This window comes from Thermobia domestica, chromosome 3, assembly GCF_964235325.1.
Source record: "Thermobia domestica chromosome 3, izTheDome1.hap1.1, whole genome shotgun sequence".
NCBI classification, from domain to species: domain Eukaryota; kingdom Metazoa; phylum Arthropoda; class Insecta; order Zygentoma; family Lepismatidae; genus Thermobia; species Thermobia domestica.
In genome coordinates, this window is record NC_137456.1 from 269,255,350 (window position 1) to 269,327,438 (window position 72,089).

A 72,089-nucleotide genomic window follows, 5' to 3' on the forward strand; every position below is an offset into this window, starting at 1 on the left:
ATTGGCGTGCCGCTCGAAATATTTGTTGAAAAATTATAATTCTTTCGCTAATTTTGTTATTGTCTCTTAAGTGATTTGCGGCAGGCGAATGTAAATATTTCACCTAGCATATATAAAATTCAAGGGGGCCATCAGACTAGATTTGCCGAAAAATTACAATTATTCTTGTATTGTATTCAGGGTTTGCCCAAGTGGGTCCAGCCCGGAAAAAAACACCGGGTTTTTTCGGGTTGGACCCACCTGGGTTTTTGAGATTTTCGTTAGTATATTATTGGTGGAATTAACGTGATCACATTGGAAGTGATTCTTATCAGATTTTGGACTTTCCTTGGGCAAATTAGGTGCTTTCACGTTAAGGTATACAACATCCAAAGTGAGGCCTTTATAAAGTTCTTAATGCACTGAATGCATTTTAAAAAGCCGTACCTTAGATTGAGATAATTATAGAACAAATTAATTTATGGAATGTGCTTATATCCTATTTCAAGTAAAATATGCAATTTTATATTTTAGAAAATACTTTCCGTGAATAGTGTGCTCGCTTACTTAGCGACGCCGAAGGACATTATCCCTCATACATCTGATGGGTTTAGTGCCATAGGTGCTGGTAGTACTAGTAAATATGTAGTGTATTAATAAAACTATTAGTATTATTTTTTATTATCTTTGATGGTAACACTGGTATTCTTCAGTAGAGTTTGGTTTTCCAACAACAGTTTAGTTTAGTTATTTGTTGCTACTTTTCAACTAGCTTTCTGTAGAATCAACAGCAGCAATAGCGTAAAAATTCGTGTCAAATTTAAGAATCTTAGTGCTCGGAGTTTCGAAGGGTGCGTAACGCTTACTATTTCAAGTCCTGAATTCAAACTTTGTACTAGTGGAAGTTTCGATGTACAGTAAAGAAAGCTTGCATTTTCGGAAAATAATAATAAACCTTCGTCGCGAAAGAAGTGCTCGGGAATTTTGAGCAATTAAACGCACAAAGCATTGGAAGTGAATACTTCAACAATAAAACTATTTGAAAAAAATGAAATGAAATCTTTCAGTTTTACGTCCCACGGTTATGCCTGTTAGGCTAAAGGAGACCGTGATTATGAGAAATGAATGAAATGGTGGAATGAACCAAGTGAGAGGAATCGGAAGAACCCGAGAAAACTCACGAGCACGGTGTTTATCCACCAAGAAGTCGACACGGCGCAAGCTGGAATCGAACCAGGGACCCCAAACACCGGAGGTGAACGCTCTATCACTGAGCCACCGCGTCCCTAATAAAACTGTTTATTTTACGCTGTAAGATATTTAGTTTCATTTAAGACTTATTGAAACATTTACTTAATGAAATTGAATTATACAGGGTGTTTCAAAACAACATCGACAACGTTTTTGAGATGATTCCTGACAGCAAAATAAGACAAAAAGTATAGACCAACCTGGGTGCACAATTGCTTCCTTTCGGACTTGTAGGCTGCCGAAAATATGAAAAGATAAACTTTAAAGGACTATAGCGCCAAAACTGTGGTACCTACCGTAGTCGTGTCGAGACTTCACTTAAAAACTGAGATGTGCACTCTCCAAAAATACGCGTTTCAGAATCCTGCGGTACTCACGCAACAATTTTTATAGAGCTAGCCTTGCTACTTGCATATAATTTGGAGTACTGGCCAACTACCTCTTCATGTTTTCGGCAGCTTATAACTCCGAAAGGAAGCATTTGTTCACCTAGGTTGATCTATACTTTTTGTCTTACGTTGGTGTCAGGTATCACCTCCCAAACCGGTGTCGGTGTTGTTTTGAAACACCCTACATATCTGTTAATTGTTTTAAATTAATTTTCTGGGAGAACGGTCTTGCAACAAGTGCTCGGGAAATTCCCGTAATTCAACGCACAAAGTATCGGAAGTGAACTTCAACAATAGAACCATTTATTTTACGCTAGAAAATATTTAATTTTATTTAAGACATTTTGAAACTTTTATTTTATAAAACATGAGTTACAAATTGATTTGTTTAAATTAAATTAATATATTTGTTCTCAATTAATATATTTGGCGAATGTCAGTGAGGGTATTAGGCTGATTCGTTTTATATTTGTTCGTTCGTCTGCCTGTACCACGCGTACAACAGGGTACCACTTTCCGTCTTTTAAGTTTAAATTTTCAGGGTACAAGTACGAGACAAACTAAATTTCTCATGTTCAGATTTTGGCGGCATACCAACCTAAAATTTCAAAATAGCGGGTATCCACGCCGCAATTTTCAGTTTTTCAAGTTGAAATTTTCAGAGTAGAAGCACAAGACACTCTAAATTAACTGTATATATTTTGGCGGCGATCCAACGTAAAATTTCAAAATGACAGTCATTTTTCAAAACAGCAGTGAAATTGTTGCAAGTTGTGACAATCATAATCTTGAAATATAAATCACATTTTAACACTTTTACCCTAAAGACATTGGAATATTTTTTTTTAAAAACCTCAAACCCGAAGAAAAAACAATTAATCCCGAAAAACCCCATATGGGTCCAGGTGTGTTGGGCTTTTTAAAAAAAAGTCCGGGTTTTTCAAACACTGATTGTATTGTATTTATTTTCACACGTTTTCATACAAATTGTTCACAACATGAACGTATGAGTTGGACACGTCACAAGAACATTGAATGTGTACATATTTATACATTTAAATCTACATCCGATAGTAAAATAGCGTCAATTTAAGTAAGAGAGGTACAATTTTTCATTATTCTAATTTGCATACAACGATATGAAACAATATAACAGTTAATAAAGCATTACATTATACATATGCAAAAATATATATACACTTTAAACCGTATCGGACCGGAGTTTTTGAAAATTCCGTATATTAGAGTGAAAGAGGCTCAATTGTTGGTCTGACAGTGAAGCGAGTACGTTTAGAACTAGTTGAAACGTTTAGAAAGAACGTAGTTCATCTCTGCTGCATGGGGTCCTTGGTTCGATCCCAGCTAGCACCAAGCGGTCTTTGTGGTAGACAAACCGTGTGCGTGTGTTTTCTCGGGGCTGTCCCGTTTCCTCCCATTTACTTTATTCCACTATTTCATTCATTTCTCATCATCAGCGTCTCACCCTGGATGCATAAACGTGGGACGTTAAACTAAATGTTTCATTTCATCTTAATTTCCATGTATATACCTGCTTCTTGAGTTATACATAATATTTTCAATCTGTGCTACACTAGTGTATTAATATAGGTTGCTGACGTTATAGTACCTACAATTCTGCGCAGAATTTGATATTTATGAATTCTGATAGAACAACTTCGTGTGGGCTTTGCTTTGGAAGTAGTTTGGAAATACGTGACTTGTTAAACAATGCATGCTAGAAAGTATCTCTTATCCATGTTCGCGAATAGTTTGTTTTCTGCATTACTACTCCCTGAATACAGCGTGGGTGTAAAGTCAGTTCTTATTTGTAACAATGAATATTTCTAAAACTAAACAACTTATCACAGTTTTATTTTTATCGAATACATTATTAGAGTGCACCATTTGGTTATTAAGTTACATTGCAACGTATGCACCCACATTTTCCACAACTTCTAAAATGTTAACTGGCCAGCTAAGCTGATGCCAGTTTCTAGGATAATCTAGATTAAAAATAGGTATTGACTTTACAACCACCGTGTATATTCTAAAACTGTTAAATTATTCCTCGTCTTCCTGTAGATTTCGTAATATTTTTTATAGAAACGTTGCTTTCATCAATTTCTAATTTACAACGGCAGGGTTGGCTGGTTTAAACAGCTTTTTTTTTTCTCCTAAAAACACCCAACAGGTTTAAACCAAAAAAAGAACGAAAAATGCTTTAAATCGTGTGAACTTCATGGTGACGTTTCCACATATCACACCATCTGCATTATGTTTATCTACTTTTCATCTTTTAATCAAGGGGTCCCGTGTTCAATTCTCGGTCGAACCACAACCCATCTTTCAAGTGTAAACCAAGTAGCGATTAGGTGTCCCTTTAAGCGAAAGTCTTCTTCGTGATAACTTTTGTATTTCATAAGGATGTTAAGGCTAAACATACGAAACGAAACCAAATTGTATATTTCTACTTGCCTGAATGCCTGTTGTTTTATAAAGAAGCCAAGGTTGCTTAAATATATTGATAGGAATTGGCAAAATGTATCAACTGCCTACGTAGCTTCCAACATCAGCTTGGATTCGACTTTGTTTTAATTTTGTTGAATGTTATCTACATAATAAATTTGTCATTTAATATGATACATTGAACTTAAAATTTTACATACAAATACATTTAAACTAATATTAGGATTTTCCCAATGGCTAAGGCGGGAGTTTCTTGATTTATATGTAATTCTATATAATGTTTTTACTTCTGTAACTACTTATCTTTTTGTCCTTCCGAAATGACTCTTGTCAATTATATTAACAACTAGGCCTATGTAAAGATCAGTATAACGTATTTTTATCAGGAGTTCTTCGTGAGTGAGTCGACAATCTCACTTATGACCAATTAGTCCCGGTTTCGTGTCGAAATGGACAATTTCTCTTGGATGTAAGCCGAGAAGCGGTTTGGATTCCCTTTCAGCATAACCTTGTTGTTGCATAATAACACCAAGACGAAACAAATTAATTTCTGTCCATATCTAATATAAATACATAGAGTAAATTATCTAAACAAAAAAAACTTTTTTTTCAATAAAAACCATGGTTTTTGCCAAATCTGTACAACTGCTTGAAAATTAGTATGTAATTTTTCTTTTATTGGAAAAATAAAACGTCAGTGGAAATATTAATTTTTGAGGATGCGCCAATTGCAACTGACTCGGTGAGACTCTCGTCTAAAATCAATGTAATTTGTTTAAGGGCATCAGTTGTATGCTCTAAATTTCCATTACTATTACTTGAGTGCTTAATGTGTATTTCATTACAGGTCTAAGAAATGAATAACTGGGAGGTCACAGCTTAGAAGCCATCACAAGAAACATCATGAAAAAGACAAGTGCAATAGCTGAGCAATTTAGTTGGCACGTTACAAAAGGAAAGAGCTTTCCTCGTTAACCACTAACACAATAATAGGTAAGAAACTCCCCCTACTGTTCTTTAATCTCATTTTCAGAGTGGAAAACAAAATATAGAAGTTGTCATTTGAAGAGGGATACACTATGTTTAAAATATTGTATATAAAAAAAATTCTGGTGCCCTTTTTATTTTCTTCGCTTTAAATACTTACTATTGTGCCATGAATACTTCTCAGAACCATCTTCCTGTGAACTTTATTTCCCAAAAGCATATACTGCAACCGCTGTTATAACATTTAAAAGGCTTTGGAAATCCTTATTTTAGCAAAATGTGCAATTTTCCTGTCCTCAAGTGACACGTTACATTTAAGTGTCCGTGGAAGAGAGAGCTGAATATGTATAAAATATATTTCATCTTTTTACTGAATTGTTCTGTCATGTTGGTAGTTTTCTTGAGCATTTCATGATTAATTCCTACATTATCAAAATTATTCATTTGTATAAGGCAAAGTAATATGTATGGCCTGCTCCGTGGCAAAGAAATCGAGCAAGGTAGCGGTCATCAAAGCCTTAGTAACCATCTCGGCATTCATCTTGTGCGACTGAGGGAAAAAGAATGATCGGGCCCAGATTTGAGATCGGAGCCTTCGGAATGAGACGCTAGTTCTTCATCAACTCAAATGCTGCCACATGTTTTCAAATTATTATTATTTTTAATATTAGGTTTAATATTTATAAAATGCTATACTTTTTAAAAATAAAAGTGCGACAACTTCAACATGTTAAAACGTCCGTAATTAAGCTACAGTCTGAGGTATGTCACCTTCAGCTTTAGCTGTTGTCTTCCTTGCCCTTTACACTTTCTTCAGGATGTTACTTTTGTAACACATTATTGTCTTCACAACCTGCTGTAGGTCCTACACAAACATTTTAAATATTTTTGTAAGTTTAAGATGTAATAATTGATCTCTAATCATTCCCTGCTGTTATTATGTTATTAAACACTGCCTATTATTTTTATTTTCAGAAACTGCAACACGAGAGAAACGTAACTAACGATGAGATCGCGTAGATTATTGGAATTTGGCTTCAACATGCCATACAGAGACGAACAACAAAATCATTTAAGAATTCAGCTGCAGTTCCACAGAACTTGGAGTGACAATTCCCAGCGTCGAAATTAGAGTTAGTTGTGGTAATCAAAAGTGAGATTATACAGAAGCAAATGAGTATTTCTTGTTATTCAGCAATGTGATATTTCTTGAAAGTAGCAAAAAAGTGACATTTCGTGAAAAGATCTATTCCCCATGCGCCGTAGATTTGTGGAACATATTTTTTGCAACATCCATAAATGTTGTTGTTGATTTTTATTGAATTAGCGTGTCAGTGACATAATTTCCTGGAACAAGTTTTTACAAGTTAAAATGTGAATTTCTGATATTTGAGAAGATTGTTCTTAATGTATAGAAACAAATAATACGAGCAGCATGAAGATTCTGCTGAAGAGAATTTAAATAAATAAAACCAGAATAGTGTACATTTATATTTTTATTTAACTACTAACCGATATAAACTGATATATATGCATATTTATTATAGTGGACAGTGTAAATTATTAAAACATAATATTAGCTTGCTCTCATATTTTTTTCTCCTCAAAATCTTATTTATGCACAGAATGTTTCTGGGTGTTCCACTGCTACTACTGGTATGTGGCCACGCCGTGTATGTATGTTGGGGTGTCTTATGTCATATTGCGAGGTTCAGACTGCAAATTAGTCTTCACAATCATCGCGTGCCAGTTTCCAAAGCGGCTATATTGAATTTATTATTTTTAAGATAGGAAAAGGTTTGCCAACAATTGTTTCTTAAATTGGATGTCTAAACCTCTTTTTTTTTTAATGGATCCAATACAGCCGCTTTCAAAACGGGCAGGCGACGATTATGAACACACTGATATCCAGTTTGAATCTTGTAAGTCACATAAGACACCCCAACATATATGCACGACGTGGCCATACACCAGTAGCACCAGTGGAACACCCAGAAACCATTTGTATAAATAAGATTTTGAGTAAAAAATAATGCTTAAAATTATGAGAACAAGCTAACATTATTGTAGTTACAATTTACACTCTTTATTATTATTATTATTATTATTATTATTATTATTATTATTATTATTATTATTATTATTATTATTATTATTAATAATAATAATATTTTTTTAATTTTATTTTTATTTATTAATTTATTTATTTTGTCTGAGTCTGTGGGCCGCAATGGTTTATCGTCATGAAGACAGAGTGAGGCAAAGGCGTCTAAGCAGGTAAAATTGGACAGAAGAATATTATGTTTTCTTCCAGCTGCTATGTCACAGTATGGCCGCCTTGTTTTCGACCCACTATTTGTTCCCAGCAAGAAGCCATTATATATACACAATGACGCAAAAGGCTGGAGCCCATAGGCCAACTCGGTTACTATTGCAGATATGAAAACAAGGTTAGATATGTAAGGACACTTTTAAATTCCAGCAACACTTTTGTTTTTGTACTAGTGTACCGCTCAATAAAGAAAATGCGTTACCATACATCATGTTGGGCTACACGAATGAAAGAATGTGTGGTTTAAAATTAGCTACACCGAGAAAAATATAAAGGAGACACAGTGAAGGATAAACATGCAAATGCGATATGTACGCCAGTGGCGTAGCAACCACGGTGTTGGGGGGGGTGAAAGAGCAGATACGAAGGACGCGAAATTGGGTCTTCACTATATTTTTCATTGTGTCTTTCCGTTCCCTTTGGTCCAAATAATTTCAAACCACACTTTCTTTCATTCAGTGTTATCCAACAGTGCCAGCTTTGTACTTCTCGTTACTATTGGGCAGTATACTAATATAAATAGAAAACTTGCTGCATTTTAAAAATTTCCTTCTATATCTTACATTGTTTCCGTATCTGCAATGGTAACCGGGTTGGCCTATGGGCTTCGCATTCGATCATGTACAGAAAATATTCTGTAAATATTTTGTCATGTACAGAAAATATTCCCTAAATATTTTGTCATGCACAGAAACTATTCTCTAAATATTTTCTGAGATGTACAAAAAATATTCACTAAATATATTTTGGCATATGTAGGAAAATATTGTCTGTGTTACTGGTAAATAATTTTAAAATATTCCATGAGAAACATTTTAAAAACCATTCCGTTAACATTGTATAAAACGTTTCAAATACATTTTCAGTAATGTTTGGAAATCGTACAGGAAACATTTTTTGGAAATCTTCTCTAACGGCGTATAAAATATTTCTACAACGTTTTTGAGTATATTCAGAGAATGTTTTCAGTATTATGTGGAAAATGTTTTCAAAAACATATGGAATATATTTCCTTAAGGGAAGTAGGATACATTTTCTGAAGGAAAATGATGCACGTTTTAGAAACGTTTTGAAAATATTTCATTGCTGTGTGGGCTAATACGATTCAGAATGACCTCTTAGAATGTGCTTCTAATGTGTTGCTTTCATACATAAGTTAAAAAAATTGTAAATCTAGTTTTGTTTCGATAACCCTGGAAGAAAGTTACCTACGTAGGTACTTTTTCTCAGCTCTCTTGTGTATTTCGTTGCTCAGGATCCAATGACACAGCTGAGGAAAGATTTGTGAATTTTGTTGATGTTTCTAAAAATCCTCAGATGAAGTTCTATACATTTTCTGTGTGGTAGTTGATGAGTATAACGGTGCTTGAAAGTTAGTAACACTAAGTTATGATGGTGCAGCGGTTTCTTCGAGTCATTTGAAATGATTTCAGGCTAAAGTTAGAACTTCGTGAGATACTGCCATCTTTGCCTATTATTACGCTCACAAATTAACATTCACTCGAAAAGTGTTTTTCTTAACATTAAATCGATTGTTAACGTTTTTTCCCAAGTAATGCACAAAGAAGAGTCATGCAGTGGATAGTGAAATTTAGGGAGAAGGTGCCCAAATTACCTGCTACGGCTGAAGTTATAATTGTCCTTTAGCTTCTTCTGTATCAGAATATTATTAAGATATTATTTCATTATTTGGAAAACAATATCAGGTTCAGAAGACAGAGCTTCTTTCATATATTTCCGCTTCAAATACATAAGCAAATAAAAATCTATGCTCGCAATTCGCAAGGCCAAGACAGACTTAACAGTTCAGGATTAATCTTTCTTGAAACCTCCAGAACAACAAAAGAGCCAAACTTTTATGATGGGCTGCTGTTGCTTAGTGGTATAGCATTCACGGGTGCGTGGGGTTCCTCGTTGGATCCCAGCTTCCGCTAAGTGAACCCTGTGGTGGACAAACACAATGTGCGTGGGTTTTCCTGGGATACTCCCTTTCCTAATACTTTATTCATTCCACCATTTCATTTATCATCATCCCCATCTGCTTTAGACTAGCCGGCATAAACGTGGGATCCAAAAACAAATATTTCATGTTCAAACTCCTATGAGCAGGTCATTAATGATTTTAGGAAAAAAGCAAAAGTGGTTGAGACTCAATTCAAGTCGTTCCAGTTTCGGTCAACTTTTTAAAAATTTATTTATTTATTTATTTATTATTATTATTATTATTATTATTATTATTATTATTATTATTATTATTATTATTATTATTATAACAGTAGTAGTAATAATAATACAATACTATCAGCAGTAACCAGTGTCCTAAGTATTATTTGTAGCAGCAGTTTTCATTTAAATGATTACGGGAAAAAATGACAAACAAGATTCATTGGACTGCTTACTGAAAGAAAAAATCACCACACGTCACTTGTACACAGTGATAATGGTTAACCATAGAAGCGGGATCGCAAAGCCGGTGCACACACAAAGGCATTTATTTTTAAGCTATATAAATTTTTACGTGCATGACCATCGCTGACACGCCCGTTCCATCCGAAAACACCCGTCGTTTAGGCTGGCCTCCATATGACTCGTTTATATGGCATTCTTACTTCTAGCTTGTACCTAGAAGAAGTTGGTTTGTTTTTTATAAGTCATTTAGTATTTTATGCACTGCAATTTACATGCTACATGTACACACGGCGAATTTAAACTTAGACCCTTAATTATAATCTGCAAGTTGTAATGCAACTCCTCCCTTTGATAAAACACTATGGAAAGCAGTAACAGTGCATTTAAAATAACACACAGATTACTTTATAGTTATCTACATTTCAACAAAATATTACTAGCTGGGAACTCATCTAAGCTATTATTTTACTAGATAAAGATACATTGTCATAGTTTTCCATATTATAATAGAACTGAAAGGCAGACTGAGCGATTACCTTTGAAAATGAGAGTTCCTGAAACAAGTATTACCAAAAATTATAAGATAAACTTGTTGTTAATTCCTTCACATAAATACGAGAAAACTATTTACAAAATTATATCTTTAAATGCACGTAAATAATTAAAAAAGTACTAGTAGCCATTGCGACAGCCAAGCTGGAAGGATTTTCTTCTTCTTCTATCGTAACTATAAGAATTTTATATCATCAGATGCAAAACGAGGTTTCGGACACAGACATCACTGAGTTTTGTGTAACAGAATAATTTTAATTTCAAAAATATTTGATTTGAGGAGATATTGCTTCAAATCAAGCACGATTTTCAAAATTTTTATCAACATGGTAAATGTTTGTTCCCATAATGATATGCTGAAAAATTAAAACTCCCAAACTCGCATTGCGTACATCACTGATTGTACGGTGAATATGAAAGAAGGGTACATAAAATACTAATTTCCACCTGCACAGTATACCTACAAAATTGAGTATAGCTATTTATTTTTTAGGTTGACGCACTACCTTTTTTGCAGACTCTAATGGGATTTTTACACTTAGTCGATTTACGGTCGATTTAGTTTGACGTCACTTTCGACTCAGTAGACTGTGTAAACAGAACTGTGAGTGAATCGCCTGCTGGTCGAAAGCGACTAATAGACTGGCAACTGAATTGAAAGACGTTCTATTTTCCGCGGTCCACTCAATCAAATTACCTAGAGAATACGAACGGATTGCCTAGTGTAAATATCTATCTCCAGAAAAAAATTAGCGGAAAGGAAAAGTATCTTGGAAAAGGCCCGTTTCGTTATAGCTGAAATGATGATATTTTTAGAATTATGGGGTAAGTCGGACAAAACCGGACGCAAAATGCTTTCTACTTCTTCTGGGATATTTACACTTAGTTGATTTGTAGTCGATTTAGTTGAACTGACATCACTTACTAAAATGAAAATGAAATCTTTAATTTTTACGTCCCACAATTAGGCTAAATGAGACGGTGATTCTGAGAAATAAATGAAATGGTGAAATGAAGAAAGTGCGAGGAAACGGGAAAACCTGGAGATAACTCACGAGCACGATGTTTGTCCACCACAAAGTACAATCGATGCAAGCTGGGATCGAGCCAGGGACTCCAAACACCGGGGGTGAACCCTCTACCACGGAGCCACTGCGCCCCCAAGTCAGTTTCGACTCAGTCGACTGTGTAAACAGGATTTCGACTGAATATGCTGCTGGTCGAAAGAGACTAATGGACTGGCAGCTGAATTGAAAGACATTCGATTTTCTGTGGTCGATTCGATCAGATTGCCTAGTAAAGACGACTAGGTTGCCTATTGTAAACACATTATTTCAGAAAGTTTTCAGCGGAAAGGAACAGAATATTGGAAATGGCCAGTTTCGGTACAGCTGAGATTATATTATTTTTATACTTATATGAGAAAAACGAATTCTTATAAAAAGAAAAAGCTATTTACAGGAATATTGCTGCCAGAGGAATAGAGTAGAATGAAATTAAAATCACAACTGCGGATCTACGGAATAAAATGAAAAATATCAAAATGCTTCGAAAATGTTGGGTGCAAGTGTAGATGAAATGTCCCAACCAAAGATAGCTTGGTTGGGTTCATGAAGTTTATGACTTTTTACACTACATTGTTCAATCTCCATTAATGACAGGTTCACTTTTAACACAGCACTACAAATAATTGTTGAATAATTATAATTATTTTACCTTTTTCTTCTTATTATTCTCTTAAAGGTTTCCAATCGGCGACATGAAAATATCTCACTTGGCATAGACAAAATTTAAAGTAATTGCTGAAAAACTACAATTATTTGACGATTTGCTTCTGGATGTGTAGAATAAAATGTACACTGCAAAACACAAACCAAACTGTGCTGGGTGACAGGAGCAAATGTTATCAAGTCGAGTGAGGGCAGGGCGAAATTGATGTTAGCGCGGGGCAGCGGTGTCCGAAGAGACTTGGCGCGCCAAGGATGGTAGGTCTACGCGCAATTGAGGGTAGTGGGAAAAGGTTGATATTGGCAATGATACGAGTTTTAATAGTACCGGTAATAGTTAAATACTAGTAATGTTCCATTTGTAAACATAAAATATAGATCCTATACACTTTGCAGAAATATGCCGCTCGTGGAAAATAGCATCAAATATAGCCGTTGATTCGTCGTAATCAACCTGTTATAATTTTACACTAGTAACCCTACTAGTAACTTGTAAACTTAAAATACAGGTGTACTACTTTATATTTATTTCATATGCCTCTAGAAATTTGTTCCTTAGAAAGATGATGTTTCATGCAAAGTATTGAATCTTATGTAAGTCTTTCAAAATGGCCTGCACCCGTTAGTAACATGGTATGTGTTATAATATGGCCTGTTAAAAATACTATAATATTTGTGCTAAGCAAATGTTTCGCTGTTTCTATCCTGTGTTTTAGATACCATTCTCGCTTTGCGTTCGGTGCAAGCTGTCTGTGGTTCGATTCCCGGTGGGGCACTCGGTCGAAAAAGTGTAAAATCATTTTTCAGATAAATCTAAATCGTAAATTCTAACATTCTCTCTTTTAGTAGCAACCCATGACATATATTTGATGTAAGCTTTTATAGCACTACGCTCGATTTGTGCTGGTAACAAGTAAGCCTTTTTAAACTAAATCTGCACTCAGTAATGCTAGTCCTTCCTTCTACAAGAGTAAAAATGACATTATATATATATAATTTATGTTTTCTCTTTTTAATGATTATAATAGTAATGAACTTTTATGTTCTTTTTTATTATTATTTATTTGTTTTGATGTTATAATACTTTTTTTAAAAAATATCATCTCATTTTTTATTATTTAATGATTTCTTAATATATTGCATAGTGCAAGTTTACAATACACCGTCATAAAAGTGACAATTCTATAGTTAAAATGAGTTGACTACAAATGAAAGAAGACCAATAGGATATTGATTTCCACTGGCGGAGCATTTTTGCAAAATGTAGGTAAGCAGTATTTTACGTTTGCAACTGATATACTACTGTTACTATGAGTGAGTCGATATGAAAGACGACTGTGTAACATGTTAATTTCAACCAGCGGATCGTTTCTCTATAATGTAAGGAAAGTGTATTTTATGTTTCCAAGTTTAGAGTTATTACTGTGAAAACATGACAAATAATTAAACCTACACAAAGATCCTCTACTAAAAATTCTTTCATCAAAATACACGTATGTGATGCTCCTAAATACTGTCTTCTTAATACCAATACCCGTATCCAACGGGGAAAAGACAGAATGGCAGGAGGACAAAATGACAGGGGACATAAACGCAGGAAATAATGGCAGGAGTACAAAATGGCAGAGGACGAAATGGCAGGCGGACGAAATGACAGGGGACAAAATGGCAGGCAGACGAAACGGCAGAGCAGGGCCGGATCTACGGAATATTATGTCTGGGGAAAGAAGTTTTTCTGGCGCCCTCTTCCACCAAGTCTAAGTGTGTTAGGATTTGGAACAAATCTTAGGTTAAAGTTTGTATTTTAAAAAGCCTCATGCAGAGTCATACATATGATTAGCGTCGCACTTAAGGCTTGACTACTGCAGGAAATAATTTTAGTCGATCTCTTTAGTATTTCACTAATCACGCTTCAGTACGACTCTGCATAAGGCCCAAATGTTTAAACTATTTGTCATATTTCCCCCTTTTATAACTTCTACTGATATGTGTGTATACATTCCAGCTTGAAACCAATTACGAAGCGTATCAAAAAGTTACAAACTGAGAAGTATTAAAAGTCAATTTATCGTTTAATCGAAACACAAACCGATACATCATCCAATATTTACGTTTCATTTATATTAAATATTTATGCTATTTTTAAAACTTAAATTCTCAAACTGGTTCTTCTGTTGAAGCTAATTTATTTCGAAAATAAAATACTCTGTTATACCGAAAACAAAATTCTCAAGATTTTCCTCGTAAGAAATACATAGTTGTAGATGTTACACCTTTGTTATATACAGGTATTGTAACCTATTGTGAAATGTTCTTCAGATTTTTAACCCAAAGTAATGTTATTTTTATAACAGAAAAAACAAAACAAATACATAACAATTCAAACAAGCTTTAAAGGTAACCAAGTTCTGTTGCTTTTGTGGAGGTATGTGTTCCATTGGCCCTCACACTGAGTTGAATACGAATGGAGAAAAGGCGAAGGTCAGTTGTTGGTGTGGTATATCCAACATACTACATGGTTGTGACAGTTCAGTTACACCGTGAACTTGCGTAAGGAAATAGTAAACATGGGACCTCCACATAGTGTCATAAGGGCGTGTATACTTTACTTTTTCAAACTGGAGTCGAACGCCGTTGCAGCGGGGCAAAGGTATGCCAGGTCTTTGGTGAGGGTGTCGTGACCACGAGGACATTGGAGCGGTGGTTCAACAAGTTTTTGAGGACGCTGACGAAACACTTGAAGACGCATCACGTGCCGAAAGACCAACACATGTACAAAATATAGATCTTCAGGCAGCAACTGAGGTGAACAATGACCAGACATGTAAGGAACTGGGACTACAATTCAGTGTGAGTGGAGAAACCATTCGACAGCACTTCCATCAACTTAGGAAGCAATACAAGTTGGGTCGATGGATCCCACATGATTTGACTCCGGCCCAGAAGGCAACACGAGCAACACCTGTATTTCTTTACTGTCTCGTCTGAGGAAGGAGTCATATCTGGACAGATTGTTGACATGTGATGAGAAGTGGAAAGCTCCACGGGGCCGTTATCATTGGTTATCATCTCAGGAACCGGTTCCAAAACAGGTGAAGTCAGTACTGCACCAGAAGAAGGTTTCCTGTGTATTTGGTGGACTGCACACAACATCGTGCATCGGGAACTGCTATCAGCTGGTCAGAGCATCAATGCAACTATGTACTCTCAGAAGTTGAGCCATCTTTAAGAAAAACTCAAAAGTCTGGAGCCAGCACTTCTGAATCGCAAGGGGATCCTCCTGTTAAAGGACAAGGCTAAATCTCCCGTGGCTAGGATGACCCGAGATACCATTCTACGCCCTGGATGGAAACACTACGCCCCCGGACATTGGCGTCTAATTATCACCTGCTCAATTCTTTGGACAATCACCTTAGAGGACGCCAGTTCAAATCCCTAGCAGAGGTGCATAATACACTTGATATCTTTTTCGCTTTACGGCTCACCAAGTTTTACCGGGATGGAAGCCATAGCCTTCCAGAACGTTTGCAGAAGGTCATCGATGCTGATGGGGACTATTTTTGATCTTCGAGAAACGTCTTAGATGACATATCGACGTTCGAAAGTGCTGGGTGAAGAAGCGACAGAATTTCCCTAGTTATCTTTATATTTAGAAACGTGTTTCCATAAATATGGACCCTTAACTTGATAACCTGTAGCTTCCTCTTCTTCTGTTGGCTCAGGAAATTCTTCATTGACTTACTTTATGATTCATCCTGTGTATATATTGGTTTTTCAGTTGTATGCTTGGCTTCACTTTATGTGCGATCCTTCCACCTGTATGTAGATAATTATGTATATTGACTTTTCTCATGTGATATTGGCTTTTCTCATGCAATATTGAAGTTTCTCATGTATATATTAGCTTTTCTCCAAGGGTAAAAGAGAGAGGGACGGGGGACATTGTCCTCCCACTTCCATAAAATATCTCTGGCGTCCCCCACTTTCTAAAAAATACAATGAGTAAAGATAGACAAGGGGGACGGTGTGAAGTCATGCGTCCCCTACCTTTTCAGATCCTCTTTTACCCCTGCTTTAATCATATGTATATTATTTTTTCACGTGTCTATATTGCATTTTCCTCGCATATTGGTTGCACTCTATGTGTGGACTTTCCACCTCTAAGTTTAAGGTAGATAGTTACGTTTCACGGTCTATTTATATGTAACAATAAATACAGAGAACAAGTACTTTTATTTATAGTATCTATTAATAACGATATTCTATATAATTCCCTTCTCGTTTTGTAACATGCGCTCACAAAAATAGCTTTTTGTCTTTCTTTTATGCAAAGTCCTCAAAAATTTTTTCATAAGATGTTGATTGAGCAACCTTGTTTCATTAACTAATGTTGAAAAATCTAAGAGCCTTCCCTGTCCCATGGATGAACATAAGTATGTTTTAAAAAGTTTTAGTTTGCTGAAACTTCTTTCACAAGTTGCCACTCTGCATGAAAGTATAAGAAAAATTCTAAGAGCCACTGAGACATTTGGACTGACACTTTGAAGGACATTTTCGGTAATCGTGTCGAGTATGTTCCTTGGGGTGAACCTCTTGAGGTCCGGCAAGAATACAACAGCCTGGTCACTAAGACTTGCAATTTCTACACATAATTCAAATTGTCTTGATATTTTAAAGCGAGATCCGCACACGATTTTTTCAGGTCTTTCGAAGACATTTCACACAAGAGCTTCATCTGAGGAAGCTGAAGTCCTTGCTTACTTTTTTGAGCCTGTCCATTCTACTAAAGAGTTCCTCCCGTAAGAGGTCAAGAATTCTGGAGAAAGATTGTCTAAGGTGATCCTCTTCAGTAAAAAGTCTTCCTTCATCCTCTCCTGACATTCCCTTCTTCTACAAATATACTTTTCTCTGAACTGATCTTTTACATCTATGAAATTAACAAGAACCTCCGCTTCCGACAGCCATCTGTGAAATTAATAATTCTAAATCTGGAGATTGTGTTCAAAAGATCAAATAACAAATCAAGATACCTTTTCAAAGTCAAATCCTTATTCTCAGTGATTCTTCCAGACATGTTTTTAGGGGGCACTGCTCCCCCGGAGGAGACCAAAATAATACGTCTATAATATAATAATAAATAGAATAGTACCGTGTTAAAATATGTGCTCCTTGAAATACTATGTGTGCCTCCCAAGGAACATATTTTTATGAAAGAAACACTGCTTATTCTGTTTTTGTTTTTTAACTCCATTTATTTCATGCAAAACTGAATCCCAAAATACTAAATTAATTACAAATTTGAGATCTTTGATTGATTTCATTAAGTTTTTGGCAACCGATTTGACCTCTGAATTAGAGGAAGTGGTTACAATTTCATCAAATGCTGCGAGAACATTCTTCAGCTCAGATTTCCTCCCACTTTCTTCATTCAACCAACCATCCTATCATCATCCATATGGCCTTCCAAACTTGCCAGCGTTAATCTTCCCTCAAAATGGCGCCCCCTACATGCTCTCAATTAGCTGCGCCCCGGGGAAAATGCCCGGAATTGCCCCCCTCCGTAGATCCGGCCCTGCGGCAGAGGACGAAATGGCAAGAGGACATAAAAGCAGAAAGTATAATTTGAATTCTCCGGTTTTAAATTATTTTGTTTCTTACTTGGTAAATGAAATATACAACATAAATTTTCGATTTATTCATTCTGTTCCAAAATTCGAACCGCTAATAATATTTCAATTCTAATTGATATTCGTCTACAAACACGAAGCATTCTCTTCCTACCAGCAGTGTCATAATATATATATATATATATATATATATATATATATATTATTTAAGATTTTTCGGGTAATATTAGAAGGTACCGGCTTTTATTTTTATTTCTCATTGTTGTCTGTATTAAAAATTGTCTTTATAATCATAAAAAAGCTAGTGGAAAAAAGTTACATAGATTTGAGGACAATAAAAGTGTATTTGTTGAAACAGTTAATTTCTCAATCTTTCTTTGTCTCTTTATCTCAATCTCGCATTGGTTCAAGCAGGCCAATCAAAAATTAAGTAACAAAAATAAATTTCCTCAAATAAAATTTCAATTGCCTCCAAGTTCCTTTCACTTTCCTTCTGCCTAACTTCTTTGTTTACAAATAGACATATATACATATTGATCTTCAGGGAAAATGGGAAATTTGGAATTTAAATACGATAAATTGTTTCTAGTTGGCTGAAAGGATGGCCAATTAAAAATTAATCTTTTCAGAAGAAGATAGGGAAAGGATATATAGATGGAAATTTTTGGTTTTCCCCTCAGTCTGGTAACGTTTAGTTTCTTTGACTGTTGTTAATGACTGCTTTGAAACATTCTATGAGCAACATTGATCCCATACGTACATGAAATCATTGGAGATTATCAGTGCGGATTTACACAAAATCGATCAACTATCGACCGAATATTTACCATTCGCCAAATACTCGAAAAAAAGAGGGAATACAATAGCTCGGTACATCAACTATTTATTGATTTTAGAAAGGCTTACGACTCAGTTAGGAGACAAACAATATACAACGTTCTTACAGAACTTGAAATGCCGAGAAAGCTAATTAGATTAATTAAGGTATGTTTAAATGAATCTCAAAGTAATGTCCGGGTAGGAAAATTTTTGTCCACGAGCTTTCACGTCGAAAATGGCCTGAAACAAGGAGATGCGTTGTCGCTATTATTGTTCAACTTTGTTCTGGAATAAACTATAGGAATAATCAAAGATAGCAACGGTGCCATATTTGAACGGTGTTCACCAGGTTATGGCATATGCTGATGAGGTATATTTAATAGGGGATGATCGGAGAACAATAGATAGAATGGCAGATGCCTTATTAAACGCTTGCAGGGAAATGGATTTAGAAGTAAATGCAGAGAAACTAAATACATGAAAGTGCGTCGGGACCGTAATACAGCAAATTATGGATGCGTTAAAATATTAAATAATACTTTTGATAAAGTGGGTAGTTCCAAATATCTAGAATCAATATTAACATAGGAAAATCATATTCACGAAGAAATTAAATGCCGACTAAAAAGAGGGAATTCGTATTATTATTCAGTTCAAAATGTCTTGTCGTTGAGCACACAGGAAAATACAGGAATTAGAACTGTTCAGGCTATATAAAGAAAGTGACGAATTCGCTTTGTACTGTAGGCAAATATGTGGTTTAGCGTTTCTTCAGGTTAGTGATGTGTCACAAGGTATGAACTTGTTAAGAACTATAGCACCTGATGAAGCTTTAGAGCTTCTTGATTATTTAGATTCTGTATAAGTGAAAGGCACTTACCGAACGGTAGGAGTAAACAATGATGTCGTGAGTATTAAGAGAGTGCCACCAAGATTTCCGCCGGAAGTTTGAAGTCAGGAGCAACTCTGTCTAACAATCCTCGCACAAATAACTTATGTTAGGGGTGGAATCATAAGTTTTTGCATTTGGTTGAACTCAACCATCCAACGGTATGGAAACACATACCCACAGAGCACATCACAGCCAGTGGACGTACATATTAGATCCAGAACGTCCAGTTTTAGTACATTGACTTACGCGTAACATCCATTGGTTGTCCATATTACGTTCGGCAATGGATATCCATATTCTGAACTTGAGTGGGCGGTCCATTGGATGTCCCTATTACGTTCTGAAGTGAATATCGATTTTGTGGTGTTCAGTGGATGGTCCATTGGATGTCAATATTTAATCCACAAATGAAACGTCCACGGACCTACATTATCTGGATAAAAAAGGGATGTACGGAAAACAACATTCAATTTTAGTGACGGCGCATGCGCAGATCCTTGCACAGTGCACTCTCAGCCGGTTTGAATTGAATGGTTGATTAAGGTTGTGGAATTTGAGTAATTTATTTACGAAGACCTTTCTGTGTTGGAGTGAAGAAGAAAGATAGAATAGGAACTGCGAAAAAGGTGCTGCGATGAGTGATTTGTTTATATAGATTTATTCCGGTGCACCATTTATTATACAACTAAAAGTTTTTGTGTATGTGGACAAAAGTAAGTCATTATCAATTACAAAGCGATTCTTAATTAAGAAGGAACGATTCAGGAAGTGGATAACTTCACTATTACGTCGACATGCCATTTCAAATCTTATATTCGGGTGTATTATAATAGGCTGGGGTAACGTAGATGGGCACATGGGAATTGGTAATATATATCAGTGAATTCGGATGGTGAAGGGTGTAATAACAACCTCATATAAGATAATAGTGAGGTTCCTTCCTTCTGTGCCAAAGCTCAGGACTCACTTCGACATTACTCGAGAAGACGGTTCAACCAAATTTTGACAGATTTCTTACATTCCCAGGTTACATTAGAGTTTTGTATTTCTTTTAGCCCAGCATGCACAAAATGAGGAGTTCCATTACTACTTGCAGATTGACTTCAGGACGGCTCAGTATGGGTTAACTACTGTATCGCCGGACCAATTTTAGAAAATTTACCAGATAAATTGGAGAGTTTCTTTTGGTTCGTGAGTAAAAGTAAGTTGAGGGTGATAGTTACCAAAATACATGTCGTTAGTTATTTTTGAAATTGTAACATACACTATATATATGGGGGCGGAAGGGACTATTTGGCAGTATATTTGTTATGATTTTTGGGAAAGGCAGTGCGTAAATGACAAGGTTGTGTCATATCGTGATTGAGTTTTGTGAAGTTATACAAAAATGAGTGTCAATTGTCGAAATTGTGTGAAAGGCATGGTCTACTAAACAGGCAAAAAGTTTATTGTGACTCGTGTAAACAAATTGAAGCTACAGAAAAGAAAAGGAACATTTAACCAAACCTAATCGAGTATAATCTAATTTAGTACATTTTGGTACTTTTTTGCATTGCATGTGGTACCTCCCCCAAAGCTGTGCAACACATAAGGCGTGCATTTAGAGCGGGCTCTACAAAATATGACGTCATTTGCCCGTTCGTTCCTGCGGATCCCTCGAGCTTTGCTGAGTTGAAACCTTTTGTGTGGCTATCTCTACACTTCAACGTTTATTTCGGCAAACGGACACGAGCAGGAGCGCCGTATGTAGTGCATTTGGACAGCAGTTGAGATGGCGTAGTGCAGCAGTGAGGGCCGCGATACGCAGCGCGCAGGTAATTTATTTATTTCAGTAGTTAGAAAATAAGATATTGCATTGAATCCTCTACTGTATCTCTATTTGATAATCTAAAATCTGTATATTGTATTGTTTTTGAAGAACTTTGTGTTTTGTAATGTGCAGGGCGGTTTTCTGCTGGTGTAAAGGGTTTTTTACATTGGGGTTTGATGAGTAGATTTTGGTGGAAGGATGAAATTACGAATTATTTTTTGTGTTGGAATTTGTTAAATATTTTTCAGACTTTTTTTGTTTTACATTGTCAGATTTAACACTGTTTGCAGGGGGACTTTTAAATTAGTTCTGGGAATCCACAGCTCGCTAAAAATCTTTCATTTTTGCAGAAAATACTATGATTAAACGCAAATACACAAAGTTATTACTAAATATACTGTCAGTTCAGAACTGTTGTACAGGTTTCCGTAAACAAAATGTATTCGGGAAAAAACAGGTATCTACCTGCTGAGGTTTATTGTGTGGAACTAGTAAATGTTTACGATATTACAGCAATATTTCTTTCCGTTTCAGCTCGAAATCAAAAGTCTTTGTCAGCTGATGAACTACTTCGTTTTCTAGAAGATTCAGATGCAGATCTTTCCGAAGAATATGGAGACGAATTTTCTCCATTTGATCTTGGTGAACAAGATGTAACGGAGTCTGAAAGTGATGGGACCGAGGAGGCGGACGATGACGTCACAAATGATTCGATATATGATGAATCTAATACTCAGCGTCCCCTGTTCTGGATACGAAAGGAGTAAGTTGATATACTTGTTCATCCTTATCCTACATCTTGTGCTTTTTCATTATGCTTTTAATTTAAAACAGCATGTGTACTCACCTACTAATCTAAGCTGACCTAACCTGAGAAAGGAGGAGATAAAGATTCATATTTTCATTTCTAATGTGAATATATGTTTTTGAATAGTTTTCCCGATCTTCGCCTATAGTACTACGTACACTTCACCGTCTCTTCTCAAGTCCCATTCATTCGCACGAAGTTTCAAGGTTTACATACATAAACTTGAATTTTTTTGCATTCAATTTTACATTCCTTTTACTTGTTGGGCTAAGAAAGCAAGTCAGATTATGGTAGCTAGTTCTGGAGCTCTTCCGATCGATAGGTAAGATAAGGAAAGAACAGAGGGGAAATACCTAACTTTGCACAAAGTACCATTCGGAAATTCATTTGAGTTAGACTAGTTTTTCTCTGATGTATTGTTTCCTTCTTTGAACATTCAATCTGCTCTCTCCTCTGATTTTGCAATTTTTATTCTATTTTCGTTTCAGGTTTCTTCGTGATTCAAGTGCGGCCGATGATACTATACAAGTACCTTTTAGGTGGAAGAACCAATTTCCTACATTCTGCGCTTTATTGATGACGAGATCTTTGCCAAAATGGCACAAACAACTGAGCAAACCGAATTAATCAAAGGTAGAAAGAAAATTAATACATCGACAATTGAGATGAAGCAATTTATGGGCATATCTATGGTTATGTCTTGTTTGAAGGTAGGCAAAATATTATTTATTTATTTTTTCTTGTAATTCAGCAACACAATGTTTCACCAGATGTGCATGAAACGTTCAGGAACTCCATATTACACACATAAAGACAGAATCAATGAATTGCCTTTGCATCCTTGAACATATGCAAGATCTTCCATTTTCTGATCTTGATATGTTCTTTTTGAATTTTACATAATTTAAAATCATTCTTTCAATTGCTTACATTACTATAGTGTTTCATAATTATTTTATTCAAGTTATCATTTCGATGAATGCAAATAAGAACAAAAATCACATTCACCATAAAATAATAAAGTCTATAATAGAGTTTCAATTTTTAAATCTCTATTTTTTAAACTCTGTGACTTCTGGTCAGAGTATGATAAATATAAAATTTACAGTTGTAAAGTAAGTGTTTCACATTGTGGATCTGAATGTGACTCAAGAATCTGATATATCATATCGAATCCTGTTTGCGTGGATTTTTGAACATAGCATGAATTCACCTTGAAGTAGATCCTTGGTACTTTCTGCCACATACGATGTCCTAGCTTTTTCAGAGTGTAACTTTGGATTTATCATACTCTTTCCAGACACTACTGAACTCATTTTGTATCGACGCGGCTGCTCACAAACTAGTTTCATTTCTTTTCAGTACCCAAGTATAAGGATGTACTGGGCAAATTCCACCAGAGTTCTAATCATTGATCTACCATGAGTCGTAATCGTTACCAGGACCTTCGAACAAAATAAAAGTAGTGTTTGATGATGAAATATCTGAGTCTGAAAGAGAAAATAATAGATTTTGGAAAGTGCGACCACTTATTGAACGTGTTCGGAAGGGATGCGTTGAAATCCCGCGACCAGCTTCCGTTTGCGTCGATGAACAGATTATTCCTTTTAGTGGACGTGTGATCATGAGACAATACGTACGAGGGAAACCCAATCCAGTCGGTTTGAAGGTATTCATTCTTGCTAGTCCTCAAGGAGAAGTGCTGGATTTTATTATGTATCAAGGTAAAGGAACGTTCCCAGGCATGGAAAGAGAGCTAGGTGTTGGTGGTGCTACAGTAACTACGTTGTGCTCTAATCTACAGAAAGGTACTCAAGTTTATTTCGACCGATTCTTTACATCAATTCCACTACTTGAGAGACTTTTGGAAATGCATGTGTACGGTACTGGTACTATTATGGCACGAAGTTAAAACCAAAATTATGAACGACAAGGATTTGTTGAAAACCGGGACAGGAAGTTCTGACGAAGTCGTCAGATCCGATGGACAGGTAGTAGTAGTGAAGTGGATGGATAATAGGTCTGTCATTATGGCATCAACACATGTCGGGAACTATCCCGTTAAAGTTTGCAAGCGATGGAGCAAGAAACATCAACAGAAAGTAGATATTCCTATGCCAGCAGCTGTGTCGGAATACAATAGATGTATGGACGGAGTGGATCTCTGCGATTGAATGATGTCGTTTTACAGGATGCAAGGCAGAACCAAGAAATGGACACTTCGCACAATTTTGCATTTCTTCGATCTGGCAGCCGTAAATGCATGGTTTGGACACAAAAGGGAATGTAAACTGAAAAACCTACCATCTAAAAATATTCTAAAGTTTCTTGAATTCAAAATGTCTCTGGCTGAGGAGCTTATTTTTGCAGTCCAGGACCAACGTGAATACAACGATTCCGACGATGAAAATCCAGCAAGCCACAGGCGACAAATAACACCGCTCCCCTGTGCAGCATCCAGATATGCAGGTGCACTGCACTTGCCAGAAGCGCTGAAGATCAAAAACTATCCAAGGTGCAGAAATCCTGGATGTAAGCAATTCTCCACAGTGCGATGTATCCAGTGCAAGGTTTTCTTGTGTGTTCAACCAGAACGTAATTGCTTTCTCAGATTTCACACTAAAATGTGAACACACATTTCATCGAAGGCTCAGTGTGCACACATTTTAGTTAAGTACTGAAGCTTAGCAGTTATCATTTCAGTTAGGAGTTCAGTGAGGACTAAGTTAACATTTAACAACCGAAGGTTTATTCACATTTTTTTTTCAAAAATATTCGTATATTGTTCACGATGAAAATTATACTGCACATGTAAATAACTACGGACATTGTTAAAACACATGAATGCAAGTAGCAGACCAAATGTATTTGTCTAGCATTAAACAGTTTTCATAATACTAAAGATCCATAAAAATTCCTATTTTTATTATTATACCCAAAATACCCAGTGTAGAGGCGGCTCTCCAGTCGATTCTGCGCATGCGCACAACCATAATCCCTTAAAGTTCACAAATTATTAATCTTGGGGCCCCAAACATTAATCCATTAAAAACTGAACAAAAAATTCCTACTCCTTCATGTAGGTGATTTGCTTTGGGCGTCAGGAGGTTATGAAATAAACTGTTTGATGAAATTGTTTTTCCACCATTTTCGTTTATGCGTATATTCATCGCCGCTGACGCGCCTGCTCCCTACGGACGCTGTTTCTGCTCTCCTGTTTTGAGTCGGTTAGATGGCATTCGTGCTTTTTACTGGCCACGTAGCACAAATTAGTCAGTGTTTTATGGACTAGCTTTTATACCATACGTTCACATCGTATTTCGAACAATAATTATCAAGTGAGACAGGGCCAATATCTAGTATTTTGGGTGAGGAACTAAATAATATTCCTTTTCTTATTTTCGTATTCTGGCAATACAGAAGTAATACCATAAGTATAATTACATTGCGGATGTGAGCTCCTCCGTGGCAAAGCAGTTGGCGTGCGAGACCCGAGTTCGATTACCGGCGAGAGCTCAGGTGGTTCGGATTCCACGTTAATCAGTACGTTTACGTCTTATATAGCCTTACTAATGAACGGGACGTTAAACGCAACACCAACGATATTGCAGATACCGGTTCTGAAAGACTGGCTTGAGCCTAATAAAAAAAATTACGAGTGTATGGCATAAAGTCTACAGTGCATGATGATGTACCAACTTGTGCTAGGTGACCAATAAAAAGCACGAATGCTATATTCCCTAGGTTAGGCCTAGTTTGTTTCAGAGTATAATGAGAGTTCTTGGACATTTTACACTTCTAGTTATCGCTTAAAAGCTCTTCTCGCATCATTTCTCGTCTGCTCAGAGGAATGGGGTGAACATGTATTCGCCAAGTGGTGCTTAGTCTCTACCGAAGTTGCATACAGCACAACCCAGTAATGTGTATCGTTAGATTTAAATAAGGAGAAGAAAAGTAAAAAAGAAATAATTTAAAGATGAACCCTCCCTCTGGCCCCAATCGACAATAGCACAAGTTCCTTGAGTCCACCTCGTTTCCTTCTTTTACCTTTCTTCTCTTCACCTGCTTCCCCTACCCTTGTAAACCTGGCCCCCCCACCTCTCAGTACAAACGAGTTCCGCATATCAATAAAAAGTACTTCGTTTGTACCGGTTTGTACCGCAAATATTTTTGTTTGTACTGTACTGCAGTATGATAAATTAAGAAAACAAAGTGGGGGCAAGTTCACGCAGCCCTCCCACAATGTCCTAGGATCGATTTAATTGGCTCATTTGAAAGATTTTCGTTTGTACCGGATTGTACCGTAGTTTGTTTCGTTTGTACCGTTCTGGATTATAAAAATTAACGAAACAAAATGGGGGTCCAGATCAAACAGGCCCTCAAATCACGACTTACTACACAGGGTACACATTAATTTTGTATGTCATATGAAAGTACTTGGTTAGTACCGGATTGTACCGAAATGAGTTTTAATTTAACCATAATAGATTATGAAAAATTAAGAAAACAAAATTGGGGGGATGTGTAAACCTGCCCCCCACCACGTGGTACAAACGATTTAGTTGTCTCCAGGGTGGAAAAAATAATGATTTTTTTAAAATCATTTTTGATGATTTTTTTGATTTAAATCAAACCTTTCTCCTCGTATAATACAAGTCGCAATCTGAAGAAAAAACATTAGGTATTAGTATTAAATGCTAAATATGCCATTTAAGTGTAAGTATTGGGATTGAATTTTGAATTAATCCCCAATCGTTAACCTGTATCAATCCCAAAAAATGTTTCTTAACAATTTTAAATTCTGGCTTCTTTTTGGGTAAATTATAGACTTTCAGTCAAGCATCATCCCTATTTATCCTAGGATCATGGTTTATACCTCATTGTCTTCAGAATAGAACAGCCTTTAAAGCGGTAACATTCACATTTTTTCTATCATGTGCCTGAAGCGGAGAATGTTGAGAGAATTCGGGATTTTTTTTCTGATTTTCCTTTCAAATTTTGCCCCCCTCTGGACTCCCTGTTTTAACACGCAAATCTCAAAATCAACTGGGAAATGCTAAGGGTTTACTAAATGTGTGTACAAAATTTCAAGCTTCTATCTTGAATAGTGAGGGCGGGGAAAATATTTAACAATGAGCTAAGAACATTCCCACAATACCCCAGATGACCCGGATGTAATATAAAAATTTCCTCAGACATCCCTATTCATTCTAGAATCATGATTTGTATATTATTCTCTTCAGAATAAAACAAGGTTTCAAACGATAGCATTCAAATGTCTCCATCGTGTAAGCTATTTGGTGTTGGAAAATCACGAATAAAGGGATTTTTTGTTAAGAAATATCCCCTTTTTTAATTTTTATTCGTCTGTACCGTCTCTGTTTAAAAGCAAAGATCTGAAACAAATATGAAAAATAGTAACGGGTGCAGTGAATGAATGTCCAACATTTCAAACTTCTACATGCAAATGTAAGCCCGCGAAAAATAATATCCCCTAATACCCCAGATTCCCGTATAAAACAGGATCTCAGGTAAGAGTTTCCTGAGACATCCCTATTTATCCTAAGATCATGGTTCAAACATCATTCTCCTCAGAATAGAATAGCCTTTCAGATGGTAGCATTGCATCTTAGGCGGGAAAATCGCGAAGAAAGCTATTTTTTGTTAAAAATAGCCATTTTTTTTACATTTTTGCCCCTCTGGACCGCCCTGTTTTCACGCAGAGATCTGAAATCTTCTGAAAAATACTAAGGGTGGACTGAACGAGTGTGCAGAATTTCAGTCTTCTGAATGCAAAAAGTAGGCCCGCCAAAAAGTAATAAAAATAGGCACAACAAAAAATATATTTTTAAAATGTATGACGTCATCACATCCTATGTCTCGACGCAGAGAGGTGTGGAAGCATATGTGACGTGCCCTACAATGCCTTCAGTCCTGAAAAAACGAAGTAAAAAGCTTTATTGGTACTTTTTTAATTGAATAATGAAGATTTTATTCTATCACATAAAAATAAATACAGTAGAGCGTCGATTATCCGAATGTCGGTCAACCGAACGACCGCTTAACCGAACTGTGTACTCGCTCGCACCTGTTACTCTCTCATCCTACCGTCCATCATTCCTCTCACTCCCAAACCAAGTTTCCCACAGTAGTCGCCGCACTGAGCCACCGCTGGCGGAACATTGCTTTGTAATACTTAAAGAGATTCCTGTTTTATGAATAAATTTACTGTACAGTACTTCTTTTTGGCAAATAAACATATACAGTTCGATTATCCGAAAAAAAAAAAACAGTTCTCCGAACACCCATGTCCTCCAATTACTTCGGATAATCGACGCTCTACTGAAATATAATTTAAAAGGTTAAGCGTTAAGGAAAAAGTACAGCAACGCTTATCAAAGTGGCACTCTTTTCCACTAAAGTTACTGATATTTGGCAATGGCATATATTTAAGGAAAGTGTAACTAGCTTGCGGCACGATATACATATATTTTGCCTAAACTTATAAAATCTAAAAAAAATTCGACGAGGGTATAGGACACTTCTAAGTACGCCCTATTATCTGGGAACAAATATATAGACGCGAACATAAAAGAATCTTCGTCTTAAATGTCGATGGTGATTTCCCCGTTGGAATAGTTAACGTTTTACAATATAAACCCTATATTACAAAGAGAAAAAAAAGATTCTCCTGTTACCCGATCAAAACAGGATTTTCCTTAATCATCCTCTGCATGACACTTGTTTTCATACTATGCTGTACATACTGTACATTTGAGTCTCATTTTATTATGATTATCATCTTCCATAATCGAAATAACAGAACAGAAACAGGACTTCACTTATTTTCACTTTAAATTATTTCGGAATTTGATTTAAATCAAGGATTTTTATTTAAGAAAGCAAGTGATTTAAATCTTGAATTAAATCGTGATTTAAATCCGAGTGATTTAAATCAGTCCACCCTCGTTGGCTCATTTATAAGATTTTCGTTTGGACCGGATTGTACCGTAGTTTGTTTCGTTTGTACCGTCCTGGATTATGAAAAATTAACGAAACAAAATGGGGGCCCAGATCAAACAGGCCCTCAAATCACGACTTAATACACCGGGTACACATGACTTTTGTATGTCATATGAAAGTACTTGTTTAGTACCGGATTTTACCACAATGAGTTTTAGTTTGGACATAATAGATTATGAAAAATTAAGAAAATAATATTAATGGTACTGTGTGAACCTGGCCCCCTACCACGTTGTACAAACTTTTTAGTTGGCTTCTTTGAAAGATTTTCGTTTGTACCGGATTGTACCGTATTTTGTTTTCGATTGTACCTAGTTGAGGAAAAGCTGGCCCGGACAACACAATTTCTTTACAATTTGAATGAAAATGAGACCAAAAATTTGTACCAATTATGCACTAATTTGTATCACCAGAATCGAATTAGCACCCGCACCAATACTTAGAAGTTTGAATTCTTGATTGCTGTTCAAGCTGTCACGCATAACTTATTTTTCTTTCGAATAGTAATAAAAACGGTATCAAAAATTTGTAGGCAATATTTACCAATTTGTAGTCGCAAAATTTGAATACGTACGTACAACCACCAATTTTGAGAATTTTGGAATAAGTTTGCGGGTTAGACTGGCCCGCCCAACTTATTTTTCATTAAAATTCAAATCAAAACGGTACCAAACATTTTTACCCCATATGTACAATTTTGTACCGCTAAAATTAAAATTTGTACCCTCATCAATTTCGAAAAGATTGGATTTTTGATAACCGTTGGAGCAGAGTAGCACAACTCTTTTTCTTTTCAATTCGAATCAAAATGACACCATAATTACCAATTTGTACAACCAAAATATAATTTGTACTTCCAGAAATTTCGAGAAATTTGGGTTTTCGATAGCGGGTCAAACAGGTTTGCACAACTTATTTTTCTTTCAAATTCGTATTTTGGTAGTTCAAATTGGTACATAATGGGTACATTTTTTTATGTTTTTTTATTCAAATTGAAAAGAAAGTGTGGATCAGTTTGACCCGCCATGAAAAATTCAAGTTCCTCGAAATTGGTGGGGCTAAAAATTTTAATTTTTGTGGCAAAAGTTGTAGTACAAATTTTTGAACAATTTTGATTTAAATTGGAAAGGAAAATAAGTTGTGTGGTCAAGATTGACCTGCCAACAAAATTCTGTGTGATATGACCTGCTACGCTTCACGAAATTTCTTGGGATCCCAATTGCAATTTTTGTGTTATAAATTAGTACACATTGGGTACAAAATTCTGGTACCGTTTTGGTTTGAATTGGGAAGAAAATTTGTTGTGCAAGCCTACTTGACTCACCATTAAAAATTCAGTTCTCGCGAAAATGATGAGGGTGCAAATCATAGTTTTGATGGTACAAATTGGTACACATTGTTTACAAAGTTTTAATGTTAGGACTGCTTTTTATTCGAATTGAAAAAAATATGTGTTGTGTAGGCCATGTTTACGTCGTATTGGTCCTTCATTAAATTCAAATTTTGTCGAAATAAGTAGTGTGTACAAATTCTACTTTTGGTGATACAAGTTGACGCATACTACATACAATTTTTTGGTACCGTTGTGATTCGAATTTGAAAGAAAAATAAGTTGTGGAATCCAGTTTGACCCGCTATCGAAAACCAAAATTCCTCGAATTTGGTGGAAGTACAAATTCTGTTTTGGTTCTAAATATTGGTAAGTGTTGTGTACCAATTTATGGTGTCATTTTGATTCGAATTTGAAAGAAAAAAGATTTGTGCGACTCTGCTCCACCGGTTATCAAAAATCCAATCTTTTCGAAATTGATGAGGGTACAAATTTTAATTTTAGCGGTACAAATTTGTACATATGGAGTAAAAATGTTTGGTACCGTTTTGATTTGAATTTTAATGAAAATAAGTTGTGCGGGCCAGTCTAATCCGCAAACCTAAATCCAAAATTCTCAAAATTGGTGGTTGTACGTACATATTCAAATTTTGCAACTACAAATTTGTAAATATTGCCTACAAATTTTTGATACCGTTTTGATTACTATTCGAAAGAAAAATAAGTTATGCGTGACAGCTTGAACAGCAATCAAGAATTCAAGCTTCTAAGTATTGGTGCGGGTGCTAATTCGATTCTGGTTTTACAAATTAGTGCATAATTGGTACAATTTTTTGGTCCCATTTTCATTCAAATTGTAAAGAAATTGTGTTGTCCGGGCCAGCTTTTCCTCAACTAGGTACAAACGAAAATAAATACGGTACAATCCGGTACAAACGAAAATCTTTCAAATAAGCCAACTAACAAGTTTGTACAACGTGGTAGGGGGCCAGGTTCACACAGTACCCTTAATATTGTTTTCTTAATTTTTCATAATCTATTATGTCTAAACTAAAACTCATTGTAGTAAAATCCGGTACTAACCAAGTACTTTCATATGACATACAAAAGTGATGCGTAGCCGGTGTATTAAGTCGTGATTTGTGGGCCTGTTTGATCTGGGCCCCCATTTTGTTTCATTAATTTTTCATAATCCAGGACGGTACGAACGAAACAAACTACGGTACAATCCGGTACAAACAAAAATCTTCAAATGAGCCAACAAAATCGTTTGTACCACGTGCTGGGGGGAGGGGGAGGTTCACACAGCAGCCAGTTTTGTTTTCTTAATTTTTCATAATCTATTATGGTTAAACTAAAACTCGTTGTGGAAAAATCCAGTACTAAGCAAGTACTTTCTTATGACATACAAAAGTCATGTGTACCCGGTGTATTAAGTCGTGATTTGAGGGCCTGTTTGATCTGGGCCCCCATTTTGTTTCGTTAATTTTATAATCCAGAACGGTACAAACGAAACAAACTACGGTACAATCCGGTACAAACGAAAATCTTTCAAATGAGATAACTAAATCGTTTGTACCATGTGGTGGGGGGTCAGTTCACACAGCCCCCAATTTTGTTTTCTTAATTTTTCATAATCTATTATGGTTAAACTAAAACTCATTGTGGTACAATCCAGTACTAACCAATTACTTTTATATGGCATACATAATTAATGAGTACCCGGTGTAGTAATTCGCGATTTGAGGGCGTGTTTGATCCGGAACCCCATTTTGTTTCATTAATTTTTCATAATCCAGAACGTTACAAACGAAACAAATTACGGTACAATCCGGTACAAACGAAAATCTTAAAAATGAGCCAACTAAATCGTTTGTACCACGTGGTGGGGGGCCAGTTCACACAGCCCCCAATTTTGTTTTCTTAATTTTTCATAATCTATTATGGTTAAACTAAAACTCATTGCGGTACAATCCGATACTAACCAAGTACTTTTATATGACATACAAAATTAATGTGTACCCGGTGTAGTAAGTCGCGATTTGAGGGCGTGTTTGATCTGGGGCCCCATTTTGTTTCGTTAATTTTTCATAATCCAGAACGTTACAAACGAAACAAACTACGGTACAATCCGGTACAAACGAAAATCTTTCAAATGAGATAACTAAATCGTTTGTACCATGTGGTGGGGGGTCAGTTCACACAGCCCCCAATTTTGTTTTCTTAATTTTTCATAATCTATTATGGTTAAACTAAAACTCATTGTGGTACAATCCAGTACTAACCAATTACTTTTATATGGCATACATAATTAATGAGTACCCGGTGTAGTAATTCGCGATTTGAGGGCGTGTTTGATCCGGAGCCCCATTTTGTTTCATTAATTTTTCATAATCCAGAACGTTACAAACGAAACAAATTACGGTACAATCCGGTACAAACGAAAATCTTTCAAATGAGCCAACTAAATCGTTTGTACCACGTGGTGGGGGGCCAGTTCACACAGCCCCCAATTTTGTTTTCTTAATTTTTCATAATCTATTATGGTTAAACTAAAACTCATTGTGGTACAATCCAGTACTAACCAAGTACTTTCATATGACATACAAAAGTCATGTGTACCCGGTGTATTAAGTCGTGATTTGAGGGCCTGTTTGATCTGGGCCCCCATTTTGTTTCGTTAATTTTTCATAATACAGAACGGTACAAACGAAACAAACTACGGTACAGTCCGGTACAAACGAAAATCTTTCAAATGAGCTCATTAAATCGATCCTAGGACATTGTGGGGGGGCCGCGTGAATTTGGCCCCCACTTTGTTTTCTTAATTTCTCATACTGGAGTACAGTACATGCAAAAATATTTCCGGCACAAACCGGTACAAACGAAGTACTTTTTATTGATATGCGGAAATCATTTGTACCGGGAGGTGGGGGCCAGGTTCACAAGGATGCTTCCTCTTCCCCGTTCTAATCACTTATGTTCCGTCGTTTCGTAAATGAATGAAAATTATTTTTTTTGAGTTTTACGTCCCACGCTTATACCTGTTATGCTAAATGAGAAGGTGGTGATGATGAGAAATGAATTAAATGGTGGAATGAAGAAAGTGGGAGGAAATGGGAGAACCCGGAGGAAACAAACGTACATGGTGTTTGTCCACCACAATGTTCACTTGGCGGGAACAGGGTTTGAACCGGGGGCCATATGCACCAGAGGTGAACGCTCTACCACTGAGCCATCGTTTCGTAAAGTGAGAATTCTTCAAGTCAACTGAAGGCATTATTTTATAGTGAAGGTACGCTTTCACAATACGATATACTAAAAACTTTTAGATGCAGTGTTTATCTACTTAAACATATCTGCAGATATTGTGATATAAGTACTGAAAATACTGCACAATAAAAACTGAAGATGCTGGATCATAGACACTGTGTCAGATGAAAGTAGTCGCCAAATTGTGTATTTCTATGTACTTGTTTTTTATTTTATTTTATTTTATTTTATTTTATTTTATTTTATTTTTTTATTTTTATTTATTTATTTTCTTCCCTGAGTTATTTTTTCTCTATTCTGCCTGAAACGCTCCCGCATTTCAATACTTCAGTGTGTAACTTATCGTTACAATGATTAGAGAGAGAGAGAAAGAAACTCTTTTCATACCCTCCCCCTTTTCCGTATAGATTTTTTATCGTGTATTTAAGTATCAGCGCTTTGCCAAGAAACAGAAATGTCAGTTAATAAATAAACGTAAAAGGTCTATAGCGTCATTTTTATTTTTGGATCATAATAGTAAAGTTCATTATTTACAGTATCCTTTATATTTATTAAGTTGAAATAATTACTAGCAAATGCTAGCAATGATATTTTTTCTTAGTCACATCTGCCATAGGTGGATAGAAGAAATGTCATTGGTTAAAGATTTTAGTTCTCAGATTTCTAGAAGCTGGGAGTAGCAGATGTAGAAGCGTCTTTTCTTCGAATATCGGGGTTGGATTAACAAGTACAATGTAACTATAGAAATTTTCAGTTTTAAAGTTTCGGCGTAAAAGGTATATCGACCAGATGAGGTTGAGTGGAAATTAGTCGCAATTCGGCGTGTAAGTGAAGACGAATAGTGTAATTACATCTACGCGTATTGATATCTTGTGAAACTTCATAAATACGTCCATATATTATTTAATAACGTTATTATATTATATATTTACAATATTTCCAATAACAAGGAAGATTTAGTAAGGAAAAAGTAATACAGGTTAACACATCCTATGTTTCTTTTTTCATTATTTCGGTATTTTCCAGTTTTTTTTGTACTTTATTTTCATTCGAATGAAGCACTTTCTTCTTACTTTGTTTTCGTGTGAGAGGAAATTTTCATCTCCTTGTATAATTCATGGCGTTTTTCATGGTTCCTTCGGGGCAGAGCGGTGTGATGTGGAGGGACATGTGTGTGAGCTCACAGTAAGAAAGTTTAACGTTATTTTAAATCACCGATGGAGTTGTACTAATAACTATCCGATTTAATTTTAAGCTTTCCTCCGGACATGTAAATTATTCCTATTTACTTAGTTCACCTTTTGATTAGGTTAATTTCTATTATTTAAATTTTCTTAAACTGGATTTTTTTTTAAAATTTTCCTTTCTATTATCTTTGCTTTTTAACCAACTTTTGGTGGTAACGAAGTTTGTTTGTTATATAGAATTTGTTTGTAAATTCCAATTCTGAAGGTCGTCTAGCGGAGACGAAATAACTAAGACGCAGTTACTAAGGGGGAACTTTCTAACGGTGGTCCTCCTTCGTATCTCTGCTTGGTCACAGACTTATAGCTGGTTTGAGGATAGTATAATCGGTCTGTATTGAGAGGACCATACGTTTTTGGGGTCTATGTCTAATTGTTTCGGTTTAAGTCAACAAATGGTTGTAAGTTTTGTAAGTCCAAAGCACACCATCTCCAGAATTAAATGGCATTTGCAGTACTGTCCTAGTAGAAATGCAGTGTTACGTTCATACGTGTAGTATGTTACCAGAGACACGCGTCTGAAATATAAAAAATTGTCAAAAATATTGCATCATCAATTTGGTTTTAGTCTTAATATTTAAAGATTTGGTTTTAGTCTTAATATTTAAAGGCTAAATTGTAAGCTATAATGGACGTAGATAAAATTGTAATTGATTTCATAATTTCTTCTAAGACAGTTAATGATTTTCTTATCCAGGATAACACGGAAATAAACTTTACTTGAAAGAAAAGGGTCGGGTTGAAAATGGGCTGTAGTGTAATAATTTGACGTGCAATAACTCAAATATGTTTATCTCCTTTTTTTAAAAAAAAAAAATAGTACAATTTTTATGTTGCACATTTAATGTGCGATAAATGTATTTTCGTAGTAAATGGGCTCAATGTTAGATAGATAACATTTTTGAAGTCGATTACAAATATCTACCTTATAACATTTTTCCTTTCAATTAAACATAATATATCATGTCTTGCTCTAAATTAAAGTTAGAGGCAGCGCCGTAACTTAGATTTTTTGGGGGGGAAAGCATTAATATTTGAGCCATCTCCAAAAGATTGTTTTGGATTTCCCACGAAATTCGAAAATAGATCTCGTCTTTCCTTCTTTCTCTTACTCTTTGTGGGTCCTCCAGCTCTCTGCAGGGCCCATTCCGTACATGACAAATTAACTAAAGGGACAATATTTACAAATGTGGGGCACTTAATAATAGAGACATTTTTTACTGAAGTGGGTCCACGACACATTTTTGTTTTATCTAACTGTTGTGTGCTGTTTTGTGTATGTAATGTAGTGAACCTGTTTGATGTTTCATTTATAATTACATGTATTACAGTATACGGAATAAAAAAATTGTCTTAAAGTAGGCCCCCCTCGAACGGCGGGAAGCTTCCCTGGAGGGGCAGTTGCCCTCCCTGCCCCCACAAGTTACGGCCATGGTTAAAGGCAAACAGGCATGATTTCGTTAATTGCTGCAAAATTCTTTAGTTGCTGTTTTTACATTTTCTGGTTATAACTAGTTTAGATCTCATAGATTTGCAGATGTTAGAATGTCAAAATAATACACACAGACTCAAGTATAACACTTATTCTTCTTTCCACAGAATCCGTAGAAAAAGCTTGCGGGACAGTTACAGAGAAAGAGTGGAGACGATAATTCAGAAGCGGCTGCGACGAACGAAGGAGTGACAGGAGGGAAGAGAACAAAGGTTAGTTATGATTTATTGAGCAAGTATAGTTTTAAGTTATAAAATTCAACAAATTTCAAAAGTAGTAAAATGATATTACGGTTGTTTTAATGGATTGCGTAGAACATAAGGTAAACGAACAAGATAATGTACAGAATAGAAACTGAAGTTTAATGTACTCTGGCAACAAACTCTACGATACCAAGAAGCTGTGTTGTATTGAAGTAATAGTATACTTGCTTACAGTTACCCGTTTAATTTATTTTTTTTTAATATCAGGGTGCTTACTCAGTGTTTAACAAAACTTTTGAAAAGAAAAATGATAGTTTCACCGAACAGCTTGATATTCATTTATATTCATTCTACATAAGTAGTAGATTAAGATACGAAACTATAAATAAATACATAGAAATGTTTAAACCTTTTAGGATTTCCATTTTTTGACTTAACCTGGGACTTTCACTCAAACAACTACTGCTTCCTTAATATCTGTCCTAGGATCAATGTTCATACCTTGTTTCTTAAGGATAGAGGATACTTTCCAATGGTATCATTCGCTTGTCCGTATTATACACTAGAAACGAAAAAAAAAAAAAACTGGGAGATTTTTTGGAAAAAAGAAATCAAAATTTTTGCGCCCTTCTGGCCCGGGCCTGGGTACAGTCATGGCCCAAACGTCATTTTATTCAGTATAACGAGCTCCTTCTAACAGTACCACTACATGCCCGTATCGTACACATTAACCGGAACAATCGAGACAATCGGAAATTTTTCAGAAATCTCACCGCTTCGGACCCCTCCGAAAAACACTTGAGCCCCTCGTACCCGACCCTGGTTTCACATAGGGATCTCAAAAGGAATGAGAAATATCTAATACTGCACGCAATCAGTATGCAAAGTTTCAATCTGATATCTTGAAAATTAAAGGCGTGAAAAATTTCTGAAATTTGTTTTATGAAAAATTTCACGCCCCTCCGCCCTCACTTGGCGTCGCCAAGTTCACCATCCGGTTTTAAAACGCATCTGGGGTGTTCTTTGATCCATCCTAGACTTGACCAATAAAAACAAAACCCGGCTTAAATATTTGTTATAGAACCTAAATAAGCGATCAAATACGATACTACGCCGTGGTAACAATAGTTACTATAAAGCCTAAATGGGTTAAGCTTTGGAAATAGAACGCCACTCTTGAGCTTCGCACTGCTGCCACCTGTATATATATTATTTAGGATAGGTGGGGAATATATTCATACTTACAGTATATATTTTTTCCGATATTTTAGAAAATCGGAAAACCTATAAATTCTTCGATCTTACAATGGAATGAGAAAGCCTGTTTCTTATATGGAACGACGTTTGGGAGTTAAACTTGAAATTTGAGATTCATTGTATTGTGCTTGAACAGAATAAAGTATGAAAAGGAAATACATTTTGTGGCCCAAGGCTGCAAGAAAAAAGTAGATTTTCAGAAACTTGAAACTAATAATACATTTTGTAATTTGTATTGATTAATTTATTTTTAGTTTAACGTCCGTTTCAGCAGTGAGGCTATATGAGACGCGGACCTACTAATTAACGTGAAATCCGAACCACGTGGGCTCCCGCCGGGAATCGAACCCGGGTTTTTCACGCCAAAGGCGCGTATGCTAATCGCTTAGCCACGGAGGAGCTCATTTTTGTAATTTGTAGCTCAATTTGGAATTTGTAATTGTAACTTTGTATACCTTTGAGTCCCGTTTGTATAGTTTAAAGCCAAAAGGTCCCAAGTTGAATCCGTCATGTAATTTTTACTATTTAAAGTTAAACATAAAGAACCTTACTTAACAGCAACCTCATAATCTAATTTTAATTTTGATCGTTGTGATGTTGATTGTACCTAGAATTAATTTTCCCATTTTCTTAATTTGAGAAAAAAGAAAAATGGAGCGCACAAAGAAAGAATCTCATGATATATCAGTGAGAAGGTTAAAATTCACTTGCTTTTAAAAATATTTATTTTAGTAGCAATATTATGCGTTTATAATACATTTCATAATCAAGAATAAAACATGTATACGAAACTTAATATCATTGAGATGCGAACAAAAATAGTATTACAATCTTATTCCATATATTAAAAAGACAAATATTGTGGAGCAGTATATGTAATTAGAGGTAATCCAATAAAGTATATTGTTATGTTATTCGTTTCTTTCTATGTTACGCCTTTCTTCTTCTTTAATGTATATAAGTTCAATAACACTGTTCAACAACGAAAATGTAAATTGAACAAAATCTGCTAATTCTTATTGATTTTGTGGTGCTGATCTCGAATTTGAAAGTTATTTTCGAATATTAGCTCTACTTTTCGTTTTACAAGCATGTCTAATAATGACGCTTTAAAAATAAATATATTCGCTTCGTTTGGGGTAAAATGTTACACTGATCCGGCAACACTGGAGAAACTATATGAACGCTTGGTTTCATTGTGTTCCTTATCTCAATAGTGTTCTGCTATTGTTAGAAAAGACACGTTTAGTGCAGTTATCAGCGTTTTGGGTGTGACGTTTGTGTAGTGCAGAACATAAAAATACAACTACAAGTACGCAAAATACTGGTATTTCGAATGTATATTTTTAAATAGTTGCCGCAACTATTTCAAGTGACATTTTGAGGATTTCAATAAACAAAAATGCCGCGAAATTGTGTAAACAGTGCGGATAGCTTCTGCTACGTGAATGGGGAAGTGACATTTTCCTCACAAAAGCAGACTATAACACCACTAATAAGAAAAACCTATCAATATTACTTTAGTTGTAAAATTGGAGACCAAGATAAATCTTGGGGACCCCACATTGTGTGTAACAATTGTGCCATCAATCTAAGAAATTGGATTAATGGGAAGAGGCGCTCAATGCCTTTTGCATTGCCCATGATTTGGATGGAGCCAAGTGACCACATCGGAGACTGTTATTTTTGTATGGTTCCTTCCGTCAAGAAGGTAATTTCCACGAAGAAGAAGCGGGCCTTGATCTATCCTAACATTCCTTCTGCAATGCGCCCTGCACCACATGGAGAAGGACTACCTGTTCCTGACCCACCTAAAGAATACGATCTTTTTTCTGATGATGATCAGGAAGTTGAAGCTCCTGAATCAAGTACTTGGAAGGACCCTACGTTTGTTGTAGAAGAACCTCCATGTGAACCACATAGACTTACTCAAGAGGAGCTAAGTGATCTAATCAGAGACTAGGACCTCTCGAAAAGCAAGCCGAAATTTTAATGTCACGCTTAAAGCAATGGAATTTATTACAGAAAAAAGTAAATATTTCAGTGTATCGAAATAGGGAGAAGATGTTCACTTCATTTTTACTATGGAAGACACGCTTGTGGCATGTACAGATGTAAATGGTCTCATGAGGGCACTTAAAATTAATTACGAACCTACGGAGTGGAGGCTCTTTATAGATTCGTCCAAGGTGAGTTTAAAGGCAGTGATTTTACATATTGGAAATGAACTTCCTTCAATTCCTGTAGGTTACGCAGTTCATATGAAGGAATCTTATGAAAACTTGAAACGTTTACTTCAAGCCATTAAATATTACGATTTTTAGTGGCTCATTTGTGGTGACCTTAAAGTAATAGCACTGTTGCTAGGTATGCAGTTAGGGTATACAAAGAATTATTGCTTTATATGTGAATGGGACAGTAGAGATCGTGGATCTCATTTCCGCAAAAGTGATTGGAGTACCAGAGAAACTCTTGAGCCGGGAGTGAAAAATGAGCAGCATGAACCACTGGTAGATCGTAACCGAATTTTGGTTCCCCCTCTACATATTAAATTAGGTCTTATGAAAAGTTTTGTTAAGATGATGAGGCCTATAAGTACCTAAGAGGACAATTCCCTCGATTAAGTGATGCCAAAGTTAAAGAGGGTGTTTTCATAGGAGAAGTTCGACGAAGCTTGAAGAGTGTTTTTTCACAGTTCTTGGGAAGACACCGAGCAACAAATTACAAACAACTGGTAGCAAAGTTGTTATTGTGCTACGAAAATGTTGGTTGCAATATATTTCTGAAACTCCACTTTCTTCATTCACATCTAGACTTCTTTCCCGAATATTGTTGAGCAGTAAGTGACGAACATGGTGAGCGTTTCCATCAAGATATTGCATCCATGGAGAAGAGTTATGAGGGAAAGTGGAGTTCTAACATATTGGCCGACTACTGTTGGACTATTGCAAGGGATGCTCCAGATGTAACCTACAAAAGGCAAGCCAAGCGAAGACGCTCAAAATAAAATAAACATAATCCTGTACAAGGGATCACTTGAAACTTTTGTCTACATTGCAGTGTAGTTCTTGCACAAAAAGGTATTTGTACATATTTTTCATGTTTTGATCTTAATACTGATTTTTATTACGGAATTGTTAATGTTTAACTTGACCACGGTTACTTTATTTTCTGTTTCGCTGTGAAACTGGTATTTGCGCAATTTTGAAAAAGGAAGTATAAGGGTATGGAAAGCTATAGGTTAGGTACTTCTTAACTCCCCAGCTTATCACATCACAGTGAAATAGATAAAAAAAGTGAAATGTAGGTTTTTACAAGGATTTTGCTTAAATGTTCTATAGATATTAATACATTTGTATATATACAGCTACTGTTGTACAAGGGCGTTTTTTTCACAACCTGAGCTAACAAAATTCTTTTATTATCATTTCCTTTCATATTATACTTAAATGAATATAAAAATCGCAATTTCAAAGAATTTACACACTTTCGATCAAAATTTGTTGAACAGTGTAATTTGTAACGTTCTCGGCCATTAATGCATGGCATGTTTTGATTGAAGTTAATGTTTCTCCTATGAGTATGATAATATGCCAAAAAAAAGAGCGGGGTAGTGTTAAAAGGTTTTGGTCATCTTTTGTTTCACTATGAGAAGTGAAGCGTAGCTGTCTTGTCTGTTCTCAACACTAAGGAAAAGGGAGAACTGATATTTCCAAATGAATTTGAAACTTTAGAGTGAATCGAGGGAGGTTTCGGTTTGTGATATCTTTCTATGGATCTACAAAGAGTGGAACAAGATGCAGGTTTGAAGCTTTTTTAATCAACAAATTGTATTAACTGAAGCGTATGGGCAGAATACTTTACTTTGTTAATTATATTTTGAGTTATCATTTTCGGGAGATAAGGATAGATTATTGTAAGGAAGGATTAATTCATGTAAAATTGGAACTAGATTTGCTCTTGATACCGAATCTTCAAATAGTTTGACCTTTCAGTAGATAAAAATCGAAAACCAATTATTTTCGTGGAACACAGAACAAGAAGTTTGACTGGAAAGGTACGAGATATTAAACGTATTAAAAATAATTCTCATTGTTTTTTTTTGTTTGCTCATAAAACTTTATAGTATAAATGTTGACGTGTGTATTTGTTGACTGATAGTAAAAATTGATGGAAGATGGCTTATTTAAATGTCACTTTGATATGGTAAAATTTAACCTATGTTAAAAATAGATTGATTCCAGATAGTATGGCTTCTGTATCGGGCATTAAGTGAATAATCCTTCTGTGGCAGTCCTTTAGAACATTCAGTGAAAGGCCATAATTGGTCCGTGTAGGGACCAAAAATAGTCACAATTTGTACGTTAAGGTTCCAATGATATCCACATATGGAAGTCCTCTACATCAGTTTGAAGTCCATAATAGGTCCATTTTAGCTCCGAATGGACGTCCAGGAGATGCATGGCAACTGTCCCAAAGTAACATCTTGTGTATATCCAGTGGACGTCGTATGGACCAACGTCCTCTGAACTACATTGGGCGTCTGTACGTCCATAATTAGCTCGTTTTAGTACCAGAAATGGACATAATATCTACGTTCTGGACGTCCAGTAGATGCACGGCAACTGTGCCACCTGTACTCTCCCGTGTACATCCACTAGACGTTGTATGGACCAAAACCACACGTCCACTGGACATCCCGTAAATTCTTGCCCGGACGTTAAATGGATGTACATTGGACGTCTGTGTGCTGTGTGGGTACATACCTGACCGATCAGGTCGGAAAAAACGGATACATATAAAATAATTACAAAAAATGTTCTTTTACAAGAAAAATATTTAATTACTCGAAGAACTAGTACAGTGATAATCAATACAACTGAATAAATATATAAGCTTAAAAAGTACGAAAAATATATAGGACTAGACTATATTAGAACAATTACATAGAAAAAATAGCTTTAGATCACAATTTTGTTAAATCTAAGAATAAAAATCACAAATAAATGTTTCAGCATGTTCGTCCGCATTCGTGTGTCCATCCTTTACACTCACGACATAGTAACTAACCTTCTCAGATTAACACTGTACTACTCGGTTCTGTCCGACTGTTGATATCTCCGTTTTATCCAACTACTACATTATTCAGAACTATATACCTAGCACGTCTCAAATAGCAGAAAAATCCTGATTCAAGACATGAAATATCAGCAGGAAGAGTTGTTATTATATGTTGTATACTTATATAAGTCAATCTTCCAGTGGTTGAGAACAGCAGTATATTATCGATGCGAGACAAATCGAAACGTTTCTACATACATTCTTCAACACGTCGCCAACGACAAAGGTGAAACTTACTCAGCTTTTCCTTAAACTAAGAATTTCATGGCGGCTATTTTCAACTAATTCCATGCGTTGGCGCCGACAGATTGTGACACTCATATAGCCAGAAAACCCAGGTTCCGGTTTTATCAAACTACCCGGTTTCATCCGACTTTCTTCTCTGAAAAAAAATGAGCGTTTATTGAGTACAAAGAATGTTTTTTACAGGAACGTTGCTGCCAGAGAAACAGCACTAGAACCAAATATTCTTGAAATGAATTTAAGAATGACAACTGCAGAATTACGGAATAAAATAAAAATATTAGAACGACCTATAGTAGAGAAGCTGCAAAAGTGAGTGGTTTGAAAAGGTCGGCTGTAGGTGTAGAAGAAATATGCCAACCAAATATAGTTTGGTTTCATAAAGCTGATCAATTTTTAAAGTACGTTACACAAGGACGAAACTTCATTAGTAATATGGTAAATACTATGATACGTACTGTTAAAAATAATTTTCATGTTTTGTGAAAAGCAAATAATTCGCTGCTCTCCTACTTTGAATGAGTTAGATAGAGTTATCCTTTTAGCAAATACCTACAACAAGTTTGTTATTGCTTTTGTGCTTAATATTTGTAGCAATACGTTCAATTTGTACCGATAACAAGTAAGCCTTCCTTAAGTACATCTGCATGTAGTAATTCTAGGTCAATTTTTTGAAAAAAATACTTTCTCCATTTTTGACAGTGTAAACTAGGTTACGTTAGTACTTAGTAATTGCTCTTACGTAACATCAACTCAATTCTGCTGTAAAACGTGTGTTTCTTTACCTGCTTTTGGATCCGCGAGTTCCAAAATTGTCCCAATGCAAGTCGTGCCTTATTCAAAAGTAAAAATACTGTGCAAAGAAATAAATATATAATGAATCTAAGTAGGCTTATGTGTACTTTTACTGGGACTTCACTGTTTCTGCATACTAATGATCATCCTGTAAAGAACTCTTGCGATTTAGCGAGATGTTGTCAATTTGAAAACAAAATCATAGTTTTCATTATTAAATGATTTATTAATACATTGTATAGTGCAGGTTTGCAATAGATGGTCATAAAAATAGTAATTTTTTGGTTAAAATGAGTTAAGTATTAAATATGAATGAAAGAATAATATGATATTGATTTCCACTCGCAGAGCGTTTTTGCAAAACGCAGTTAAACAGTATTTTATGTTTACAAGTGGTACACTTCGGTTAGTAAGTCCTTATGAAACACGACTGTGTAACATAATAATTTCAACCAGAGGAGTTTTTCTCTATAATGTAGGGAAGGTATATTTTAAGTTTACATGTTTAAAGTTATTACTGTGAAACGACGACAAGTGCTTAAACCTACAGAAGTTTGATTTTTGTGCGGTTTTAAGTGCTATCGGCCTGTCCTCGTTTATTCACATACTGTATGGGCGACTTTTCCCTCCTCCGGACCTCCTCCATGCACCCATGTCATGACTGTTAGCATTCTCTGGTTTATATGCTACTTAGCACATGTTGATTGTTGGTTTTCTAAAATCCACGTTCATGTGCATACCCTCCATCGTTGACGCGCACTCCCACTCCCACGCGAGACCTTGCTGCGCTCCTGTTCTGAGTCTGAGATACCTTTATCGATTCTTGAAGCAACTTAATACAAGTATGTTAATGTCTTTTATATACATAGTCGTTTTCTTGGCATACTTTCCTACGCGTAATTATATACATGCAGGAAAGTTATCCTAAGGTGAATTGGCATCCGCGAATGCATCTCCTTCTCTAACAATCCACCTTTTAAGGCCATATGAATTACAGTAGTTTTCTGATGAATTAATTGCAAATAATACGATAAAAAATAATGTGATTGCACGTATTTCAAGTCACATTAGTGTGCACACATATTAGCAATATATACAGGGTCGGCTCTACGAATGTCCGACATATGCATTTGCAGATGGCAGCAAGTTTTGTGAAGAGGCAAAATCTGTCATAGCCATATTATTTTAATTAAACTTTTCTTCTTGGAAACATACTTCATGATAATTGTACTTAAAGTTATTAGTCTGACCTTCATAAATTCATAAATCATGTTTAAATGTTATTAGTTTATAGTCACATGGACGGTGCTAGACCAAACGATCAAACAAATCCCATCATGAATTCCTTGTTTCTTGTCAAATCCTGTACAAGAACTTAGTTCTCGAACAGTATCGAACACCTGTTCCATTCAGTTAGTTATCACAGTTTTGATATACAAACAGGTTTTGCCTTTGTCATAAACATATTCCTTATCATTGATGGTGATTTTTTTTTAAATTGAAACAGATGTAGAGGGAAAATGAAGAAATAAAAGTAAATGATCTAGTTGCACTGGAACTGGAAACTGATATATTGAGATTGAGCACGATATTGAATTCTAAAAAAAAATATTACCATATTTCTTCTGCAGGTGTGTTTGGTTTATCTTTCAGGAATATAATAGATTATTATTTTTAAAGAAAAACAGACACAACGTGATTGTATTTGTAAGGTTTAAGTAAGTAAACTCCATACGTTAATTCACATGTAAGAGAACTCCGAGTACCTCTTTAGAAATTAGAGTCAGAGATAGTGATTGGTAAATTCTCGGGAAGTTATTTCTCGCGAATTTTCCGGAATTTATGTACAATCACAAAGAAAATTGCATTCTATTATTATATTATGATTTCAAAGATAAATTCGTTTTTATCTCACAGTATATCATTACTGTTGTCCCCCAGAGGAATCTTTAAAATGTATATTCTGAACGATGTTATGTTATTTTATTAAAATTCTATTATATTTAGAGAGTACGCATAAATGGATATTTATTTACAATAGAATCCTATGAAAGTAAGTATATTTCTGAAATGGTACAGTAAGTCCACTTACTTTTAAACCGCTAAACAGTTTAAATTTACGTGTAAGTGGTTTTTCTAAACTTGGCTCTACTACTGATATTATAAACATATTAAAATTTTAAATGTTATAAATAATTGTGTCAACATTTGCGCAAAAATATGTATGTTCACAATATTTGCAAGATTCATTCTTATCTTTATAATTGTGCATGTAACATTACCACACACGACCTTTGTTCCTACCCATTTCTCAAAATTTCGTACGTTAATTCACATGTAAGAGAAGTGCGAGTACATCTTCAGAAATTCGAGTCAGAGAGAGGAGACACACCGACGTCTATTACTAACGGTGGTTCAGGGTTTATTAATAGCAGTTCATCTCTATGTCTACATAATTCTAAATTACTTTAAAAAAAGGTCCCTTTTCGTCATTTGTAAATTAGTACCTTGCTAATTTTGGCTGCTGTTTAGCATTGGGGACCAGTTTTTGCACCTACTTTTTTGCGATATTCTATTCCGATGCGGTTATTTTATAGTTTCACACTTTAAATTACTAATATTAAATTCAGACATCATTGCAGAGTGAGCGTTCGCGAGTGAAGGCGGGTTAGAGCCCCACATGGAACGTTGCTTTATATCTTCGTTACCAACAATTCGCTTTCTTTTCTCACGTAAATCACTTCCACTTATCTTTACGATTTGTACAAATCCCCTACTGCCCTAAAAAAAATTGTGTTCGATACTTTCTTCACTACTTGAACATCATTATCAACTGATTTCTTCCCTAAATCATCCTGCATTTTGCTAGTTTTGCCCCCCCCCCAATATAAAACAATTTCCTTTCGTTTTAGTGCAACTGGAATTGGAACTTAAAAAATCATATTATTAGTTATATAAAGTACAGTCAAATAAATTTAAATTTTTTAAACTCCAAATTCTTTAAAACCCAGAAGTAAATCATAATATATTAAAATAAAGTAATTAGTCATATGGTTCTTTATAATTTGGAAGATTAAGTAACACTAGAAGGACCGCACTTTCTACCTACCTACAATGCCCGCCATGGGTCATTTTGATCCATATTAATTTTTATACTGATAGTGTGGATTTTTCTGTTGGGTTCTTGTCTTTCTGCACTAGAAGGCGCGAATTATAGTAAATGTTAGTTCAGAAGTACTTTTTACGTACATTAAGGAGTAAACAGAAATACTTATATACTTATATATACAGATATACTTATATATACATATAGATAGCTAGTTATAGGGTATATGGAAGTGATATATGCTTCAACAATACACAATTTATTTTTCTAATTTGTATGAGAATTAAAATGTTAAAAAAAATGATTTTTTACAAAATGATGTTTCTAATAGTTTTCCTTCTGTTATTCTTTTTTGAACACGAAATTGTTTCTAGGCAGTCTGTTATTTTACAGATGAACACTTTAGTTAACATTTTTCCTTTCTTATTGAAATAATCTTGGGAATACAATGAGCTATAGAGCTTCACCCACTCATGAAAATGGTGCAAGGATAAAACTGTCTTACACGTCTTTCTTGCACTCATTACACACCAACACTTTCGATGAGCACTTTCCGCAGGCAAATCTTTTGCATGATGGGCAGCATGCAGATAACTTGTTGGCATATTTTGGTGCGACCTGGCAGTGCTTTCTTTTTGTAGAACCCTTAGTTTGCTGTGGAAAATATTGTTTGGGATTCCCTTTCCTTTTTTTTATGATTTCGTCAGCTAGATCCAAGAGGAACTTTCTTCTGCTTATCCGTTTTCCAGTGACTACTTTGTAAACTATCCAAGAATTTATGCCTGTCAAGTCCAATATGTTATAAAGAACATGAACTGGCCATCGTCTACTACCAGCTCGATCAGAGTATTTGCGCGCCGTTTTAGTCCAGAACATCTACACCTACTTACGTGTGATTGTAAAAGACAACTTTTTCTGGCTTCTTTTTCCCTGTTGTTGGTACTTCTACATCAGGATTCAGAGTGCTCAAAATTAGCACGTTCTTATTTTTTCTACAGAGGTAGTCTGTCATTATGTGGTCATATTGGTTTTTATATATTTTTGTATCATATAGCTCTCGATTTGGTTCCACTTTTTTGACACAGACTGGTAATTCTCTACGTTGTTTCCGTACTGTGCCAACAATGCTGATAGCATCTTTCTTCAACTTCTCAGCTAGCGATACAAAAGTAAAAAAGTTGTCGCATGTAAGGTTCAAGCTGATTTTCTTATATAGTTCCATTAGACGTAAAAGTACATATTCCGGAAGAGGCTGATCTGCAGGCTTATTTTCGTCTTTTCCTAGGTAAGGAAATCCGTGAAGGCAGTAGTTAGTATTGACGTCAGCTAACAGCCAGTACTATATTCCAAATTTATCCTGTTTCGTTGCAACGTACTGCAAAAATCTGCATCTACACTTTGTGGGATATAGTTGTTCGTCACATGTAACATTTTCCCGAGGGTTGAAACAATTCAACGAATTTTTCACAAATATGTCCCATATTGAAGATGCAAGGGGATATTTGTCGGTTTGTAGCTTGATTCTTTTCTCTGTACGTATATCGAATCGAATTTACTTCATGATTTCAAGAAATCTGTTCCTACGCATTGCACCTCTAAAAGTAGCTACTTCCCATTTGCTGGACCAACAACTTTTCAGTGGCATATTCCGCAGACCTAACGCACCTCTAACATAGAGCAATGATATGAAAATTAGAAGTTCATCTTTATCTACTGTCCAATTAGGTTTTTCTTTCTTCGCCTCTTTCTCGGTACATCTTTTGATAATTGATAAGAATTCATCATTGATAATTAGTCGAAATGCACTAAACAACGAATCCTCGGTTATAGTTTGCTTTGCATAACGTGTTGGCCCTGGAGTATTACGTACGATGTTATGCGTCTGTCTTCTACCCTGAGATGAAGCTGATGAATCTATAACCTCCCATTTTGTTCCATCAGCCGCAGTTATAGATCTTGGTAGATTATGTGTTTGTGGTACGGAATCTTCAATATCACTTGACTCATTCGAAGAGGATTCCGTTGATCTTTCGGACACGTTCTCAAACTCTTCTGTAAATTCAGAATCCGAACCTGAAATCGGCACATCGTCATCAGACAATGTATTTCCATCTTCATCTCCAGAATCGCTTTCTGAAATACTTTGCAATTCTGCTAGTATTTCTTCGTTGTTGCGTAAAATTTTCGATCTTTCCTGTGAGATGCTTCCAGAATGATCGCATAAAAATTGTATCTTGGTCTACAAAGCAGTCTGTTTCATCACCTCACCTATCTCCAAGAACACAAGTAACTTGTAAACATTGAGTAAGTTTTGAGAAGATCAAGAGGATTTTCTAGAAAGCAAGCGACAATTTCTCCATTAGTTATTACTTATAAGGATTGGAAATGAATAAATATGGAATAAAAAATAACAGACGTGGTGAAAGAAGATTTTTATAGATTACAGCATTAACGAATAACACCTAGAGGTAACATTATGTATTCCACTTGGTAGTAACATGTATTTTATCCTTGCGCGCCATCTGTCAGACACATCAAAAACTTCAGTAAAAATAGGTACGTCTAGTTATGTGTAACACAGATGTAAAACACAATGGCATAAAATATGTTGCTATGTGTTTAGTTCGTACCAAATATTGAAATATACCATAAAAATATATGGAATTTAACATGGGTCAAAATGACCCATTGCGGGCATTTTAGGTATAACTATAAAATTTGCCTTAGTTTGTGAACCCACAATGCTCTGAATTTTAGCATTGGTGCAGGCCAGTAGCATTAACAAATTCATAAAATATTATTCAGTTAGTATTTCAAATACGTTTACAGTAGAATATTAAAATATGGTGATGGGTCATTTTGACCCATCCGGTCCTTCTAGTGTTAAACAGTTGAAAATAAATTCCTTCCCGGGAATTTATAGGTCAGGGAAAAAACCCGGGAACATTCCCATTTTTAAATTCCTTTCCACCGGTAATATTCCCACTGTCCATCACTAGTCGGAACTATCTTAATCGAGTACTTTTGCAATATCCAGTTGACTCATACCATTGATGTTAATTTGTCACTTCTATATTTTAAAGCAATATGGGGGTACCCATTCCCCGGTGAAATCTTATACCACCCGCTAGATGAAAGGGAATTTATAACAAGAGGGTCGGAACTATCTTAATCGAGTCCTTGGGCAATGTCCTGTGGATTAATACCATTGAAGTTAACTTTCTACTTCTCTATCGTAAAACAGGATTTGATAATTAAAGTATTAAAATATCAAAGTTTTCAAATATCTGAATATAATAAAACGTGTGTCATTACTGATTAATCGCCACCAAAAATCTAAAGTAAAAAAAAATACTGGCCCTCGGGGATGTGATCCGTGAACCTTCAGATTACCGCTCGTGCTCCTTGACCATTGAACCACGATTACTATGCGGTTATTCATTCGTCTTTAGTTTGTTTACAAGTATAATTTAAGCTCCATAAAAATATCCTAATACATATACCGCATAATCTGTCCATATATTATTTCATAACAATACATGTATAATCATTTGAAGCAACTCAACTTGTTTATATAGTCACTCCTTTGAAATAATTATGATTATTTAAATCCCCCGCCTATTATCTTCTCAAAAGGGCATCTCTGATGTTCGTATATTTGCTTGTAGTACTGTGAGTAAAAGTATCCAAAGGCTTGCTTTAGTCCTTTCCTGAGCCAGCGTCTTGCCTCACTCCTGAAGGAAAACAATATTTACGATTTGTTATTTAAACAGGTGGGGGTAACTTCATGCTGCTGTTCTAGCTACTCTACCAAGAGTAATTAATCTTGGAGCAGGCGCAGCTGGGTTGTCTAACTCTCGAATTTTGTACCTCAAAAATTTATTTGGCCCACTGTACACCCAATGTGCGTATAGTCACTGCCAATAAATTGAATCTCCACTCATTGGCGCCACATCCCCTTAAATTAGCTATCCAAGGAGACTGTGTGTCTCGAGCTAGTCAAAGTCCTTATTTCGTTAATACACGTATTTTCCATAAAGTAAAAACGCAAGTTTATTTCCCAAATAACTATTTTCATTTAATGCTGAAACGGTTCTACACCGAAATTCGATTTTTGATTGTATTATTGAAATATAAGACCCGAATAACTTTATTGATATCTAAATTTCGTACTAGTTTCCTTTCACTCACTACTAGAAAGAATCGTTCAAAACTTATATTTTTTGACTAATTTCCTTCTCATTGTCTCCTCAAAGATTTCCAACGAACTACATAAGCGACACATGACCCCGCATATATAATCCAAGGGGACCAACAGAAGCACTCATTCAAAAATTAGCATTCCTTTACACTTTGCCTATAAACACGGAGGTGAGTGTAAGGTATAAAAGATATAGTTTCGGTACAAGAACCAACGTCTACTAGGTGGCCACTAAAAACCACGAACCACATCTAACGGAGTCGGAAGAAGGAAACAGCTTCCTCTTTCCCAACCTTAAAGAGATTTTTATACCTTCAAATATACAACGAGGTCCAAAACATCTCTAATCACTTACTCTTGGTTATTGTACAGCGTCCTAAGCCAGATGGAACGTCAGCGACGGTGGTTATGCGCGTATCTAAGGTTAGTGGTGAGAATTTGCTTTTGACAATGATATTTGTTTCAATAGCACTTGTCATCGTTTCATAATGGTAACGCTCCACTTGCAATCTTAAAATACAGATTGCATACACCGTACGCAAACACACTACCACTGAAGGATAGCATGTATTAGAGTCAGGTTTCATATGTATTCACTTTTTTATTCGCCGTAAAGCACTTGTAATGATTTTACATTATTATCATGTATTGTAAATCTGAAGTAGGGCTATAATATGCGTAATTAAATCTGTCGGCTGCTAATTTTTCATTTATAAATATGCATTTTATGAAAGAATAGAACCTTAATTGAAACTCTTCCAAAATATGGTGCTCCGAAACTACATCGGCATCCTATATTACAACAATATATTAGTAGCCGAGCTAAATACGAGGGTTGGAAATTAAACAATGGCAACAAGGCTGTGGAGCCACTATGCAATGAAATGTGCTAGTGGCGCTAATAGTGCACGTTGTTGACATATCTACCGAGCCCCCGAGCAAATAGACTCACCCGTCCCACGTCACCGACATACATACAAACGAATGAAGCACAGTCGCTTGTGAGCGAGCGGTCTAACGTAAAGGTGTCACTATGTTTTCGAAACAGGAACAACGGAGTTGGATCAAGATTGAATGTGCCAGAGGTCGTACAGCACGACAGTGTCATCAAGGGCTTCAAGAGGCGTCTGGGGAATCGACATTGCCGTAGAGAACAGTGGGACGGTGGATAAAATCCTTCAACGAAGTTCGGCAAACTGTAGCAGACATGCATCGGGCAGGTCGTCCCAGTGTCTCTAAAGAAGAAGTGCAAACTATTGCCGCGAGTGTGGACAGTGATCGACGCCTGGCGATTCGAGAGCTCGCCCCCGAAACCGGAATAGCGCATACGACCATGCTTCTCATCCTGAAGGATCGCCTGGGCATGCGGAAAATTGCAATTGCGTCTGAGCAGCGTCGTAACGCATGGATTTACGCATTACCGTCAACTCATGCGGAACCCATCGTGATGCGATTTGTATATCAGTATATCAAATCGAACAAATTTAAGTTATTCTGTTATAAGATAAAGATAAAGTTTACATAGTTCTTCATTACTATCATAGTACTTAACTGCAGTCTATGGGTTTACCTTTAAAATCAGTCGCTAAACAAGTATTGCAAAGAATAATAATTTAAGAATAATAACAATAATTTAATAATAGATTGATGTTTTCACATAAGTAATTAATAAAAAGATAATTACAAAATGATCTATATACACTCGTGCTCATAAATTAAGAATAATGCGAATACATGGTGAAACAACGCTCTGGTGGGCAGTTTTCGGTTGGAAATCACCTCGGGGTATGACCATGCGGTGCACTTGACCATTCGGTGCGGTGCATGCGGTGCGGTCGTCGCACGGAGGTGCTGGCAGCAGTCCAAATACGCAGAGGTGTGTTGGTGCATGTCAGAATACGGTGCAGCGTGTAAGTGTGCAGATATTGTCAGACGTACTAATGGTGACTGTGTGTTGAAAATGGCTCAAAGAACACATATTGATGACGTTGTGAGGGGTAGAAAAATAGGACGACTGAAGGCTGGTCATACACAGCAGGTCTTAGCACTGTCCCTCCGTGTACCACAAAGTGTGATCTCAAGATTATGGTAACGATTCCAGCAGACATGAAACGTGTCCAGGCGCTACTGTACGAGACGTCTACAGTGTACAACACCACAAGAAGACCGATATCTCACCATCACTACCCGCAGACGGCCACGGAGTACAGCAGGTAACCTTGATCGGGATCTTGCCACAGCCACTGGAACAGTTATCTCGCGACACACAGTCTACAGACGACTGAACAGACATGGTTTATTCGCCCGGAGACTTGCAACGTACATTCCACTGACCTCTGTTCTCAGGAGAGCCCGTAAATCCTGGTGTCAAGAACACAGTACATAGTCAATGGAACAGTGGTCCCAGGTTATGTTCACGGACGAGTCCAGGTATAGTCTGAACAGTGATTCTAGCAGGGATATCATCTTGCGTGAACCAGGAATCAGATACCACCCCATAATTTCCGTGAAAGGGACTGTATGGAGGATGTGGGGTGGTGTGGGATTATGATTGGTTCACGTACACCCCTGCTGTCTTTGACAGAGGAACTGTCACAGGTCATCTGTATCGGGACGTTATTTTGCATCAGTATGTTCGCCTTTTCAGGGGTGCACAGGGTCCCACGTTCCTCCTGATGGATGTCAATGCACGGCCCCACCGAGATGCCAACGTGGAGTTGTATTATCTGTCAGGAAAGTAAATGTACACCTATTTTTCGAGTCTGGCATTCCTGCTCTCTATCCGTGGAGAGTATGAAAATTAAATCAATCAAATGTTTACTGAGGGGCAAAAAGAAAAGTTTAATCTGAATAAGACATTGCAGAGGGACACAAGATGTGAATACGAATAGTGCATAGTGTAAATAAAAGACGACACCGAAAGAGAAAGCCAGAAACAGCTGTTAAACTTAGAAAAAAGAGTAAAAATTGTTGAAGTGGAAACATAAAACCCAAAAACAACAAATACGCCGACAACTAAACGATCACCATGCCATGATCTTGGTGCAGTGGTTAAGGCGCTGGCTTACAAATGCATAGGTCGACAGTTCGAATCTTCGGTAAAGATATTTTTAAAAATTTTTGTTGTTAATACATGCAGCTCATGAGAGATGGTAAAAGAGGTCGTATTTAGTCTTTCGTAGCAATTATTATTGGCAATGTTTAGTACTGATAATATTTTTTGTCTTTGCGTATTGCTTTTATTCTTTTCTTCATTCCAAAAGAGAAGAATATCCGAACAAATGCCACCAAAATTCCTCATATTTTGAATGTAAACGCCATTTGCAATTAGTAAAGAATAAAAATTGAACGTTCCTATGTAGCTGCAAAAAGTAAAAAGACAAACATGGAAGTCGAGTGTTCGAATCCATACTCATGGTTATTAAAAATACAATTTCTACATGCCTTACACCTCCCGACCACGTTTCTACGTTAGCAAGTAAGAGGTTTGTGTTTAGGTTAGGCTGGTCAATACGTTTTGCAAAGGGGCCCGGTTTAGCTCTGACGCACCACAGGTGCGAGAAGGGAGCAAAACACTTTCTCTCTCTCCCTCTGTTTGTCTATTTATCTATCTATCTGTATATATATAACGATATTTGGGAATGCCATAACCACCCTAATTTTCAACGGATTGAAACGAAACTTGGCACAAATATTAATTGTTGAAATATCTTGATGAGCTCGTTAACCAGAATAATCAGATGAAAATGTTCAAAATGGCGGCCCTTTAAACTCTTAAAAACTTCCAAGGGAACCAAATTTCGCCCATAAATGGGTATTTAGAAAGTTTAAATAACTTTTCCTCTTTTACTGAAATATATGTGTGCAGAGACTTATTGAAATATTGGACCCGATTAATCGCATAAAGAAGGTTCACGCCCTTTCCTTACGGTCAGGCTTTTTTTTTGTAGGAGGGGGTTATTTTCGTATCGGAAGAAGATGATTGTTAGTGATGATATTAAATTACACATTGAAAGTGAAGTAACTTGTGAAACGTGTAATTTGAAAGAATAATATTATAAATGGCTTTCCCCTAACACAGAGAACTGTAAATCATGTATTTCGAGTTCGGGAGCGTGAATGGCGAGGAATGTTATTTGATTTGCTTTTTAGTAACACATTGCATTGCAAGTAAAGGTAGACAACATTAGTGGTAAGTAAAATAATAATAATAATAATAATAATAATAATAATAATAATAATACTAATAATAATAATAATAATAATATGTGTTGTTTGTGGCACGGCAATATCTTCCTCAATTCTTCTTCAAACGTAATAATTGTAACGCCATATCTCCCTTACAAACAAAATGTTACCAATTTATATCGAGAGAACGGGCTAGAGTTAGAGTTAGTTAGAACGGAGAGAGAGTTAGCTAGTAATTTTCATATTATTATTATTATTATTATTATTATCGCCACCGTCTTTTCATTACGTGTGCATGTTTGACATGAAGCCAAAGAGAAGATCCATCATTCGTAGAAAGAATAAGTGTATTCAGTTACTTTAACTGTAAACGACAACGAAAAATACGAAAAGAGTGATTACCTGTAGCCAGGAGCGGATCCAGGGGGGGGCGATCGGGGGGATCGTTCCACCAGAAGAGGGAACTTTTTTCATTTTATATATATAAATAAAACCTATCTCAAAGTTTGGAGCCCTTAAAAGTAACAGTATGACAACCCACCGCCCCCCCAGAAGTCGGTCCTGGATCCGTCTCTGTAGCGAAAAGAAACAATACTTTCTCTCAAATGGATAAAAAAGCCGAGATTGATTAGAACACGCATGGACGGCGCGAAAAGTCAGAGCTTTGTCCACTTTTTTTTCTTTAACTGACTCACCGAACGTGTTTCAGTAACTTACTTATTGCTAATATTACTTGCTTCACTCGTTTAACTTGCTTTTTCTAATAACTTATAACGACAGGGACACGAACACAGAAACATAAGGAACAGTTAAGAATCATAGATGCTCTCCCTCCGGGAATCGAACCCGGGACACCATACACCAAAGGCGCACGTGCTAGCCACTAGACCAGCCTGGAGGGCACTGCTCACTTTCTGTGTCGTTAGGCATTACGACCACTGTATTGCCAGCTATCACTTCTTTGGGTTGTATACTATGATCACATGTTTCTTCTTTGCTGGAAGAGTTAAACCTACATTCTATGTAATACATGAGGTATTTAGACCTACATGCTCTTCATATAATGTAATAAAAGGGTCATGCTGGGAATAAGAAAAAGAACATTCCTTGGACAAAACGGAAACTATTGGCATCAGAAATATTTATCTACGAGGCATGCGCAGTAGTATATTTCAGAATAGTTACTGTTTATTTCAGTAAACGAAGAAAGGGGTATAAAAAAGCAAATATGTCGCGTCAACGAGATCGACCAGAGTTGACAGGCGGAAGCAGAAGTGTAGTAATACAACAACTTGGTTAAATTGATAATTGGTTCTTTATTCTGTAGTAGATCGTATCACAACTTTACGGGAGAGCAGAGAAAGACTTACTAACGCTGTCATATAGTAAGTTTTAGGCCTAGTAACACGATCATACAGACACAAATGGATGTAACTGTTAGTACTAGAACTTGGATTTAACGAAAGCCGTTTAGATATTCAGTGGTTTACAGGGTTGTATAAGACACAAAAAGTTAAGACACAATACAATTCTTCATACCTCAGCTTCCAGTAACTAAATACATGCAATTTCTGGATAGATACTGAAACTGCTGTCGGATTTTAATACATAATGTATTGCATGATACAAAATGCTTTGCATTACTTGTTTGTTTGTAGACAGCTACTAGCTTAGTGTTCTGAAAGGTTGTGTATAAACTAGAAATAGTCAATTCCGGAATTATTAGTTTTGGACTCCCGAAAGTTAAACCGGACAAATTCCGGAATTCGGAAAATTCCGATTTTGGAATAATTTCGGAATTCGGAAAAATCCGGAATTTAGAAATTTCTGATTTTGTTAACATTCTGGAATTCGAAAAAATCCGGATTTTTTTTCGAAATCCGGAGTTTTTCTCAATTCCGGAATTTTCTAAATTCCGGATTGTTTCCAAGTTCCGAAATTATTCTGAATTCCGGAGTTTAACTGAATTTCATAATTTTCCGAAATCCGGAAAGTGAAAGTTCCGGTTCCAAAATATGAATTTATTTTGGTTAATATGAATCGTGGCGGAAATAAGTCTTTGACCAGGTAATGGCGACTTCTTTGAAAGAAAGGGGTGTATGAGAATATTCAATCTGTCATATTTGTAGTTTCGTGTGGAGAAAAAACAAACTTGTGAAACAGCGGTTTAAGTACAACTCAAGTTATTAATGTAAACTTTTCCGACTTCATAAAAGAAATACGAAAGACATTTTGAATCGAAGAAATATAACATACAAGTTTGCATGCGGAGACAAAGAAACCTAACGTAACCAGACGAAAAACGAATCCTTTACCGCGTAGCGATCGCGGTTCAGTGGTCAAGGTGCTTGTGCGAGTGCACATTGTAATTTTTTTTTAATTTAGGATTTTTGATAGCGATTGATCAGCGATAACATATGTTTTATTATATTCAGATATTTGAATACTCGGATGTTTCAATATTTGAACTATCAAATCTTCAGGAATAATAATAATAATAATAATATTAATAATAATAATAATAATAATAATAATAATAAACTAATAATAATTATTATTATCTCGTAGAAGATTAAAAGCTATTAGCTAATAATGGCTCAGGTCATACCATTACAAGCAGAAACGTGACATTTGGAAAGAATATTTCGGTTTGGTTTAATGTTGCCCACGAGAAGAGGAATTTCTCATCTCGTTTCTAAAACAAACAAAATACCATGAGAATTAACATTTTACATTCGAGACGGGAAAAGGCTAACTCAAAATTTTCGTCTCGCTTTGGAGATGAGAATCGAGACAATACGAAGAGTATCATAAACATTTCCCGTCTTGTCTCAATTCTCGAAATAGTGTATGTCCATTCTTTAAGTAACAATTGCTATGTAGACTGAATCTCATAGGCAATTTCGTTACATTATATTTCAGAGCTCATTGAATTATGCTCTGTGTAGGTATTTTGTAGCAAAGCTTTTATATTTACCTCTGCATATCCTAAAAATTAGTTTATTATATGCCTTACTGTTGCGTGATATTCAGTTATATTTATTACAGTTATTTTCCTTAAAACATACAGTAGAATACTTTCTACATGAAACTTCAATGGTACGTTGTAGTTTAAAACGTTGGTAGTTGCAGAGGTGTGTCTTGAAGCAGTAGCGTAGCCAGGATGTGTGTTTGGGGGGGGGCAAGTTCTGTTATAGGCACATATAGAAAAATTACAAACAAAAAATATATAAAAATAAAAATATATAAAAAATTACAAACATCAAAGTACCAAAGTACATGGTCGGACCTCTTTGTGGGGGGCGGCCCCTCCGGGCACCCCCTTCCCTACGCCAGTGTCTTGAAGGTACGGAACCCTTTCCCCGAAATCTCTACTTTTAAGTAAGTTTTGCCAAATTTCAACGGCAAGCTTAAAACTTTTACTATTATTATTATTATTATTATTATTATTATTATTATTATTTTTATTATTATTATTATTATATCAACACCGTGTATAATCTTTAAAAGATATACGGTTTGTATCTGAATAGTAAAAGCTAATTGACTGTCGATCTCGGTCGTCGAGAAGTCTTCAGAGGGAAGGACATCGGTCACGTTCTCGGTTTGAGTTCCGAAGGGTCAAGTTTTCGGGCTCGAGCCAAAAATTGTTAAAAGTTATAGGCTTCAGCCAAACATGTTCAAAATAGCTGGGACCGGGTTTAGGCTTATCAACGGCTCGAGCGGCTTGGCTTACAGGTCATTCACTATCTAACGAACGATTTGAGCCATCGGCTTTGTTGAGCTGAATCGAAACGTGCCGATGGACTACTTTCAACTTAGCTGGCTTGAACCGGTTCACATGAGCCGATTAGGGGACCCATCCCAACCGAGAAAACTCGAGCCATCGGCTTAATTGAGCTGAGTCGATGGCTCGTTCCAACTGAGCCGGCTCGGGTCATCGGCTCATCCCAACCGAGCCGACTCGAGCTGTTCGCTCAGTTGATACGAGCCGAGCCGGTTAATATCGCTACCCGAGTTGGTCTTCTGATTGGGCTCAAAAATTCGACAGTGAAGGTCTCAGCCTTGATTTTAAGAACAACAGTATATACTTATATTGGTGATTATGACATTTGAGGCTGTCTCGTATTAATAAGAAAAACCTTGTCTTCTCGTTATCTAGACGAGACGAGATACACAAAAAGTGCCCCAGGAGATGCACTAAAATTACGAGACGAGACGCACCCCTGTCGTGAGCAACACTAAAAAGTATTCCACATTAGTGCTTACATTTCTCATGGCTTTCGCTTTCCAGTCTAATCAGGCCTTTATTGAAAAAAGAGTTACAACGAGCTGAACGAGCGAGCGAGACACTATCAAACTCGACTCAACTCGAAACTCGCCCTGGAAAACAGCTTGACCTTGATCGCTACGCGGTAAACGATTCGTCTTTAGTCTGGTTACGTTAGGTTTCTTTGTCTCCGCTTGCAAACTTGTATGTTATATTTCTTCGATTCAAAATGTCTTTCGTATTTCTTTTATAATGTCGGAAAAGTTTACATTAACAACTTGAGTTTTTCTTAAACCGTTGGTTCACAAGTTTGTTTTTTCTCCACACCAAACTACAAATATGACAGATTGAATTCTCATACTCTCTATTTCTTTCAAAGCAGTAACCATTACCTGGTCAAAGACTTATTTCCACCACGATTCATATTAACCAAAATAAATTCATTTTTTGGAAGCGGAACTTTCACTTTTCGGATTTAGGAAAATTATGGAATTCAGTTAAAATCCATAATTCAGAAGAATTCCGGAACTCGGGCAGAATCCGGAATATAGAAAATTCCGGAATTGAGAAAAACTCCGGATTTCGAAAAAATCCGGATTGTTCCGAATTCCGGAATGTAAACGAAATCAGAAATTTCTAAATTCCGGATTTTTCCGAATTCTGGAATTTGTCCGGTTTTACTTTCGGGGGTCCGAAAAGTAATAATTCCGAAATTTACTATCTCTAGTTTATACACAACCTTTCAGAACACTAAGCTAGTAGCTATCTACAAACAAACAAGTAGTGCAAAGCATTTTATATCCTGCAATACGTCATGTATTAAAATCCGACAGCAGTTTCAGTATCTATCCAGAAATTGCATGTATCTAGTTACTGGAAGCTGAGGTATGAAGAATTGTATTGTGTCTTAACTTTTTGTGTCTTATACAACCCTGCAAACCACTGAATATCTAAACGGCTTTCGTTAAATTCAAGTTGTAGTACTCACAGTTACATCCATTTGTGTCTGTATGATCGTGTTACTAGGCCTAAAACTTACTATATGACAGCGTTAGTAAGTCTTTCTCTGCTCTCCCGTAAAGTTGTGATACGATCTACTACAGAATAAAGAACCAATTATCAATTTAACCAAGTTGTATTACTACACATCTGCTTCCGCCTGTCAACTCTGGTCGATCTCGTTGACGCGACATATTTGCTTTTTTTATACCCCTTTCTTCGTTTACTGAACTAAACAGTAACTATTCTGAAATATACTACTGCGCATGCCTCGTAGATAAATACTTATGATGTCAATAGTTTCCAATTTGTCCAAGGAATGTTCTTTTTCTTATTCCCAGCATGACCCTTTTATTACATTATATGAAGAGCATGTAGGTCTAAATACCTCATGTATTACATAGAATGTAGGTTTAACTCTTCCAGCAAAGAAGAAACATGTGATCATAGTATACAACCCACAGAACTGATAGCTGGCAATACAGTGGTCGTAATGCCTAACGACACAGAAAGTGAGCAGTGCCCTCCAGGCTGGTCTAGTGGCTAGCACGTGCGCCTTTGGTGTATGGTGTCCCGGGTTCGATTCCCGACGGGAGAGCAGCTATAATTGTTAACTGTCCTCGATGTTTCTGTGTTCGTGTCCCTGTCGTTATAAGTTATTAGAAAAAGCGAGTTAAACGAGTGAAGCAAGTAAAATTAGCAATAAGTAAGTTAATAAAACACGTTCGGTGAGTCAGATAAAAAAAGTGGACAATGAACTGGCTGTTCGCGCCGTCCATGCGAGTTCGAATCTATCTCGGCTTGGTTTTTTATCCATTTGAGAAAAAGTATTGTTTCTTTTCGCTAATTTTGTCACTCTTTTCGTATTTTTCGCCGTCGTTCACAATTAAAGTAGCTGGCTATTCTTATTCTTTCTACGGATGATGGATCTTTCCTTTGGCTTCATGTCAAACATGCACACGTAATGAAAAGACGCTGTCGATAATAATAATAATAATAATAATAATAATAATAATAATAATAATAATAATAATAATAATAATAATAATAATAATAATAATAATAGTAATAATAATAATAATAATAATAATAATAATAATATGAAATATTACTAGCTAACTCGTGTGTGTATTTCGACAATATAATTTTATATTATAATGTGGAAATAAATAAGGCTGGCTGGTGCCCGCCCCCCTAATTTTTTCGATGCGTCTTATGGGTCCACGGTGTCCAACGTTGGTCCCATCTCACTATCACCTCCTATTCTCTCGATATAAGTTATCGACATTTTGCCTAAAGAGGGCTCTGCTTGGCTCCATGACTACCCATGGCAATGACTCTTCGTTCATTTTGCATTGAAACCGCTTATTTTTCTGAGTACTACGAGTGCATACTGTCCAACGTTGCTCCCATCACTCAACAGTTTCCCATTCTCTCGATATAAATTGCTAATATTTGTTTGTAAGGGAGATAATATGGCGTTTGAAGAACAATTGAGGAAGATATTGCCGTGCCACAAACAACACCGATTCTTATTATTATTAATACTATTATTATTATTATTATTATTATTATTATTATTATTTTACTTACCACTAATATTGCCTACCTTTATTTGCAATGCAATGTGTTACTAAAAATCAAATCAAATAACACTCCTCGCCATACACGCTCCCGAACTCGAAATACATGATTTACAGTTCTCTGTGTTAGAGGAAAGCACATTTATTATATTATTCTTTCAAGTAACACGTTTCACAAGTTACTTCACCTTCAATGTTGTAATTTCATATCATCACTAACAATCATCTTGTTCCGATACGAAAATAACCCCCTCCTGCAAGAAAAAAAGCCTGACCGTAAGGAAAGGGCGTGAACCTTCTTTATGTGATTAATCGGGTCCAATATTTCAATAAGTCTCTGCACACATATATTTCACTAAAAGAAGAAAAGTTATTCAAACTTTCAGAATGCCCATTTATTTGCGAAATTTGGTTCCCTTGGAAGTTTTTAAGAGTTTAAAGGGCCGCCATTTTGAACATTTTCTTCTCATTATTCTGGTTGACGAACTGAAGATATTTCAACAATTAATGTTTGTGCCAAGTTTAATCTCAATCCCCTGAAAATTATGGTGGTTATGGCATTCACAAATAGCGTTATATATATATACACAGATAGATAGATAAATAGACACACAGAGGGAGAGAGGAAAAGTGTTTTGCTCCCTTCTCGCACCTGTGGTGCGTCAGAGCTAAACCGGGCCCCTTTGCAAAACGTATTGACCAGCCTGACCTAAACACAAACCTCTTACTTGCTAACGTAGAAACGTGGTCGGGAGGTGTAAGGCATGTAGAAATTGTATTTTTAATAACCATGAGTATGGATTCGAACACTCGACTTCCATGTTTGTCTTTTTACTTTTTGCAGCTACATCGGAACGTTCAATTTTTATTCTTTACTAATTGCAAATGGCGTTTACATTCAAAATATGAGGAATTTTGGTGGCATTTGTTCGGATATTCTTCTCTTTTGAAATGAAGAAAAGAATAAAAGCAATGCACAAAGGCAAAAAGTATTATCAGTACTAAACATTACCAATAATAATTGCTACGAAAGACTAAATACGACCTCTTTTATCATCTCTCATGAGCTGTATGTATTATTAACAAAAATTTTTAAAAATGTCCTCACCGAAGATTATAACTGGCGACCTTTGCATTTGTAAGCCAGCACTTTAACCACTACACCAAGATCATGACATGGTGATCGTTTAGTTATCGGCGTATTTGTTGTATTTGTGTTTTATGTTCCCACTTCAACAATTTTTGTTCTTTTTTCTAAGTTTAACAGCTGTTTCTGGCTTTCTCTTTTGGTGTCGTCCTTTATTTACACTATGCACTTTTCGTATTCACAGCTTGTGTCCCTCTGCAATGTCTTATTCAGATTAAACTTTTCTTTTTGCCCCTCAGTAAACATTTGATTGATTTAATTCTCATACTCTCCACGGATAGAGAGCAGGAATACCAGACTCGAAAAATAGGTGTACATTTACTTTCCTGACAGATAATACCGTGAAACAGAAGATATCAGGCGAGTTGAGTGACCTGCCTGTTTTCCAGATCTAAACCCCATGATTATGTCTGTAATGCTCTCGGTCGACGTATCGCTGCACGTCTTCAAACCCCTAGGACACATCAGGAACTCCGACAGGCACTGGTGCAAGATTTGAGGCTATACCCCAGCAGCTGCTAGACCACCTGATCCAGAGTACGCCAACACGTTGTGCGGCCTGTGTACGTGTGCATGATCATATCCCATAATGTTGTCGGGGTACATGCGCAAAAAACAGTGTCGTTGTGTAGCACATGTATTTCTCAACTTATCACCAATACCGTGGATACCGTGGATATCACTAATACCATGGTACCGATATGTTTCGTATGTTCGTATGTTGTGTTCACCATGTGCCTATGCTATTAGCGTCAGTTTTGTGTAGTGCCACGTTGTGTAGTACCACAATCTTGAATTATCCCTAATTTTTGAGCATGAGTGTAGTTTCAATTAGCAAATAAAGAAATACTTTTATCAAGTGCAACATACCAAGGATTTTATAAAATAGAGTATCTGCCCTTACAACAAAATCTTGAAGCCATACGTTACAGTTTTGCCACTCCTACTCTGCTCACTCTGTCCAATAAGATAGCAAGCTTTTGAACCTACAATCATAGCGGAAACGAAAGTAGCTAATCAGACGATGCAGAAAACGGGAGTAACAAATCAGACTTGCCGATGGTTGATTATTTCTTGGTTTCATTAATTTAATAGGATGAAGATACATATAGGCAGATCCTCTATTTTATACATTCTTGCAAGAGACAAGCTGAAAAAAGTGTTCTTCTTCTTCTTCTTTTCTATCTTTATAGAGCTTTTATTTCTTCAGATGCAAAACGATGTCCCACACACCTAAATCACTTATCTTTTGTTATCGTAATGATTTTAGTTTGATGATATTGTATATGATAGTAGATATTGTTCCAAGAGAAGCGTGATTTTTTATATTTTTCTCAATACAATTAGTGATTGTTTCCTTAAAAGTATACTAAACATGGTAAAAGCGGGATCCTACTTTGATTACACTACTGAGTATACTGTGAAAAAAGAAGGGTATACACAGTACTAATTTCTACCTACATAATATAACACTACATAATACCTAGGTATTTTAGATTCACGCGCAAGGTTCCGATGATACGAAATAATAAAAAGAAATGGAATGACGAAAGAGGGAGACCCGTCAAAGCCAATTTTAACGGCATTTGACGAACGCAGAGACGATATGATGTGGACAAGAGTGAGAGAACATAAAGTTAGAGGTAGAGTTTAAACAATTACCACTGCTCTATGAAGTCGTATATTATTTCTTATGTAGTATTAGTAAACTTACCTTTTGGTGAAAAATCTTATTGGGACAAAAATTATCATATAGATCTTTAAAGTTTCATAACACAGTGCCAAAACTGCACCTTAAGATTAAAAATTTCCGAACTTCCTAGTGGTGTTCGAAGAAAAAAGTACTATTTCTCCCACAAAAAAGTAAGTTGGCACTTGCGAATACAACACTACAAGAGTGTCATAAATACAATTCTTACGTTGAGTCTCCTATCAGAACTGCTGGTGCATTTTTACATGAATAATAGTATTTGAGACATATCAACTTGCACACATATATTATGAATTGCAACGCAATTATTATTGTATGTTCCAAGAAAATAATATCGATAAATATATTAATATATAATTTTAATCCTCTAAGTTATTTTTTTTAACACGTCCTGTAAATATTCATCAATAAATTAACACTTCCCTCTTCGGTACTGATCAACCGGTTCCGAATCAACCGGTCTGCCGGTTCCCTCTGCGGGCAGACCAAATTTTGCAAAATTTACTTACAGTTCCATACGCAGCATGGGAAGACATATATTGCTAACAATTCATGGTGGCTAGATAACTCATTACTAAATAATGCAGAAGTTTGAAGCGTAGAGTTCTTAATGCAACATTGGTAAGTGCTTTAGGACGGTTAAAGTAAGTGAGTGCACATGAAAGATGACTGTGCGAGATATACAAATTTCCGGCAAAGCAGAATTTTTGCTCAAATAGTTGACACTGTATTAAATATTTACAACTGGATCGTTAGTAGTGACAAACCGTTACAACTGGAGCTCGTATCATTGGGAAACTCCTTGTGGTTTCCCTACCCTCACTTACGTTTGTACCCAGCGTCTCTAGTGCCCCTGCCCCATGGAACTCACATTGCCTTAAAAATCAGAACCATTGGGTTTACCATGCGAAAACTTGTTTAGATAGCATTCCTGAATTTAAGTAGAAATCCACTACTACTTGATTTCTGTATTTTACACTGTATCCTCTATGCCATATGCATTTGCTCTGTATTTATGCTCAAATGTTCTAATAATTTACTTTCTCCACCATTGCTTATGATGGGCCCCTTAAATTTCATCCATGCTAAGTGCAGTAATAATGTTGCCCAGTGCAAATATTTCCGATAAGTGACAATAGGAAAGTAAGTGGTGAAAGAGCTATGATTTTCAACACTTATTTGAAGCGTTTAGTTTTAACTTGACTTGTATGACATATGTTTCGAAAATAGTACAGAAAATCATAGAAATATATGGAACCAAGTTTAGATATATTAATACCTATTACGGGAACAATACATAATTACTTTGCACAATAAATATGTCTGTCCTAATTAAGCAGAATATATCGGTGAATTTGAGTTGTCTTGCTTGTTGATATACATCATGCTAGTTGAAAATAATCGAATATTGTACATTGTTAAAATTGTAGTGCCTAAAAGAAGTACATCACATAATGCCATGAATATGGAATGATTTTAGTAATAAACTATGAACATTGTATTAGCACATGTATCACACGACTAAGTTTATTTAATGCATTTTGCCATTAAGTAGAAAATGCTGTTCTCAAATATAAAATGATATATTACAATAATTTGTTACAAGTTGTTACTGGGACCAAAGTGCAATCCCCTAAGAATGCAATGTACTTCATTCATTCAAACCCCTAACAGAATGAGATAAGATCATATTTAAAGAAAATTATAATAAATTTTCCAAAGCATTAAATATATAATAATAACTCTTCTGAAGCAATTTTGGCGAGTACAATTGCCTTCTTCACACAAGCTATTTTAATCCTATAGAATGCTTCCAAATCAGCAGTATAATGAACAATATACATGCTCATCAACATGTGACAAATAATGTGGTGGAGTATTTTAAATAATACATTTATTTTGATAGGAAGTAACTTTTCATTTATATATAAAAACAGTAAATACAGTATGAATTCTATCTTTCTTTGCTTATGCTTCCAGAATGCAACGAGCATCTTAAACGAACTTTAAACGTGGATGTACAGGATCTAGTGCATAGTGGGCACCAATGATGTATGTGATCTAGTTTTCAAATGTTAGTGCAACAAGAATTAAATTTGGACGCATTACATTCTTACAAATTGCTTCTTAAACTGTAAGCTGTTGCACTTAATGATACAAATTATACTGAATAGACGCAGTAGTCTGTGAGGTTAATCTAGCCTCAACTGGGATTGCAGAAATATTGCTTGAAATGAGCATCTAATGCACGATGCTATCAGTATGATATATGATTTGTTCAGAAAACATTGTATTTATAGCAATAATAATTACTCCTCACTATAGTTTAAACTTGACGAAAAAATGATTTTTGAAAATTTGTGTGCTTAAATAAGATGAAGAGGATAAGGAGGAGTACATGCAATGAATTTCTAGCTCTGCTGTTACTGTAGTATGACTTATCCTTTCAGCAAATGACTATAACCTTCTATTGTTAACCTCCACAGAGAAATGCTACATCTCCTATCCAATATGATGTTTGAAGGTATTAACCCAGTTATGCCTGAAAAAATTCTACTATTAATTGTTTATTTTTTTTTATTTTAGCTCATATAACTGCTTTATGACGAAAAAAAGGCAAGAAGATGATCCCCACTTCCATTTTCACCGGGAGGGGGTGTCGAGGACGCCTTAAAGTCAGCATTGCAGAGTGTCCTTTTAAAAGGTCGGTAGGCATATCTGGGTTAACACCCGATTATGTCAAAACACAGAGTAAAAGAAATTCACCGTTATTTCAATTCTACCAACAATATGTTCTGGAAAGGCCGAAATAATTTTATGCTTATAAAAAGACAAGTAATTTTAATATTACTTAATCACATATATTATTTTGGTATGAGAGAAAAAAGAAATTGTGATAGTATTTGTAGGGAAATTTCAGTAAATATCGCCCCATAAATATCGAACACCTTGGTCAGTTCGATAACAGTTAAGAATACTTCAAAAGTTGCGCATTATCTGAAATTTGTTAACACACCCTTCCAACCCTTACAACAATCAGTAGATCGATACGTTTCGATAGTAGTGAACGCGGGAAAGTTTCCTAGTCTGTTGTTTTGGCTGGAGATTTTAGGAATCACTATATGTTTTGTAAGGTGCAGTACCGCAGTAGTAACGATTTTCCCCGTGTGATGGTGTTATCATAAAGTATTTGATATTATGACGCGATGTTTTAATATCAATATGTGTATATCTATTTATAATTTATTTTTTTTGAGCTATCATCGTATTTGAAGTTAAAAGTAAATAGTGTTCGATATTCGAGTCCCATTTCATACTATCAAAATTCCGTTCGTCAAAAGAGCTTGTTTTAAAGAAAAGCGTTCTTTTGTAACGAACGTTTGATTTCTTTCGCACTTAATACCACGTTGTGCATTGTATTTTAAGCAATCAAGCCTGTTTCTGATACTTCATGGGTTCAAACCGTTACATTAAAAAAAATCGATTTATTGTTCTGTTAATGTTTCGCCTATCTAATCGAGGTTTTAGGTCGTGCTGATTTTATGATTTTAAACTTTTGTCTCCCGGCTCTTCTCCTCCTCAATATATAGACTAGTAAACACAGAACAAGTTAATAAAAATAATTGTTTACATTTTTTGTTGAGTGTTCCTAACTACTGCTCAGAACTTGACAATTGGCAAAATTAAGAACACCGTCGAGTAAGGTGTCCCCAAAATCAGAATAAAACCTGTCAAAAAATAAAAAAAATATCCAGTATTCGTTACCGGCTTTGAGAAGCTGTTCATCAGGTGAAGTCCTTTATGATGTCCCAAAGGCAGGAATGAAAACTTTGCATGTTCATATAACCACTTCAAATGGTAAATTATCTGTACGTTCGAAGACTAAGATTTCTCTTAACCGGAAGCCGTTTTTGAAACCACAAGAAGAAGAGGCAATTTGTGGATGGGTATTGAACATGGAAAAGAGGAAATTTCCGTTTAAGAAAAGTAATTTACCGGACACTGTTCAGGAAATTATACAGTCTTGAGGGACAAACACACTGTTCAAGTATGGAATACCAGGGAACACTTGGTTCAGATGGTTTATGGGACGGCACCTTGTCTGTCTCACAAGAAGGCTGGAACTACTAGCAAGGGCAGTGATGCGGTTCCCGAGAGAATACTCGGCTGGTTTGAGGATCTTTCGAGCTATCTTGAATCTGAGGAATTAAGTGCAGATGTGGAACTCCCAAGAATGATCCCCAACGCAGACGAAACAAAGTTTTTCTTCGACAAGGGTTCAGGAAAGTACTTTGGTGTGAACAGCTTCAAATTACAGCAACGTCTAAAGAAAAATAGCGTATAACAGTACTTCGCAATTTCAGTGCTGACGAGCGTGGTGCTCCTACCACGATCATCTACAGACACACACGACTTAAGAAAATTGTGAAGAATAATGTACTTGAGCTATGGATCTACGAGAAAATAGAAACTTGCTCAAAAGAAGACTAGAGCATTTTTTATTTACCTCCTACAGTTTAGGTCATGGTTAGAGACTGTATAAGTCACACTTCCTAATGGGCACAGTTTTTCGTGATGGGCACAGGAGACATCTATCACTTCAAGTCAATGAATATGTCACGATGGCGGAATACTATTATATTGTCTTTTAACTAACGTTACTGATCTTCTTCAACCAGCAGACGTAATCGTAGTTTCATTCCTGAGACGAGTATTGAAGAATTCTCGTTAGGACGAAAACATCAACACTCACGTAGCATCGCTACGGATGTAAATTTAGAATCCCGATTGAAGAAAGTTTGGGATGATGCCAGAAATTATGAAAAGCACATTTTGCAAGTGACGTCTTTATCCAATGGGTCCTGTGCAATGGACTATAGCAAGCGTGTTGCAGATATTCTGAAGATTACAGTATGAAAACCACATGAAAAGAGTGAGTAACTACCTGTTCAGCTTCTCAACACCTGTTTCCTACTCCTCATCAGAAATTGAAATTCGTGCTTGATGATCTGGAAGAATTCATGTCTCCTCGTGTTCTTATTATGTTCCGTGGCAAACTAAGACATGACGAAGAGGTTTGGTCAAGGGTGATTCAAATTTGGCTGTTTATTGGAAAAGTGTTAAAACACTTACAGTGTGACACATGAAACTAAATTAGCTGATCAAAACTAAACAACAAATTATTCAAGCTCAGAAGAAGTAAACGAAAAGTATGCAAATTGTAATCGTGAATTCACATGGAATAATAAATGCTTAGATGTGTAAGCTCCTTCACCCAGGAAGGATCTTCTATATGCTGTCATTTCGAAAACGAGTAAAAATTCTCAATCCAAAATTGTTGCGTCATGGTGCGATTGGTTCGGAATTATGGTGCTCGCATTCCTTAAGTAGTAATAATGACTTTTTAAAGAGTTTCTCACCTTTCTGAAGCCACGGAGAAACCTTAATTTAGGCCGAAGAAGATGGATGAAATTTTTTTCCGAGAAATAACTGGAAGAACAGAAGAACAAGAAGAAAGCCAACAAAGAAGATTAACATAAGATGCTTCTCTCTACGCTGGAGAGTGGCGACATGAAACAAACATTTTGTAGCTTACAAAATTTTAGTATGTATTTATCTTTCCTTCTGCTATCTTAGTTTATATTTTAGAATGATTGCAATGTGTTTACAATGAAACTATATTCATATTACCATTAAAGTTAACTTGTTTAAAAATAAAATATTCTGCTCGATATTCAAACCTCGCTGTTCAATATATAAAACCTCCTGTTCGGCAATTAAAACCTCGTTGATGGATATATAGCACAACCTGTTCGGTACAAGAAGTATTATAACTTTGCAGTTTAAATGTTCTTCAAATTTAAAAATTGTTAGTGATAATTCGAATAATGAACAGGTTTCAACCAATAAATTATACCTTTAAAGTTTTATCGCTCAAACAGCGGGTTGTTGCTCACTGAAAAATATATTGTTTAAATATTTATAAGAATGCCCTTAAGTGTTCGATATATACTGCCATAACCCTAAATATAGAAAAAGAAAACTTTTCACAACGTACATTGGCATATCATGATAAGAGTATTGAACAATCTGAAGTTGGATTACAGAAATATAAAATAATATACCAACTTTACATAAACAAGACAGCTGTTATAGGAAGAGATTTTAAGGAACCAAGAATAAGTAAAGGAGCAATGTAAGGCCGTAGCTGTGGACCTATCCATATCAACATTTATATAAAAGATGTTTTAAAAGAGTTCTTAGATGAAAATAAGAAACGCTTAAAAGTAAATGACCAGGTTTTCAGAACAATGAGGTTTGCTGATGACAAAACTGATGGCGGAGAACGAGAAACTTGCAGGAAGTACTTGCAAACTTGAAGGACCAACTAGAAAAAACATGGATAAACGAAGATAAATATGAAGAAATACAAAGTGATAAAGTGCACAGGAAGGCGCGAAGGTCTGGCTACAGGAAGAAAAGTCCAAAGACCTTAAGACGCTACCCTATTTAAAAAGCGTAATATCCTCACATGGAAGAAGTGAAAAGTACATAAGTTTCAGAATAGCGCATGCTAAGCAAGCACTCAATAGGAAAAGAAGACCGCTAACATCAAAAAATGTGTCATTGGACGCTCGGAAACTATTAATGAAAAGTCTGGTATGGAGCATGCGCTCTATAGATCAGAGACGAAGACATAGTCAAAAGCTGAAATATCTCAGATGGAAGCATTTGAATTCTGTTATTGGCACAGAATGCTGCGCACACCATGGACCGCAAGCAAAGGGATGAAGACGTACTAGACGAAGCTAATGAAGGACAACAGATCGTGTAAGCTACATGAAAAAGCAGAAA